Below are 72,089 nucleotides of genomic sequence, written 5' to 3'. Positions count from 1 at the left end.
AGTCTCCAGGGCACAGCCAAAGATGAGAATTCCTTGCTGTCAGGTGGAGGATCCTATTTTGTTGTTCACAGTCCATTCCTTCAGTATTTGTACAGGGCACTTTACAACTTCAAAGTGCTTTTCACTCACATTAACTAATTAATTCATTATTCCTATGAGCAAAACCTGAATTTACTGAGAGGAGAATATCATTAGGAAGAATTTCTGGAGCCTCATTATTTGAAAGGGGCCTTTCAAACCACAGCTGACTAACCCCATCTGAGCTGTTAACTGCTTGGCTGCCACAATGGAAGCTACAGGTAGGTTAGAGACAATCAGCCAGTTAACTCACAAGGGTTTCCTGAGTACCCACTACATGCTTAATACATTGTGCTAGGCTTTGTAAAAACATAAAGAAATATAAAATATGGTCAAAGAATATGGAATATCATCCAGGTAACAAAACTAACACTTTACAGATAGTAAGAGATGTATTCAGGATTCAACTGTGGTATTGAGTGTAAGTGGGTTAGTTGTTCAGGGATCAAAGAGATTGGGTGTAGACAGGAGTAGTCAGGGAGGGTTTTTGAGAGGACGTGGACCATGGAAGATGAACAAGGTTTAGGTAACTGGAAGAGAGAGATGAAGGCTCTCTCCCTTTGCTATGAGGAAAACTTGTATGCATTGCAAAGCATCCTTGGATAATTATGCTTTGTCCTGTCTGTGGGAATGATAGCACCACATAGTTCATACAGTATTATAGACAGAAAGAATGCTTGTGATAATTTATTGTAACTGCTTTATTTTCTGGATGAGGATGATGGTAGGCAGCATTGGGAAATGGAAAGGGCATTGGATGGAGTCAAAAAACTTGAGCTTGAATTCTGTCTCTGCTATTTTCAATCTTTGTGAATATAAGCTAGTCACTTAGTCTCCCCCTAGAATTTTGTTTCATCATCTGTAAAACAAAGGTATTGAAGTAGATTACCTTCAAGATTTCTTCCTTTTCTAACTCTATACTCCTACCATTCTAAAATTAACCTTGGTGTTTTCAAGAAGCGCTTACAGGGAAGTGGAGGGAGGGAGTCTCAGAAGTACTATCACATCAAATATGTAATTGAAGTTTTCTGTGAAACTTCTCATCACAGATTATAACTTTATTGGAACCCTGACTCTTGGCCACACAGTTACCAAACATTGTCACCAGGATGTTGATATTCCAGGGAAGGGAAATCGATAACTACTCCTCATCAACTGCCTCCTTGCAATTTAGGACACTGAGAAAAAGAAGTCGAGACATATTACCCTATAACAAGGAAATTTATTCTTGAGAAAATGGGGCAATGAAGCAGTGGCCTTCCCATATCCTACCTTACCTGGAGTTTACTCTCATTTTGAATACCTTAGACCATCAAAAGGCACAAAATAGTCCAGCCTAATAAAATTTACTGGTTCCAGTAACAACCTTTTCTGCTACTTCTTAAATATTCCCAATAATTCCACTCCTGCTTGCTGCCAAAATAGAGGCACAATGTCACAAAGTTTCTATGAGCTTGGCTCTGTCCTCCTCCTTAGTGCTGAACTATCCAGCCACTCATCTTTTCTTTCACTGTTGTCAAAGCCCCTGAAGCTTCTCTGATCGAAACATTTCTAACACAGGATGGTAAAATTATTTTCTCAAGGTCACATTCTAGTTAGTGACAGAACCAGGACTAGAACCCAGGTCCCTGGTTTCCAGTCCATATGTTTTTCCACTACCCTTCAAGCATCACAGGGCAGAGTGAAAGGAAAAGGAACTTTCTTGGCATCATCATCATCATCACCACCATCATCATCATCATCACCACCATCACCACCATCACCATCACCATCATCATTATCAGCAGCAGCAGCAGCAGTAACAGTGGCATCAACATCACAGCCATTTTTCTATCTCTTAAACGCAAAGCGCATTACAAAAGTTATTTCATTTCATTCATACTTATCAGATAAGCTGATCTGGGCCAGAATCACAGGGGCTTTCAGAGTTGCAGGAATATTTGTTGGATTGAACTTGATGATCTCGTGCATGTGAACCAATTAAAGAGAAAGACATATAAGACTAATGATAATACCTCAATTTGGAAAATGCTTTTCAAAGCCCTTTTACATATAGTATCTCATTGGGTAAAAACTGGTTGGATTGTTTTTCTATTTTCCAGATGAGGAAACTAAGAAACAAAAATTCAGCTTACTTTTCTAAAGTTACCCAGCTAATTTAGAGCAAGACCAAGTCTGGATTCTAGCCATCCTAATTCTCTGCCTAGAGTTTCCTCTACTAAGCTATCAGTAAATTTTTTTGAGAGTGGGGTAAAAGAGAGGAAGGAACATAATAAATTCAATTTAATTCATTTCAATTAAAAAACATTTATTAAGCACTTACTATGTACTAGATACTGTGTTAAGGGCTGGGGATGCAAAAAGAGGCAAAAGATAGATCCTGCCTTCAAGGTGCTTACAATCTAATGAGTGAGACAATATGCAAATGTGTACAAAGGAAGCTATATAAGGAAGAAATAATTAACAGGAGGAAGAAATAATTAAAAGAAGCAAATGATATGAAGTATTATTTTAGGACATAGCATCAAGTTCAGGAGAGAGACTGGGAAATAGAAATCTGAGTCATCACCATAGAAATGATCATTAAAGCTATATGTGCTGATGAAGTAACCAAGAAAGAGAGTATAGACAGAAAGGAAGGGAGGGCTCAGAATAGAGAGTTGTGATGTATCTACATTTAGGGGGCTTGCTGTAGTTGATGATCCAGAAAGAGTCTAGGAAGGAATGGTCAGACAGGGAGGAGAGAGGCAGAGAGAGAGAGAGAGAGAGAGAGAGAGAGAGAGAGAGAGAGAGACAGAGAGAGACAGAGACAGAGAGAGACCGATACACAGAGAGAGACAGAGACAGAGTCAGAAAGAGACAGAGAAAAAAGGGAAATCATCTGGCTAAAATGAGGATGATATTAGAACAGACATGAATGGCATCAATCTGTCTTAACATTTGTTCTATAAAGAAACCCAGAAGACAATGACAAAAAAAGAAGTTGTAAGTAAAGCAAAGTATAACTCACAGGGTAGGGCTTTGTGATGGCTATTTCTACTAATTCTCAATACAGCCCTCTTCTGAGGCCTCATCATAGTGAGAATGTGATCTAGGGATTTTAAAGGCTAAGCCCATGAAAGGGATGTTGGGGTTGGTTCTGCCAAGTTGGAAAGGCTTCAAGTACAAGCCAGGAGAGGGAATCTGCATCTGTCCTTTGAGGAGGAGCTTCATTAAATTTAGAGATGCTCATTATCAGAATTTTTGTGTGTTTAACTTGTGCTCTGAGAATGTCTATCAGTCCTCTTCCTTCTTTTTGGTGAGGAGAGAATTGTTAATTTTTCTGTAGCTACCTTTGGGTGATGGGTCCTATATTTTGCTAATATTGCCCGAGTCTTTGTTAGGCTACCTTCTAAACCTGTTATAGTTCATTGACAGTTTCAAGAATGTCTATTAGGACTGTGAATAATTAATAATCTAAGTTTTAGTATCATACAAGGTAAGAATCCTCTTGATCATATTTCTCAGGTTAGGACAAAGCAGAAATGTGGTCTGAAATCATCAGCACATAAACGAACTGGTGCAAGAGCGGCAGAAAAGAGCAGTAATGGCAGCAGAGGATACACGATAATGACGATGCTGATACCAGTGGTGTTGAATGATGTATTTACTGGCAGAATTTCCCTTAGCTGATTTGCACTTGAGCTCTTGGAATTGAAGTCATTGGTCACTGGAGTCATTCTTTAATCTCAGATTCACCCAGCCAATCAGGAAGCCCAATCCATGTTTGGGCCTAAGGTGCATCCTCCTCCTCCTCCTCCTCCTCCTTAACTTGTTCTTGTTCTTCTTCCATTTAAATGTAAAGCCTTTGAAGGCAGGAACTGTCTACCTGCCTTCCTTCCCTTCCTTCCTTTCTTCCCTTCCTTCCTTTCTTCCCTTCCTTCCTTCCTTCTTTCCTTCCTTCCTTCCTTCCTTCCTTCCTTCCTTCCTTCCTTCCTTCCTTCCTTCCTTCCTTCCTTCCTTCCTCCCTCCCTCCCTCCCTCTCTCTTTCTCTTTCTTCCTTTCTTTCTTTCTTTCTTTCTTTCTTTCTTTCTTTCTTTCTTTCTTTCTTTCTTTCTTTCTTTCTTTCTTTCTTTCTTTCTTTCTTTCTTTCTTTCTTTCTTTCTTTCTTTCTTTCTTTCTTTCTTTCTTTCTTTCTTTCTTTCTTTCTTTCTTTCTTTCTTTCTTTCTTTCTTCTTTCTTTTTGTATCTCCAGTACTTACCACAGTCTCTCACACATAGTAAGGATTTAATAAAGGCTTGTTGACTTCACAGTTATATAAACCTTAAGATTTGCAAAGATTTGAACTCATTTGAACTTTATCAGTATCTGCAGGGTAGATGTTATGATTAGGTCTCTATGTTCTCTTTAAAGATAAGGTAACTGAGGCTCAGAGAAATTACACTTTTTGTCCAGGTTTATGCAGCAAGTAGGCATCTAAAGTGCAAATCTTTCTGACTCTGTATCCAGTGTCCTATAATAATAAATTGCTAGGACTTGTATGTAGTGAGGTGGGGCAGTGAACAGAGTCCTGGGCTTAGAATCAGAAAGATCTGAGTTCAAATCTGGCCTCAGACACTTCCTGGCTGTGTGACCTTGGGCAAGTCACTTAACCCTGTTTGCCTCAGTCTCTTCATCTGTAAAATGAGCTGGAGGAGGAAATGGTAAAACTCTCCAGTGTCTCTGCCAAGAAAACCTCAAATGAGCTCATAAAAGTCAGACATGACTGAACAACAACAAAGCACCTATGTAGGACTTTAGGGATTGCAAATCAGTATAAATATGTTATCTCATTTGCTCTTCACAACATCCCTGGAAGATAGATGCCCATTTTGCAGATGTGGAAACTGAGACAGACAGCAGTTAAATGACTTGCCCAGGATCAAACAGTTAGGAAGTGTTTGAGGCGAAATTTGAACTTAGGTCTGCCTGCCTCCAATTCTAGCACTCTATCCACTGCACCACCTGGCTGCTTATCTATACTGTCTTTGTTGGTGTTTAGAACCATATTATTAAGGATTACTCTACTAACTCCTTTCTCCTTTTTCACCATGGGACAAATTTGGAAAAGGAAATGGCTGCAATGATGATATTTCCATTCTTTTTAATATCAAAATAATTCATATAATTCAGCCCCAAGGCAACCCTTTTCTTTCAGACCCTTTCTCCAGGTTTTTTGAAGGATGAGAATTATCCAAGACAAACTAGATTTAAGAGATATTCTTCTGTAAAGTGGCTGGAGGTTGCATGGGATGGGTGGAAGACAAGGAGGGCAAAGTTGTTGTACCACTATAGCATAAAAGATTGCACTAAGTTTGAAATTGATGCTAATAATAAAATCTCACATTATGTTGTGTCTTAAGGTTTAACAAAGTGATTTTCTTGGAAGCCTGTGAAGTAGGTAATACATTATTATGCCCATTTAACAGATTAGGACAATGAGTCTGAAGTGACCTCCCCAAGCTTACACAACTACTAAGTGTCAGAGCCAGGACCCTAACCCAGGTATTCTGACTTTGATAAGGCAAAACACCTCCTTGGCAGACTATGCCCAGACTGTTTTACTTTGCTTTTTCTGCCATTTCTGTTTCAGTTAGTGTACCTTGTTAAGTATTTCAAACTACATCTTCTGTTTTGACCTAGCTTGAGACATCTCCTTATGATGGTGATCACTTCGTATGGATTTTGGTTTCTTGCTATCAGGTCAGGACAGGGACATCTACATACTATACTTCTCCTTTTCCTCCTGACTTTTCCCTGACTGAGCCTGTAACTTGGATAAGGTAGGACAAGACATATACCATATTAGCAAAAGCTCAGTAATTAAGGCAAGCTACAATGAGCCCTCTAAGCCTGGTAACTGTGTTTGTAGCAGCTGGAAAATCACACAGCTGTCTATGTCCCAGTATCACTATCACACCTAACTGTGTTAAAAAAAAAAACTTGTTTCCTTCATTAAGGCCTAGAGAACTAGGACTGAGACTTTGTTTTTCATCTGGTACTATTGGCAAAACAAAACTGCATGTCAGGAATTACAACAGCAAGACTTTAGCATAGAAAAGAAGTTTGTTGCTTCATGCATTTTAAACAGAGCAAAACCTCATTTATCTAGTTATGATGAGGGAGAGGCATTCCGTATAAGAACATTTTGCTTCCCCAATAAGTAAATAAGCCAAGCTATTTTTAGATTCAGCAGAGTGTTGGGGACAGAATCCAGATTGTCAGAGGCTGAGAAACTTCATATAAATCACATTAGAGAGGGGAAACTAGGCTCTAACATGAAGAATGAGTGAGCTGGAGTTCTGTATTCTCATTTTAATCATTATTAATGAAACTCTCTCTGGAATATACCCCATATTTCCTTCTAGTAGACTAAAATATTGGACATAAGGTAAATTTTCCTTGAGGATTCGGGGTCATCTTTTTAAACATTAATCATTATTTTCTATAATAATGAACTGATGCCCTCAGGGCTTATTCAGGTCTTAATCAATCAGCAAATGTTAAGCACCTACTAGATGCCCAACATGATGGGAACTGGGCAGACAAAGAGAAAAGTGAAATTTTGTTTTCTGAAAGCTTACATTTTATGGGAAGAGAGATGGGATATGAGTATATGCATAGGTGAGTGAATAGAGGCTATATATATGATAAATACAAAAGTGACTTTTGGCAGAGACATATCATAATAAATGGGAAAATCAAGAATGAGGCCATTGTAGGAGGTCATTTCAACAACAGTCAGTTAACCATTTATTAAATACCTACTATGTGCCAGGTGCTATGCCAAGCTTTGGAGATACAAAGGCAAAAAACAGTATCTGCCTCAAAGAAGCTCATAACCTTATGACAACATACAGACAAGTATATATAAAAAATCTAAATACAGGATACATATGAAATAATCAACAGAGGCACTAAAATGGAGAGGAGTTGGAGAAGTCTTCCTGTAGAAGGTGGCACTTGGGCTGAGTCTTGAGGAAGCTAGGTTTTTGAAGAGGTAGAGATGAAGAGAGAGAGCATGCCAGGCATGGGGGACAACATCTGCAAAAATACAGAAGTGGAAGAACGAATATTATGTGTGTGATGGAATGTCAATTATGTCTATACATACATATGTACCTATATGTGTAAATACATGTGTATATATACATACATATATATATATACACATAAGCTTATATGTACCTTGCTTTAAAAATATATATAATATATATAACAAATTCAGCTTGCTCTCAAAGCTGTCCTGATTTCTCTGATTCTTTCTGAACTTCCTTCTATGCATTTTAAAACAGATGTCCCAATGGCCATCTTTTCTTTCCCTTTTTAAAAAATCTTTCTTTAAAATTTTGTTAACATATCCTTATCCTTCCTTGGCCCCAATGAAAAAAATAAAAAAAAAAAACAAATAAAAATAAAAACCAAAGTAAGAAATATACAAAATCAGTTAAAAAGAATTTCCATATTGGCCACATCAAAAATATCTGTGTATCAGTGTGCGAGAGTTTTTTCTGGTAGACTTGGAATTTCGTAATAATGTAAGAACTTATTAAAAAAAAATCCTAATGGTGGTTTTCTAAGGCAAAATGCCTTCCACACTCAGAGAAAGAAATATGGAAGTCATTTGCAGAATGTAGCAGATCATGTTTGTGTGTATGCGTGTTTTTGTGTACCATGTTTTGATTTGTTATATGATTTCTTCCATTTATTTTAGGTCGGCTACATAGCATGACTATAGTGAAAATGTACTCAATAGGAAAGTATATGTAGAACCTATACAGAATTGTATGCTGTCGTGGGGAGGAAGGGGGGTAGTGTGGGGTAGGTGTGGGGGGGATAAAATCTTAATTTTATGGCAGCGATTGTAAACCATAAAAATAGTAATAATAAAAAAATAAAAAATATCTGTGTATTATTCTTCCTCCTGAGTCCAACACTGCTCTTTCAAGAGGTGGGTAGCATGCCTCTTGAAGACTTGAAACTCTCCAAGTTTTTCAAAGTTGCTTTTCTTTATGATCCTGTCATTATATTATGTCATTATTATGCAAGGTGTTCTTCTCACTTTATTTTACATCACTTCCCGGGTTTCTCTTAAATTGTCACTCATGGCACAATGATATTTCACCACACACACATACTATAATTTGTTTAGTCATTTGTCAATTGAAGATCACCTTTCTCCCTTAGTTTCCAGTTCTAGTGACATCACAAAAAAAGGTACTATATATACTTATGCATACTTTTTATCTCTTTGGGGGAATATACAGGCTTAATAGTATTATCTCTGGGTCAAAGGGTATGTATAGTTTAATGACTTTCTAGGGATATTGCTAAATTGCTTTCCAGAATGGCTGGAATATATATCAATACTGAGTTAGTGTGTCTTATTAGCTCCATCAGCACTGCATTTCTGTGTCTGTTTTCCTTCAGACTATCTAAAAATTATCATTTTCCTTTTTGAGGTCATCTTTGCCAGTCTAATGAGTATGAGGCTGAACTTCAATGTTGCTTTGATGTAACTCTCTATACAGGGAACAGCAGTGCAGGTCAATTTGTCTGGACCATGGAGTCCTTAAGGAATTAGGGTAGTAGTGATAAATGTGTAATCAACCTGGTAAGATTGACTGGAATCAGATTGTGAAGGGCACTAAATTCCAGAGGAGTTTGAATTTAATTATTCAATCAAAATCAAACCACTAAAGCTTCTAGAGCCAGGAAAAAATAGAATAATTTATAAAATAAAGTAAATAATAGATCATTTTCATGATAGTCATCCCTGTTAGGTAGGTAAAACAGCATCATTAGCTCCATTTGAAAGATGGAGAATCTGTGATTCAGAAGAATCAAATGATTTCCAAAGATTTGTAGTTGTTGTCTTTTCAGTTGTGTCAGACTCTTCATGACCCCATTTGGGGTTTTCTTGGCAAAGACAGTGGAATGGTTTATCATTTCCTTCTCCAGTTCATTTTACAAATGAGGAAACTGAGGTAGCCAGCAGTCAAGGGACTTGCCCAGGGTCACATAGCTAGTAAATGTCTGAGGCCAGATTTGAACTCAGGTCCTCCTAAGTCCAGGGCCAGCACTCCAAATTAGGGCAGTCTGCAAAATCCATACTGGAGCTGAGACAGACGCAAACAGTACTGGGAAATGCAAGGGATATAACCATTTATACTGAATCCTTTTCAATCTCAGGGAACCTCATGAAACATGGTCCTCAAGCTATGTCAGAAGGAGGGAGGCCATGATAATTTCACAAGATGCTGCTTCGAAGATTCATTTGGTTTTAGGATCTATTGCTGGGACTAACGGTGATCACAGAAGAGTTAGATGAATCTGTTGATACTAAAAGCAAAAGCCATTTTTTCCATATTCAAGGGAAAATCCTGTGGCTTTATTGGAGAGGCACAAAGGACCACAGGGAAGGAGGAAAAACAAGGGTAGCATACTGGGCTGTATTCATCCCCCTCAGATACCTCAACTCTGTCTCCGTTTCCCTGGAATGATATTGCATTTGCACCTTTTCGATGACGTTTTCTTCTTTTAGATTCCTAAAAGAACCTTTTAGATTCCTCATCTTGGTGTGAAGGTAAGCCTGGAAGACTACACCAATCTAGAAAATCTTTGAGAAAAAAACCTGGTCATAGACTGTGACTATCATTCAAGGATCTCTACATTCATTGAGGCTCATCACTAGGCATCTGGTTAGCCAAGCATGATTTTGTTTTTCACTCTGGCAACTCATGAATACCATCCTCAGAGGTATAGAGGGGCTATCATTTGTGCTGATGAAGGCTCTGTGCCCAGTGATGGTATGATGGATCTTCCAAAATGTTGAAAGAAGTTGATGCTATTGACCAGGACTAGAATGTCTCTGTGTTTTTCTTTAGTTTTAGAAGTACTTTTGAAAGTAACTAAAGTCCCATGATGCTAGGCTCCAGGGAGAATTCCTGGAGAAAAGTGAATCAATGTTAAATTCCCTTGGAATGATTATCTCCTTGGCTATTCCGACTCAGCTGTACTATTCAGAAATTGTAGAGCTCTTGGTCTTATTGCTGGTCAGAAATTCCCTTGAAAAGTGATTGACAGCAGAAGTCAGCTTTATGAAGACCCAGTTTTCCATTTGTGACCCATGGCTAAGGCCCAGATTTTTTAAGATGGGATGATTTATTCCAAAGTGAATTCCTCTACCTTCCCCAAGGGGAAAAAAACTATTTTGATAACTCACATTTACTTGAAGATTTACAAATTAATTTGCTTATAAGAGACTTCATAATGTTGTATGATGGAAAGAGTAAGGAATTTTGAGTAAGAGGACTTGAATTCGTCATTACCTGCACAACCAAAGACAAGAAGATAGAGCATTTATTAAGGGCTTACTGAATGCCAGGTACTGTGCCAGGTGCTAGGAATACAAATACAAGAAAATGAAGTGTTTCCTACTTTCAAAGAACACATGAACTAATAGAGGAAGACAAAACATAAAGGGGAGTTCCCTCATGGAAAAAGGCTGCTGGTGAGAAGATGGACAGTTGGGAGATCAAGTTGATCTAGGATTGAAGAGAACAGGGTTGAGGGGCTTCATGCAGTGGTGATCAGGGTCAAGGACTCACCAATGAAGGCAGCTCATTCATTCTCTATGGGTTTCAGTTTCTTCATCAGTAAAACGAGAGCTTTGGACAAGATGATGTCTAAGATCTCTTTTTGCTCAAAGTCTACCAGTTGATAGTGCAAGTATGAAGTGCTAAAATTTTATAGAGATTTAAGAATTAAAAAAGATTTTATATTTATGATCTGTTATGATCTTACTATTAAGTCTGTAAGATATATGTGTATTATCTTCATTTTCCAGATGGGGAAACTGAGACCCAGGCAACTTAAGTGATTTGGCCATAGTTATAAAGTATACAAACTCTGGCTTCCTTTGATTCCCAAATTAGTATTTTTTTTCTCTTATCATCCTGCTTCTGTATGGCCACACCGTTGGTAAATATCAGAGCCATGATTAAAATCCAGTTCTTTGGACTTCAAGGCCAACTTTCACTCTTCTATAGTACTCATTGGACAAGAGAGCCATAGGTTTTGGAGGGATCAGGCTTTAACAATACCATATTCCATCAAAATGTAGATGTTCATGCATGAATTCCATGCCAGACAGATCCCTTGCCACCTTTTTCTACTTCATCCTTGTTTTATTTTTTCAAAATCACTCTACAATCATAGCCTGTCTATCCATCCCAGGCAAATAATAGTTGGGGCTTCTGAAAGGCTTTCTGGAATGTTTATCATCTACATCAAAAGCACCTGGCAATCACAGCCTGTCTCTTTGTGTAGGGTAAGCAATCGTTGGCAACTTTGCAAAGCCATATATATTTTTAGTCTCATGCTTGTTCCTGTGAAGTTCCCCCTCACTCTGAGTCAAACTTTACTGTTGCTAAGGGACAGGGCTGTGTTCGGAGGTAACTGCTTATGTGCAGGAGGCTAAGTGCCTGAGCACTTAGGGGAACATGGGTGGGGTTATTGATTCTGAATGACTGACAGGGGCTTAGTTATGGGAGGCATGAAGAACAATCAGCTCACTCACAATCCTGGAGATGGAGGCGTTGAGTAGGAGAGGGTTTAAACTGCAGAAGGACTGGGAATAGCCTTCATCTCACCCAAAGCTGTCTGCAAGAGACTTCTTAGAGAATGCTCTTTCCTCTCAATTCAGTTCAGTTCAGTTTTCTAAAACTATGATTCTATGCCTGATTCTAGCATTCAGTTCGATTTAATCAGCATTTACTAAGGCTAGGAACTAGGGATACACTGACAAAATGAAAAGCAGTTTTTGCCCTGTAGGAGCTTGCATCTTAGGAGGCTAGTATTTTTATAGGAAGGACATTTAGGTGGTACAGTGGATAGAGTGCAAAGCTTGGAATCAGGAAGACTCATCTTCCTGAATTCAAATCTGGCCTCAGACACTAACTAGCTGTGTGTACCTGGCAAGTCACTTAACCCTGTTTGCCTTAATTTCCTCATCTGTAAAATGAGCTAGAGAAGGAAATGCCAAACTAATATAGTATCTCTGACAAGTTAAACCTTCGAAAAAAGGGGTCACAAAGAGTTGGACATGACTGGAAATGACTAACCAACAACAACAAATTTTTTACAGGAAAGTAGCAAGTTAATCAACAAACATTTATTAAGTGCCAGGTAGTGTTCTAGAGTGCTCTAAGTGTGGAAGATAAAAAGGAAGTCATAAAAGAGGCCCTGTTTGAGTAACATCGGTCAATCAATTAATTAATATTTGCTAAACATTTGCTCTGTGCCAGGTGCTAAGTTCAGACAGTGGGGGAAACTACCTGTAAATAAGTAGGTAAGATAAATAAAAAGTAGATGGAAGGAAATGTGAGAAGGGAAGGCACAGATACCTGGGGAATCAGGAAAGGCATTTGGTAGAAGGTTATATTTTAACTGAATCTTAAAGGAAGTCAAGAGAATTGAGGCAGTATTGAGAGGGCAGACCATTCCAGACATGGGGGACAGTCAGTTCAAAGGCACTGAGATGGGTATCTGTGTGGTGGATTATCATGTCACTGCATATAAGCTTGTATAGGTGGACTGTGAATGTATTGGGGTATGAGAAGGTTAGAAAGGTAGGAATGGGCCAGAGAATGGAAGGATTTTAGTGCCAAATAGAGGGCTTTATATTTGATCCTGGTGCTATTAAGAAGTCACTGGAGCTATTTGAATAAATGAATGATCTAGTCCAGGGATGGGTAACCTATGGCCTCGAGGCCACATGTGGCCCTTTGACAGGATCTGGTCCTTAAGTGTGGCCCTTTGAGTGAATCTGGTCCTAAAGTGTGGCCCTTTGGCTGAATCCATTCAAAGGGTCACACTTGAGGACCTAGAGGGCCATATGTGGCCTCAAGGCCACAGGTTCCCCACCCTTGAAGTCAGACCTAAGATCTAGAAAAATCACATTGGCAGTTGAGTAGAGGGTATATTAGAGTGGATAACAACTTGAAACAGGGAGATCAGTTAGAAGGCAATAGTTCAGGCAAGAAGTGATATATCACTGTTGAAATTAAGGTAAAGTGAAGTAACAAAGTTCCAAGCATATTCAATTTATTGGTGAGGCTAGCAGTTACCAACAGAGGGGATCTTTAACTCCTCAGCAGGTCAAAGACCCTGAATGAGGGTTGACAGATTATTTTTATGGACAAAAGGAGGAACATCCAAAAATTAGAAGGCAGCATCATATATGGGAAAGCAATATGACTGTTTACAAAGCCAGGAGTAGCATAGATGTGGGGAACAATATGATTGGCTGGAAATTTGGAATGCAGAGTTAGCAACAATCCCTCCTTCCATCTTGTTGCTACAGAAAGCCCATTGGTGATACTCACCTTGTCAACTGGGTGAAGCCCACCCCTCAAAATGCAAAGGAGTTCAAGCTGGGTTGAGAGCAGAAAAGTTTTATTATGAGAAATACAAACTTCAGTGCTGAGCCCCCCAAAAGGAGTCCATAGTCCAAGAGAGGCAGGGGAGTTTTATGCTTGAAAATTACAAAGGGAAGGGATGGGAAAAACAATGAATAGTCTTTCCCAGGAACAGCAAGGACACAGAAGGAGGATGTTTTGCAGGAACAGTTGACTACAAGGCTGGTTTGGGCCACTTTGGGGGGCAAAGAATAGCTTATCAAGGTCAGCCAGAGAACACTAGTAAAGGCATCTGGGAGTGAACAGGACTTTGGCTTATTGCAGGCTCCTGATTGGCTTCTTTTAGCAAACAGGCTTACTCTGTGTCCAGTGCACCTTCCTGGTAAGGTAACTCATGGAAAACAGACATGTTAATCTCTGGGGTACGTCCACAGCCTGCATGGTTTGTTAGTGTCACAGTGCTAACAGACCAGATATTCTTGAAGGGTAGTCCAGTGTTGCAGAGATAACAGACTTCTTTTAATTAAAATGATTTATAGGAAAACAGAACTTTTAAGCTTAACTCCTAGGGGAAGACTGAACTCCTGAACCTATGAACTTCTGAACTTAACTCAAAGACAAAGAAGTGTGACTTAGGCAGTTATACAAAATGTCAGTGGTGATACAGAATAATATCAATTACAAAAATGGAGACTATGTCAATTTGATTTTCTCAATTCCCCTCTTTGATTAATAGGAGACAATTCTCCCATGGATCCCCTATTTATAAGCTAATTCTCTAAGACTTCTAACAGAGTCATTATCAGCAAGTGTGCTTTAACATAAACTTTCTCTGGTGCAAGTTTAGAACAGACTTTAACGTGGCAACAAAGACAAAGCCTAAAAAGAATAAGAAGATAGAGAGGAATAAGGGCCCATTTATCAGGCCATGTCCCAGTAGCTAAGTGAATCAGGAAGAAAGATTCCACCTGGGAGTTTCTGCTACACCTCATTGGGTTGTATGGAGGCTTATCACAAATTTTCCTGACCAGTTAATACAAGAATAGCAAAATTGATTAATCATATCCCAAGCCTTTCTTTGTGAAGCTGTCATAAAATCTAAGATCATGTGATTTCGTAAAGTCATTTGCATTAAAGAATCTACTTTGATTTGAAGGGAGGAGATGGATTGACTTGTGGCCTGGGGGAGTTGTTTCATTTCAGATGACAGGTTTTTTGAAGTCAATTCTAATACAGTCCCAATACGTGGAAATAGGGACCAGATGCACTTACTCTACTAATGAGACCAACCTTGTTAAATAAACTGAGTCAGGTTACAACTAAAACATTTAGAGAGCTCACCAGTATGGACTTAATTTGAGAGGGGAGATTTACATGTCGAGCAGGTAATCAAAAAAACTCAGCAAACAAATACCATGAAAGAAAAGGCCAAATAATTTAATAATCATCATCAATACTAAATCAATACTAAATATCAATACTAAACAACATCAATTCTCTTTGGATCCTAGTAAATCACTCCCAGTGTCTATTTAACTAGTGCATTTAATCTGGTCCCTAGAAACGTTTTATCTTGGACATTTTGGAATAGGCCTCATTTTCAGGGCAGCTCTGAAGGGCGCTCCTCCAAAATAGATTTGCTTCTCTGGTTCCAAGTCAGAGAATCCTAGGTAATTTTGTTAAAATCTGCCAGTAATAGCACTCAGTACAATTTAGTACAGTCTCCTAAATTTGTTTTGTGTGTGTGTGTGTGTGTGTGTGTGTGTGTGTGTGTGTGTGTGTGTGTGTGATGAAAACCTGTTCTAGCCTTATGGTTCTGATCTCATTAATTACAAAGCTATAAGAAGACCATCAAATTAAAAACCCAAAACTCACCTGAAACTTCAGAGAATTTCAACTATTATATCCTGATGGGGTGATTGGATACTTGTATTTGGGCCCCAATTCTAAGATCACATTTCTCTTTAAAAATCACATTTCTCCCTAGCCTCAAAATGCTATCTCAGGCAGTTTCTCCCCAGCCCAAGGACACAGCCTGCCCCAGCAACAACCGTTATATCCCTTCCTGCTATAATAGCCAGAGGTACCTGTAGAACTCATTAGGCTTAGCCAGCTGCATACTGGCTTAATGGGCTGTGCACTGGGTCATAACGACATTTACTACTCACTGACCAATCATATGTATCCTAGACTTGGACATACCTATACTCCCTTACATTAATCTTGCCTAACAAGACATTGATGAGGGAAGCTTGGTTTTTCCTGGTCATCCCTAACTATTGGTTGATGTTTCAAGCCTAAAACCACACCTCCACGTAGCCCTACCTTGGGCTATTTCCCCATGAATTTTGGGTAAAATACCTGCGCAGTAGATACCAAAAGTGCATGTTCCTTTAGGAACTGACCACTCCTTAACCACTCTCTAATCTCACTCCCAAACACCTAGTTAGCATATTTGGCACAAGTGCTACTATAGAATATCTTATATAAACTTTCCCTGTACCCCTTTAAGGTTGCACGTTCCCTAAGAACTCTTGCCTGCTGAAAAGTGCAATAAATCTTTACTTTGACTTCAACAATGCTTGAGTTCATGAATTCTTCTCCAGGGACCTGCCTGGTACCCTGGTCTTTGTGGGGGTCTCACACTCCCTTTCCACCTCTGATCATATACCACTTGTTTCTATCTTTACTTAAACCTTATTTCTGATGAAGACGTTGCCAACAACAGGCTGAAGAAAGAATTTTAAAAAGAATCTATGACAACCTGGCTAGTAAAATGGGCCCTTCTGTTTCTTAAAGTCATCAAACAGATATTTCAAACAAGAAAATAATTTTACCCTCTTCACAACTATTGATTCAATTTTACATGCAAAATCCTTAATCCAAATTTTAAAACTTATTATACCATTAGAAATATTTGAAAGTCAATTATATGTTTATATATTCTAGTTTTTAGAGAAAAGTCAGATCCTGTTTTTTTCAGAATTTACTACTCCATTTAATTAAAAATTGCAAATTATAAAATTAAAAATTATACATATTTGTCTTATTAGAAAAAATTTGCATCTTTGTCTTAATTCCCTCCATAGGAGGATGTCATTTTCATGTTATTCTAAAATCTCATTCTAAAATATTTCAAAGATCTAATCCTATATACAAATATTTAACTATTAACAAGCCCTAAACCTCATTTACTTAGTTTCTTAGGACATAAAATTGCCTGCTAATTTAGAATGAAAACAGTAAGACATTTGGTACTTGCATCTTATTATAGTAGTGCTGGAGTGTTCCACCAACAAAATTCATTATATTAAAAAATTCCAACTTTACCTGCCATGGTTAGAGAGAATTGGTATGAAAGGAAGAAGCAGAGACATAGTTGTAATAGCACTAAGACTAGTCCTTCAGATTTAAGCTTAATGGCCTAAAATGGCTCAACATAGGCATACTAAGATAAAGCATCCTTAGTTCTGTTTGATTTCAGATAAGAATTATAGTTCTTTTTTGGAACAGCTAATCATACAGAAAAGTTCTATCTTATTCACATGATATCATAGCCAAGCTCAGGATTAACCAGGTGGGAAATAGTCCCATTCAAAAAAGAAATAACATAATGGAAAAACTGAGTCAAGAGGAGTCTAGCTTTAGACATATTAAGATTATACCCTCAACTTTTTTTAGACACAGACATCTACTTGTACCATTTCCCAGATCAAACTCCCTTTGAACATTCTGTGGCAATTCCCTTGAATGGTGGATTTCTGACAATGATCATTCAGACATTTACATCTGTTCAGAACTCAGAATGTGATCAAATTAAAGTACCAAGAAATTTTAAACTCAAATAGCAAGTTTCACTAATCATAGTTTGGGGCCAGAAACAGCCATTATTTTTACTCTCATATCATTGCAATAACAGGTAATAATAAGCATTTTACCAGGTTTAAAAAAATATCTTAGCATCCTTTTCTTCTTCTTTTTTAGTTAAAACTCACGCTAGCGTAAAAATCAATAATTAAAAATCAAGAAAATAATTAAATTCTGGAATTCCAGAAAGCTAGGTGACAGAGTAGATAGAGTGACAGGCTTTGAATCAGGAAAACCTGAATTCAAATCCATCCTCAGACACTTATTAATTGTGTGACCCTAGGCAAATCACTTAACCCTGTTTGCTTCAGTTTCCTCATCTGTAAAATGAGCTGGAGAAGGAAATGGCAAAAAACTTCAATATCTTTGTCAAGAAAAGTCAAAATGGGGTCATAGAGAGTTGGACATAAATGAAATGACTCAAAAACATCAACAAAAACAGTAACAAGTGAATATATGATAGTTCATTCAAAAAATCCCCAGGAAAAATATTGACTATTTACTGTAAATCTCCAGTCTAACAGAGATCCATTTCTCAAGGTATTATATATTAACCCCTTAAAGCAAAAATAAATCTTTAAGACTAGAGTTTGTTGAAACTAAATTGGCCCAAGTTATAACTTAAATATATACTAGTACATGTATAACTTTATAATTTTCATAATCATAAATTATCACGAATATTACTTCTAATAATATGAACAAATTTGTAAGTCTCTCTACCCTTCTGTAAGGAATGTTCGTAATAGAAGAAGGGATACGATTTTCAGTAAACCAATTTATTATTTTAGAATTTCACAATATTTAGCAAGTTCTTTCATAGAACTGACAAAAATTTATGACCTTGCTTAAGTAGATGATCCCAAAGACGCTGGTAAATTAACAAATAATGAGATTTTATAAGATCTTTTCCTTGTACTTTTTCTCACACAGTAAGTAATTATTATTTTTCCTTTTTAAACCATACCCAGTTAAATATTTGGGTTTTAACATTATGACAACCTCTAAAAATTTAATGATTTCATATTATTGAGATTAAAAGGAGTCAAATTTCCCAGTGATACAATTGCATCATCTTCTTAAGAGTAATTCTTATACATTGGATTCTCCAAAATCACAATCCAAGAAGAATTAGAAACAGAATAATAACATTCACAAAACCATATATTTAAAAAATGAAGCAAAAACATTGCAAGTCAAATGACATCAATTCAGTGGAATGCTTTTCCAAATTACTTTATACAGAAAATCATTCACTTTCTCATCTTTATCATTTTGTACTAATCATGTTTGAATCCCAATGTACCCAGTAGAGAGTAATTACATTCCATTAAAGGAATAATAGTTGTAATAACAACAATAGTTAACCCTCACATAGTGTTTATCATATGTCAGGCACTGTATTAAGCATTTAAAAATTGTCATATCATTTTGATTCTTACAACAACCCCCAGAGGTGGATCATCGTTCTCCTTAAAGATCAGGAAACTGAGGTAGACAGAGATAAGGCAATTTACTTAAGGTTTCACAACTAACAAATTTCTGATACAGGGTTGCTATTCAGGTTTTTTTCTGAGCTGTGTTTACTTTCATGTCAAATAGTGATGTAGTTTGTTAGACCCTGTCCTGTCCTGTCCTGTCATCCTGTCCCCTGTCCTTTTCCAAAACCTTAAACCTACTACACTCTGAAACTGGGACTCCAAGGGGTCCTGGACCCCCCTAGCTTTAGAGTGATTATCAATAGTACCTGTTGCTGTTTCCCACCCAGTCTGATGTCTTGGTTTTTCTTGACCTCATTAAAGGGGCCATGCCCTGGCTACTTCTGAAACAGGCCAATTCAATGAATGGGTGTTGCCTCACCCTAAGTAAGTACCTGCAAAAACCTTGGCATAAAGAGCCCAAGGTCTCCCAGTACATCCTGGGCCCTCTCCAGTCATCCTGAGGAATATCAGATCACTGGATTCAGATGGCTCTGGAGAAGGTGAGGCTGGTGACCTGCACAGCCCTCCCTCACTCAAAATAAAGTCAAGTATAGGTCATGTCATCATTTCTCTGATGGCATGGTCTTCTTTGGCAATGAAGGATGAACATGATTTACCATAATTGTCTATATAACTTTAGAACAAAATTTCATCTAAATCAAATATGGATTTTTTAGAATCTCAAATGCCTTTCAATTTTTATAGGAAAAAGACAAATTGATAACATATTAGGAGTTGACAATATTTTTATAGGTAAACTCAAAAATGAGTAGTTGGATTATAGAAGTACTGATATACTAATTTGGATTTCAGATAATTACACAGAAATATTCAAAATTCAAAAAATCTTACTCCCCATAAAATATACAAATAATAATCTGAGACAAAAAATAGTTATTTTCTTTCTAAAAATTGTAAAAACATATAAAATAAGCATTAAAACACAACTTTATGATTATGAAGATTAACTACACAAAACAGTCACTTTTTAAAAAAGACACATTACCTCACAAAATATTTTCTACATGAATAATTGTTTTAAAATTGCATTATTTTCAAACTGACAAGCTGTACATTAGATTTTGATGAGAAGAACCCTCTTGGAAAAATATTTTATTATATATCTTGAGGTAATTATTAAAATTATCTAAAATAATTTTAAGGGTTTATAGACAGTTCTTTCTATTAAAGCACAGTAGAATTAAGTAATGTATATTCAGCTGCAAATAGAATTAGCACATGATTTATTATGATCCATTTAGAGAGAGTTACCTTACCTGAAAAGGAAAATGAATACTATTTTTTAAAGCCCCAAATGTTTGTACTGTTTTGTTCACTACTAAAATATTTTTATAAAATGATTGGAATGTTTCTTTTAAAGTTTTATTTTCAATTTGCGTGACTTGGACATTTTGAAGGACACAACAGGAAAAAATAATTATGCCCTTTTTTTCGCCCCAAGTCTTTTACAAGCAACCATTTTTTAAAAAGTGATCATTTTAAAGATCTGACAGTTGAGTAAAGTTCATACAACTTATACATTTTATAAAGCATTAGCTTTTCTTTTAAATGTGGAGTTAGAATTCTGTCAGACAAAAATATACATAAACAATTGAAAAGGGCAAAATTTCAGAATCTAGAAGTAATGTAATCTAAACCAATGAAATGTCGATTAAAACAAAAACACCCCAATCTTCCATTAATGAATTGTCTCAGTTGCAAACTTTCTTGACAACTATTATCTGGGAAATTCAAGTTGTCAAAAATTCATGTTCTGTTTATCAGCTACCATTGTTGAAGCTAATTCTAATAGAGATTCCAGTCGTGCCAGGGGCTTGCTTGAGGTCTTCTTATTTCTACCAGGTACTGTCACCAGTGTCTTGTAAATAAAATCTTTGTTTTGCAACTCCTAGTTTCAAAAGTTTCATTTTTGACCTTTTAGTTTGTAAAATTCTGTATAAAAAGAAAATACACTTAATGTTTAGATAAGGCCATAAAATTTGTTCTTCTTTTTAGACACTTTTATGGCAGGAGAGATCTTTTAAAGGTTTTAATTCTTTTATTAAAGTTTTATTTTGATTTTCCGAGACTGAAATTTGATTTCCAAAAACAACATATTCTTTTCCTTTCTATGGATTTCTTGAGTGGTTTCTCCATTTTTCATCAATCTTATTTCTCTTTTCAATTTTGGATCATCTATTTTGCTTGTCTGAAATGTCAGGTGACTGGAGATGTCATCCCTACTGTCTGTGGAAGGTTAGTATTTGCTGATGTGGTATGTATCTGATAAGTCTGCATATCTAATGATGCAGCCTGTATAACCACTTGGTTTTTAGGGCCAAGTATCTGCCATCCATCAGGACTCTGCACATCCTGAAAAATTGTTGTTCTTTGTTGAGTATGGCCTGCGTTTGTTATTGTTAATGTCTGCAGGCTCTGTATTCCATCTGTACTTGACTTGGCCAGATGTGTTCCATTTGTGGCAAGGGCAATGCATTGTGCAATATTAGTCTAGTAACTAAGATTTGGGATAGTCATAGATTTCACTCTAGAAACTCCAGGGTTTTCTCCATTGCCCTTCCTATGTCTTGTGTCTTCTGAAGAAAGATCTTTCAAGATTTTTCTGTAAGATGGGCACTATGATAAAATCCCCAGAACTTTTTGTGAAGAGCCTATTCTATCAGATGAATCCTGAAGATCTTCACTATGTGACCAGGATGATACCTGCACTATCTGCACTTGTGTGGGGGTGGATGACTAAAGATGATTAAGTAGTCTGGATGATCCCCTGACTCTGTACTTGCTTTTCAGAAAGGTGTACAACTGTCATTAGTGTAGTTCTTAGTGATATTACAACTTTGTTGATCTTTGTTGATTCTGGGAGGGAGCATCTCTTCCTCTAAGAATCAAGTTCCAAGCTCAGGTCTCTCTGCTACCTGTCTTCTGTCAGTCCTTTCTGGAGCAGCCTGAGTTGGTCTGTTCAACCCCTCCCTCATGGCGTCCCTCTGGGTGGAGGCAGGAAGAATCATGTGTAGGGGCTGGTGAGGTGGATCAACTTCTCCATCCTCATCTGGGCCACCAACAACTTCAAATCTGAATTTTTAGTCACTAATTTTTAAAAATCTTTTAAAAAATGCCCCCCAAAGGCCATTAGTTGGCAGTACTTCAAAATTTAGAACCCATTTTATCAGCGTAATTTCAAAGATTTGTGGTGACACTCCCAACTCCCCATAACTTTCTTTTAAATCACCCTAAGAGTCAAATCAATCATTTCTGTTTTCTCAACCTAAACCTACTCAAATACTTGAAGAGGGTGGTCTCACCTTTCTTCGAAGAATCTCCCATTTTCTGCAGTTTGGTTTTTGGTTTAACTGGAGGAACTTTATATGAGGGCTTCATATTCTTACTCTCCTGCTTTCAGGATCCATGAGGATATTATATTCCTTACATTACAATGAAAATATACTCATTTCTAAGGGTTTTTCAAGGACAGAATTTTAGTATGCTAGCTTCAAATAATTCTGAAGGGGTGCTTGAGTGCCTGTACTTGGACCCCAATTCTAAAATCACATTTCTCTTTACAAATCACATTTGTCTCTAGCTTCAAAACACTATCCCAGGCAGCCCAAGGACACAGCCTGCCTTAACGAAACTTTTATCTCTTTTCCTGATACAGTAGCCACCTGCACCTGTAGAATTTATTAGTCTGAACCAGCTGTGTACTGGTTGAACTGGCTGTGTACTGGGTCATAATGACATTTACTACTCACTGATCAATCATATATATCCTAGATTTAGACATACCTATACTCCCTTACACTTATTTTGTCTAACAAGACACTGATGAGAGCAGCCTGGTATTCCTGAGTCAGCCCTGACCGCCAACTAATCCTGCCCTCAATCATCTAATTAGCATATTTGGCACATGTTTTACTATAGAATATCCCATATAAACTTTACCTGTACCCCTCTAAGGTTGCAGGTTCCCTAAGATTTCTTGCCAGCTGAAAAGCGTAATAAATCTTTACCTTGAACTTATCAATGCTTGAATACATGAATTCTTTTCCAGACAGCCCATGCAGTCAACCACAGTCTTGGAATTCCTGTAGCTCCATCTCTCCAGCCTTCGTCAATTCCATGTACCAAATATATTCCTGTAGTTTGCAGATTATAAAGAATAAGCACATAATGTTTCTCAAATCCTTCTTATGTTTTGGAGATCAAAACCTCCCTCAAAAATCTCTTTCTAAAACTCCAAAACCCTTTTACTTTCAAACCCTACTTGCTTAAATTTTCTTTCCCTCCCTCCTTCTCCTTCTCCTTCTCCTTCTCCTCCTCCTCCTCCTCCTCCTCCTCCTCCTCCTCCTCCTCCTCCTCCTCCTCCTTCTCCTTCTTCTTCTTCTTCTTCTTCTTCTTCTTCTTCTTCTTCTTCTTCTTCTTCTCTCTCTCTTGTCTCTCTCCTCTCTCATTCTCTTCTCTCTCTCTCTTTCTCTGCCTCTCTGTATCTCTGTCTCTGTGTCTCTCTCTTTCTCTGTCTCTCTGTCTCTGTTTCTGTCTCTCCCCCCCCCCCAGTGGACTTTGATTAACATTTTTAAACAGTGCCTGTCCCATTTCTTTTCTATTCTGATCCTACATTATTCTTTCACTCCCAGTCTATAAAGCTAATTTTCACTCGACTGAGTACTTTTTGTTTCAGTTTCACACATTTTGATTGCAGAATGTTGTTGTTATTTAGTTGTGTCCAACTCTTCATGACCCCATTTAGGGTTTTCTTGCCAAAGATAATAGAGAAATTTACCATTTCCTTCTCCCACTCATTTTACAGATGAGGAAATTAAGGCAAACAAGGTTAAATAATCTGTCCAGGGTCACACAGCTAGTAAGTCTCTAAGGCTTGATTTGAATTCAGGTCCTCCTGACTCCAGGTTTGGCACTCTATCCACTAAGCCACCTAGCCACTCCTTATTGCAGAATACCAATTAAATATACTAATGTTGCCTTTGAGGTTTTAGAAAGACTTTACTTCTAGTTTACCTAAACAATTAAATTCTATCATATCACTTACAGAAGAAAATATAATGGTAACACCAAGGCATTCTTCCAAATTAAATTTTACTTGCTTTTTAATTACTCCCTTATTTGAACAAACTCCTCTCTTTCCGTGGTTAACAAAAAGTTAATAATTGGTAGTTCTTAAATGTCAGAAAAATTTATACTGCAGACTGTAACTCTTTCCCCCTTCCCCCAATCAGTGAATTAACCTTCTCCCTTGCACTAAAATCATAAATCTGTTACTTTCTAGAGAAAGGCTGATAAAAGACCTAAGTGTTGTTTCTAGATAACTGTCATGGAATTTTTATTCTTTAAGCACAATTCTACAGGGAGGCACCCCAAAACTCACTAAGAAATTTCAGCACTTGAAAAAACATTCAAACCATAATTTAGTAATTCAGTCACAAATTTATCTTGAATTAGCCTAAAACACCATAAATCTCTGAAGAGTAGGAAACAAAGATTCCCTTTCCTTTCATCTGTCTTAATCTCTGAAAATTCAACCCTGTCAGGGTTTGAATTTGCAGAGATAGAGAGACTTATTTTTCTCTCCAAAGTTCCTTCAGAAGATTTCTCAGAGAAAGTTTTTAATTCTTTGCATTACTTTTTCTTGCCAGATCACAAGAAGTTAGTTTGTTTTTACATGGATAATTTGACATGACAGATACAAAAGCACTAAACACCAATGAGAAGCTCCTAAAAAAAATCAATGTGCACAAATGAAATCTCTTTTCAGGACAAATTTGGGTCTCTTCATATATGTCTTAAGCTAATTTTGCTTCATGTTTAGTTACCCCCTTTTCCAACTGGGAAGAATCCTGTTCCCAGGCTTCCCCAGCCCTTCTCTTGAAAGATTTTGTGAGGCAGGACATTTCCTCAGGTTGTATAATTGTTAAATATTTCCAAAAAGTTGCGCTAAATACAAACAGAACAGTAAGACAGAGAAGCAAAGTTGCAACTTCCTCAACAGTGTGAGGGCTTGACCTTGGCTTGAAAGAGTTGAGATTTGAGCCTGAGGTCACATAGCTAATACACATGGTAGACATGTAATTCAAGTCTATAAACCCAAATCCTTTGACTCCAAATCTGGCTATCTTTTTAGTGCCCCTTATTTGGTGTATATTAATTTGATTTTCTTCTCTGTTTTGATCAAATTTGTTAACGATTTGTTGATTTTGTCCATATCTAGTATTGGGTTAGAGAGTATGCTAAATTTCTGACCAAACTACAACTATTCAGCAACTTTCTTAGAGGCCATTCTTCTAGGATACCTATTTTTTCAACCTCTAAGTTTATTTCCTCTTTCATTCAAATGAATGGAATCTATAGTTGTGGAGGATAGCCTAGAAAGGGTACAAGAACAAACTAAACCCTGGGAGAAAGGTCGTTATCTTTGAAAGGGCAATTTCTGTTTTCCATCTGCCTTACATAGGTATAAAAGACAAGAGTATAAGCCTGAATCATGTAGGAAAACAGTAACATTTGGTTAAATATAGGCTACATTTCTGTTTACATTCAAATATTTGAACCGTTTAGTTATTTTCATGATTCAGATGTCAGAAGTTGTGGTTATGAATCTATTTTTTTGTGATTCAGACCTTTTCTCCCCCTCCATTGTTTTTGCTCTGATCCAGTGATACTGGCTTCCTTGCTGTTCTCCAGAAAGGACATTCTCTCAGCTCCTGGCATTTTCTGGCTTTCCCCCCATGTCTGGAATGGTCTTCCTCCTCATTTCCACCTCCTGACCTCCCTGGTAGCCAGTTTTTTCTTTTTCTTTTTTTAAAATGTATTTTATTTTTTCCCAAATTACATGTTAAAACAATTTTAAAAAGTGTTTTGAATTTCAAACTCTATCCCTGCCTCTTTCCCCCCCAAGATGGTATGCAATCAGATATAGGTTATACATATGCAGTCATATAAAACATATTCATATTAGCCATTTTGTATAAGAAGACAAAAAAAGAATGAAAGTAAAAAAAATGGCATGCTTCTGTTTGGATTCAATCAATATCAGTTCTTCTCTGGAGGTGGCTAGTATGCTTCATCATGAGTCCTTTGGGATTGTCTTCGATCATTGTATTGCTGAGAATAGCTAAGGCATTCAGAGTTCTTAATTATACAATCTTGTTTTGACTATGTACAACTGTTCCCCTGGTTCTGCTCACTTCACTTTGCACCAGTTCATGTAAGTGTTTCCAGGTTTTTCTGAAATGCTCTTGCTTGTCATTTCTTATACTACAATAATCCATCATGCACATACTACAACTGTTTAGCTATTCCCCAATTAAGAGCACTCCTTTGATTTGCAGTTTTTAGCTACCACAAAAAAGAGCCTCTATGAACATTTTTGTATAATTAGGTCCTTTTCCTTTTTGGGAGGATGTTTTTGAGATATAGACCTAGCAGTAGTATTACTGGATCAAAGGGTATTCACAGTTTTATAGCCCTTTGTGCATAGTTCCAAATTGTTCTCCAGAGTGGATGGATCAGTTCACAACTCTACCAACAGTATATTAGTGTTCCAGTTTTTTCCACATCCCCTGCAACACTCATCATTTTTTTTTGGTCATATTAGCCAATCTCCTGCTATCCTGTTCAGTGCAATTAAAATCCTATCTTCTATGGAAGCTTTTGACAACTGATCAGTTCTAATGCCTACCTTCTTTTATTTCCCATTTATCATGTATATACCTTGTTTGTACATATATGTTCACTTGTCATATCTTTCATTCGATTGTGAGTTTCTTGAGAGGAGGGATTGTCTTGTCTCTTCATATTTCCAGTCCTTAGCACAGTACCTGACACATAGTAGTATTTAATCAATGCTTATTGATTGACTGACTTTCTAGAATGCTTCCTGGCTTTGTCTATCTAATTTATTTATGTTGAGATTCTTAACTACCAGTTCAAATGATACCTCCTTTATGAAACCTTTCATTTGTATCTCTAGATAGGAATGATATATTTCTTCTCTGAGCTCTTAGAATAACTTTGATTTTGCCTCTCTTAATATACTTTCACAGTCTGTTTTATCTTTTAAGTAGAATATAAACTCAGTAAAGCTAGAGACTGCCTTATTCATTTTTGCATCTCCCTCTATGCCAGCATGAAGAGATAGTGGAAAGTGGAAAGAATTCTAGATGAGGAGCTATAAAATAATAGTGTAAGGGAAGATACTATCTCTTCTGTACATGGACATTATATTTCTAAAAAAAACCCAGGCAGTAAAAGGATATTTATTTGAGAAAAGTAGTTTCAAACAATTCTAAGGCTCTCAAAGAAAATGGACACTCAGAAAAATGTGCTTAGAAGACCTTCTTAACATCTATTGGCAGGGGGGGAGTTCACTTCAGCCAAGATAGTGGAACAGAATGGACATGGATTTCCCCAACTCCTCCACAAAGATCTAGAAAATGTACCAGACTGAATCCTAATAAAGAAACCAAGAAAAAAAATCACAGTGAGTTGACATTTTTTCAGTCTAGGTCAGTACAGGGAGAGAGACAGAGAAGATGATAAAGAAAAGTAAAACTCCCAAATTATGGAAAGCGTTGACATATGGGAAAGGAAGGACTGAGGAGAAGAAAAGAGCCTGTGGGGAAAAGGTTTACATCAAAGCAGAGTAAACAAAACTAATCATAGGAATAAAGCTTTGAAAATAGAAGAACAAAAAAAAAATTCTAAGAAAGAAAAAAATGCGACAAGAGACACAAATGGAGGAAATAACCAACAAAACTATCATAGCCTCGAATATGAATGGATTGAACAATCAAATAGAACAAATGAGAGTGATTACATTGGATTAGGAAAAAAAACCCCACAATCTTTTACAAGAAACATGTCTAAAAAGCAAAGACAGACATAGAATGAAAATAAGAATCTGGGACATTTACCATGTATCACATGATTCCAAAAGCAGAAATTGTAATCATGATGTCATCAGGAAAAAAGAAAAAGAAAAATTCAGTCACTCGATAGGCCTTTATTAAGCATTTATTGTATGTCAGACACTATTCTACGAGCTGAAGACACAAAGAAAGGTGAAAATATAGTCCCTGCCCCAAAGGAGCTCATATTCAAATGAGAAAAATCTACCAAAAATGCATATACAAAATCTATATGTTGTAAATTAAGGACAATCTCAGAGGGAAGGTAGTAGCAGTGGCAAGGTGGTATGGTGTAGAGAAAGGCCTCCTGTAGAAGACAGGTTTTGAAATTTTGAAGAAAATCAGGGAAGATAAGAGTCAGAGATGAGAATAGAGAACATTCTGGGAATGGTGGACAACAAAGAAAGTGCTCAGGGTTGATGCACATAGTGGGATAATATGGAGATGGTCAAGAAGTGATACACTGAGCCTGAGACTGGGTGAGATAAGGCTTTCTAGACAAAACAGTACGTGCAAATACTCTTTTATTTTATTCCTCTAATCATGCTATCCTGCCCATCACTTGCTCAGCTTGAGATAAAACAAAGTTGTATTGTGAACTGACTTAGGGTTTATGCTGGGGAAAGAAGTTCATTATCTAGTGCAATGAATTACAAAGGGCCCAAGATTCAGACAAAGATGTGGTTTACTACTGATGCTTACTTTGTCTCCATTTCCAGCACTGGGCTGGGGAGTTCCCCATTTTACTACCCTGCAGATGTTCACAGACATGAATGGGGCCCAGGTGTGGGCAGCAGAGATGAGTGACCTTAACAGACTGTGACCAGGAGCACGAGGCTGACAAAGAAGAAAGAAGGTTGTGGTAAACAGTATACTTGTAACAGTAAGCACCCCATCATGCACAGGGGGCGCTGCTTCACAGGTTCTTAGATCTGCATTCATGAAAAGAAAGGCAGCTTTTGAGTAGTTAACAATCACTTTAGTCAAGCACATGCTTCAATCCTTTAACAAAGCACATATGTCATTCATCTATTTCAGGGGAGTCAGCATCCTGAACTTCAGAGAAAAAACAGAGAAATTAAAAGTCAACAGACTTGCTTCCAAAGTGACCATCAACATACATACATTTTTACCAGAAGCCAATATCTAGATTTCTCCAAGTGGAGGGGAGTTAGGGGGGGCTTAGCGGCTTCTCAGAGTCCTCCTCTGGTCAAACAAACACTTCTGGTCAGTAAGCCCCAAAGTAAAACATCACCCTCAGAGTATTTATACCCTTTTTAGAGTCAGAAGGCATAACCCTCTGACCTAGTGCCTCAGCTTGGGACCTCCTACAAACCAACTCCTCTAGTCAAACTTCCCACAATGGAGAGGCCCATCAATGGGTGGGAAAGATCTTCCTCAGTCACATTCAAATAGAGGCATTCTACTTCTTGATTATACTAAAACAAAAACAACAAAAGATCTTACTTTACTTGCCATTGCAATACTCTACCCTGTCCACTGAGAATTAGAGGGGATTTCAATATGCTATGGCTACTTGTGAATTAACTGGCATAGTAAACAATAATAATAATATAACATGTTACATTATGTAATTTATATGTTACATAATTTTAATTATACAATAGCATTTATATAGTACTTCAAAGTTTGCAAAATGCTTTAATCACATTTTATTCTTAATAACCTGAGAAGTAAGCACTTTCATTCCCCAATTTTACAAATGAGAAACTTAGAGATAGGTTAAATGACTTGGCTAGGGTCACACAGCTGTCTGAGGCCAGATTTGAACTCAGTTCTTCCTGACTCCAGCTTTGGTACTCTATCCACTGTTCCAGTTATAGGATACTGAAGAGGGAAGAAAAAATACTCTAAGCTAAAAGGATAGTTTTGTGGAAAAACACAATACAACACAGCATTTTGTAATTGTGATGACCAGTCTTGGACCTGGAGAGGAAATGAGGGAATGGATCTTTTTCTTATCACTGGAGAAGAGGGAGACAACATAGTCACATGGAGCATACACCATCACACATAGTTAATGTATGGAATTGGTTACTTAAATTTTTGTTGTTGTTATAAGGGAAAGATCATAGTGGGAAGGGTAGATGGGGAGAACTATGATGTGAACGCAAAAGTCATCAATAAAACACAATCGAGTAATACAACCAAATGGTCACTTTGCATTTGGGATTGGAACTATGAAGTGATTGTAAAGCTGCCCTGTAGTTTATGTGTGTCTTGTGCTTCCCTATTTTACCAGAATTTAAGAATCTATACAAGTCATTTGTTTAATCATGACCTTATGACCTGGGTGAATGACAGCAGACTGGGTATACCCTACATAGAGAAGGGGTCAGTGGAAGAGAGTTGTGAGAAGACAGTGATAATTGATGACTGACAAAACCCAAGAAGCACTCATGGTGGGAGTACTATGTGTCTGAAATGCAGCCTGAAGGACACCTCTTTTTTACTTGCTTTCTGTTTCAAGAGAAACAGGACCTCATGATCCTGCCTATTGACAGGACCAACATGTGACTCTTATCTGTATACACATGGACTGCTCCCCCAAGGAGACTGAAAGCTTTTTGCTAAAAGGAACTATTTCTTTTTTGTATATATCCTTTTTGTATCCATCATCAACATCATCATCATCATCATCATCATCATCATCATCATCATCTTCATCATGATCATCATCATCATAGCTAGTATTTATATAGCACCACCTACTATGCGCTAAGCATTGTACTAGGTGCTTTACAAATGTTATCTCATTTGATCACAACAACCTCGGGAGGTAAGTGCTATTACTATCTTCATTTTACAGCAGAGGAAACTGAGGCAAATAGGTTAAGTAACTTGCCCAGGGTCACACAGCTAGGAAGTATTTGAGGCATGATTTGAATTCAGTTCTTCCTGACCTGAGTGACATAGGGAGAAAAGTAAAGGGCACAGACCTAATCCTTAAGTGATACTCTCAATAAGTATCCTTGTCCTCAGAAAAGGACATAGGTAGAAAAAGAACCAGGACAAAATGATCAAAGTCTGACCTTAAAAACAAAGAGTATTCAGGAGAAAAGAATGATCGACAGATCATTCTTTGGAGAAGTCCAAAAGGATGAAGGTTGAGGAGGTTGTTAGATTTAGTAATTAAGACATCACTGGTAACTCTGGAGAGATCAGTTTTAGTTGAAAGATAACGTTAGAGACCACTTTGAGGAGGATTGAGAGCAGATTGAGAGGAGAGGAAGTAAAAATACTGATCATAGACAGCTTTCTGAAGTTTAGCCACAAAGGGGAGAAGAGATATAGGATACCAGCTAGAGGGGGTACTCTGATAAGTGAACTTTTTTTTTTTTTTTAAGGATGAGGGAGATATGAGTCTGTTTGTAGACAGTGGAGTAATGAGCCAGTAGAGAGGAAAAGACTGCAGGCAAGAGAGGAATGGCAGTGCGGCCACAATTATAATATGAGGTATTAAAGTTGGAAGCCCTGAATTTGAATAATGACTCCACTTAATAGTTACTGTATGTGATCTTGGGCAAATCATATCATTTCTCGGAGTCTTATTTCCTCTTTTTAAAAATGGGGCTAATTTCTTTACTACAGAAATAAGATTGTTTCAAGGGTCAAATGAACGAGCAGAAGTGAAAGTACCCTGTAGCTGGCGTTTGTGCAAGTGTAATAAGATATTACTGTTGCCCATTCTTACATCACAGAATTATAGATTAAAGCTGGGAGTGATCTTAGAAGATATCACATCCAATCACTTCATTTTAAAGTTGTGGAAACTGAGGCTAAGATAGATTAAATGACTTGCACTGGCTCACACAGCTAATTAAATATCTGAAGTAAGATTTGAACTCAGATCTTACTGAACACCATGTTGCAAAACTGCTCTTTCCTCCAAAAACCTAGTGGATATACCACAAATCCACCCCAAGGTTTCATTCATACAAAGGCATATTCCCAGCTCAGTGTCTTGTACTCTTAGACAATCAATGTTTGTTGAATGAATGAATGAATGAATTTAAGAGTACTGAAGAATTAACTTTTTATTTGACTATTCCTTGAATATTTCGTATATGTCAATATGTTTCCTTTGACAAGACTTCAGAAGATGATGTATTTAGTTTTAGAGAGGAGGAGTCAGAAATCTTTCTTTTTTTACCTTAAGAGCTTTTTTTAAGGGCCACTGAGCTCCCATGCATGGGCTTCACATCTCTATCCCACTGTTCTTTTTGGGGCTGTCAAACGGTTCTGCTTTCTCTGACTTCAGCATTTTCATTTTATGAGGCTTTCCTGGAAGGGAACAGTGACATTTATGATTTAATTTAAAGACTGTACATTGCAATAACCAGGCACCATGGGAGGATAGGCAGGGGCCACTAGTTTGCACCTCTGAAGGAAGAGGTGGCTGAATTGTGACAAGTACCATAATCCTTAAGGAGGTTTACTTTACTAGAAGAATGTCAGATCCTCCCTCCCCCCATCAGACACAGAACCCAGGACCATGCTGTGTAGACAAAGTATGTAGGAAAAAGGATAGGAGTTAGAATGGTATAATAATCTGATCTGATCTGATCTCAAGGGCTATCTCATAGCAGAGGGAGCAATCTGTGTTGCCCCAGAGAACAGAATTAGGACTAATGGGTAGAAATGATAGGAAATATGTTGTATGAAATGAGATCTGTCCCTATTTTGCTCATAGGGTACCTCTGAGGAGGTACTACCATCAGCTATGTTCTCTTCAAACTTGGACCAGCCTAAAGCTCCCTAGACTATTTCTCCATCTTGTTCCAGTGAGCACCTTTCCCTTCTTAGCCCTTTTTTGCATTTTAGCTCCCTTTGTATGTACTATCTTCCTCTACGAGAATGTAAGCTCCTTGAGGGTAGGGTTTTTCTTTTATTGTGCTTGTATTTGTATTTCCAGTACTTAGATTAGGCCATCCCTTGACTCAATTCTTAAAGAGGTCTATTCGTTGAATGGGCATTACCTCACTCAAAATGAGAACCTGAAAAGACCTTACCTTAAAAGAGCCAGGGTCTCCCATTGCATGGTGGGTCATCTCCAGTAATCCTGATGAATATCAGGTCACTGGACCCAGATAGCTCAGGAGGAGAAAGGGAGGCTGGTGACCTTGTACAGCCCTCCCTCACTCAAATCAAAGTCAACTACAAGTCATGTCTTCATTCCCTGATGTCACGGTCCTTTTGGAGTATGAAGGACAAACACAACAACTTAGTACAGAGATTGATACATAGGAAGTGCTTCCTAAAGGTTTATATCTTCTCTCTCTCTCCCTCTCTCATATCTATTAGTCATCTATCTATCACCTATCAATTATCATTTGTCTATCATATCTATGGTATCTATGTATTTATCATTTGTCTATTATCTATTGTCTCTATCAGTCATCCATTTATCTATCATCTATCAACTATCATTTATCTACCATCTTCATCTGACATCTATCTATGTATCTACCATCTATTATCTCTGTCATCTGTAAATGTATCTATCATCTCTATTCTGTCACGTATCTATTATTTATCATCTGTCATTTATCTATCTTCTATACTCATCACCCATATATCTATCCATCCATCCATCCATCTATCCATCCATCCATCTATCTATCTATCTATCTATCTATCTATCTATCTATCTATCTATCTATCTATCTATCTAACTAACATCTATTACATATCATCTCTATATCATAGATCCTAGGATTATATAGTGCTGGAAGAAACCTCAGAGACTATCTGGCCTATCTTCCCCTTTCTTTTCCCTCCTCAATTTTATAGCTTATAATGCTTGAGGCAGAAGGGACCTAAGAACTTATCAATTACAAAGAACTAGAAATTTTCAATGAGAAAACTCCAACCCAGGGAAGCAAAGAGAGTTGACTTGTACTTGTCAGAAGTGGGATTTGAACACAGGTCCTCTTCCAACTCCAAAGGTAACATTCTTTCCACTGAGTCATGCTGCTCCTCAGAATCAAAGGAGATACCATATATAAAGCACTTTATAGGTGGAGGAAATTACTCAAAATTACTTACAAATAAATGACCAACTCAGTAGTTCTTTGGACCACGTTTGCACTTGGAGAATCAAGGTTCAAATCTGAGGGCTCCTACTTATTACATATGGGATTTGGACAAATCATTTTACAACTCTGAAACACAGTTTCCTCATCTGTAAGATGAGGGGTTTGACTGAATATTTTCAAAGGCAGAGGTTCTTCACCTTTGTTGTTTGTGTCATGGACTCCTTTGCCAGTCAAGTGCCATTTAAGTGGCCCATGTCCCACTTTTAAAATACTGTTTGTTGCCCATATTCGTAATTGAAGGAAATTTCAGCTAGAGGTTAATAGAAATAACTTAACTTCTAATCCCTGCTCTAAGGTATCTTAGAGTTCAAAGTCCTATGATCTATGCTCTATGAGTAATTTGAGCTGTCCAACATTATCATAGACCATTTCTGGTATTAAGTTCCTTGTCGACAAAAGTATTCAAATAGAGGTTGGATGGCCATGTTAATATTCTTCTCTTCTTTCAAGACTCTGTTCAGGTATTATTCCATGATTTCCTCAGCTGAAAGTGATCTTTATATCCTCATATTAATTTAGAGCATATTGGCTTTCCCCAAGAATCACAGAATTTCAGAACTGGAATGGCAAGAGGGGACCTTAGAGATGACTAGTCCAAGTTCCTTATCTTATAGGAGAGGAAACTAAGGAAATTGTAAGGGAGTGAATGTTTTTCTAGATGTGGTACAACATAAGACCACTGGGCCACTGAAGGTAAGATTTACCAAAAGAGAAAATAAGTTATGTGAGGGAGAATAAGAGACACCTAGAAAGATCAGATTTCTAACTTCTTGAGGGCAGGAACTCAAAATCTTAGTATTTATCTCTGCTGCAAGGCTTAACACAGGACTCTGCACATAGTAGGTACTTAATAAGTATTTGTTAATTAAAACAAGCACACCATAGTTATGGAACAATTTTGTCTCAGCCCAAACAGATATCATCATTTTTGTCCAGAAAGAATTTGCTTTATTCATTGATTCGTGTTCAACACATATTTATAAATTTCTTTAAAATCCTACTCTAATGCCTTTGCATGAAATACAAATAGTTCCTGGGTTCAAGAACTCTACATTCAAGGACACCAAGCTGGCCATTCCTATCAAACATGTGAGAAGTGCAGTCCCAGGTGGCAAGAGAGGACATGGTGGCCAAATGGAAATCGCTCTTGAAATGTTTCTAGGCAGCATTGTCTGTTGTCAGAGGATGTTGTGACAGCAAGGAAGAATGAGTCTATTTAGGATTTTCTTATGGTCATAGGCTTTGGGGTTGGCCAGGACCTACATCAATAACTTGGGATGAGGTTCCAAAGATATTGTAGCGTAGTAGGAGGAGTACTAGACCTGGAACATGGAAAGACCTCTCTTCATGTGCTGCACCTGTTACTTACTAACTGTGTGTGCTATACTTGACACGTTGTCTCACTTGAACCTCAGTTTCTTCATCTGTACAACCAATATAATAATATTAGTGCTATCTACATTCCAGGAAGATCGGGAGCAAAGTTTTTGCAAGCCTGAATATATTATGAAAATTTAAACAATTACTATCAAAATCATTGAAGGGTGTAGAAGGAGAAGGATGCAGGGAGGGGTGTGGTTTGGAAGTAAATGCACCCAGATGAAAGGTGAGGCTGGTATATCAGTAATGTAACGATTTATATTACTCTTCTGACTAGCTCTGTGTGATGCCTTTTATGGGTCAATAACCTCATCTATTTCCTAAGATTTGGCTTATAGGTATGTATACAGCTTCAAGAAGAGCAAGACCTGGAGGGAAAATAATGAGGCAGCTAAGTGGCATAGTAGCGTTGAACTCAGAATCAGAAAGACCTGAGTTTGAATCCTGCCTCATATGCTTACTAGCTTTGTGACCCTGGACAAGTTACTTATCCTCTTTCAACCTTAGATTACTCACATGTGTATATAAATATATATGTATATATGTATACACACAAACATGTATGTATGTATACACACATAGACACATATGTACATATGGATGTATGGATAGATAGATATAGATAGATTGATGGGATACACACATATCATCATCTACCTCATAGGGTTGTTTTGAGAATCAAATAATGTGTGAAGTGCTTTGCAAACATTAAGGCACTATATATCACCATCACTACCACTACCACCATTATCACCATTATCCTCATAATCATCATGATCACCATTGTCACTGTCATCCTCATCCTCATCCTCATCCTCATCCTCATCCTCATGCTCATCATTATATTGGCTTTGCCTAGGTTGAGAGGCTGGAAAGAGCCTCCTTTAGACCTTTATAACCTCTACCCACTTCAAGCCTCTCCCTATTTTAATTCATCTTCCATAATCTGCTCTAGTTATTTTCCCTCAATGTAGGTCTGATCATTGATCATGTTGACCTACTCAATAAACATCAACGGCTCTCTTTTACTTCTAAGATCAAACATAAACTCATTTACAGCCCTTCACACACCGCTCCCTTCCTCCCATTCCATTTTCCTTATGCCTTATTGCATTTTGTTCTGAGATGCAGACTTGCTGCCTGGCTCCATTGTCAGTTTTCCTGGATTTGCACTAGCTATACCTGTTGTCTGAAATGCACCCCTTCTACACCAGGATGATTTAGCTACATGAAGCCTTTCCTATGTCTCCACCTCCCCCTTCCTCGGACATAATTACCTTGTATTCACTTTGTATGTATTCTACATAAACTTATATATGCACATGCTGTCTCCCTCATTACAGTGTAATGGCATGGGCTATTTCACTGTTGTCTTTGGAGACAATAGCTGGAATCATAATATTAGATAGGATTATAAGGGAGAAAGTATAGAGAGCAACAAAAGTACTCACATTTAAGGGAAGGTAGAGGAAAAAGAGGGCAGCTAGATGACACAGTGGATAGTGTGCTAGGTCTGGGGTTAGAAAGACTCATCTTCCTGAGTTCAAATCCAACATCAGACACTTACTAGTTATGTGACCCTGGGCAAGTCACTTAACCCTGTTTGCCTCAGTTTTCACATCTATGAAATGGAGGAGGAAATGACAAACCATTCCAGTATCTTTGCCAAGATCACAAAGAGTTGGACACAACCAAAATGATTGAACAACAACAAAAAGAGGAAAAAGAAGCCACTGAGGGACCCACAAGAGGGATTGTCAGAGAGGCAGCAAGAGAACCAGGTGCGATATAGTGGTAACAATGGAGGACAAAATTTTCAGAAATTTTCCTGATGCCTAGTAGCTAGGTGACTCAGTGATAGGGATAGAAGGACTAAAAATGAAATGCTTCCTTTCATGCAGAAGTTTACACTCTGCTGGGGGTGGGGAGGGGAGAGATATAAAATGCATACAAAGGGAAGGGTGTGCTGGCACAACCTCTAACTAGCTTGAGAGATTCTATCATATTTTCAGTGAGAGCACTTATTACGTAGAAATAAGCAATCACGACAAATCAGAGCTTGATTGAACGTTTTGCTAATTGTTTAGTCTCAAGAAAATGTTCATAATGCAGATTAAACTTAAAAGTATGTGTACGTACAGTTTTTCCTCCCTAGATTCTGATGTTTAAATATTTACCAGCATGTGCCTGCAAGTAGGTTTATATAAAGTATATGCAAAATAATGCAACCTAATTTCAAGAGGGACAGAGCACTGACACCTAAGGAAAAATGTCTTTTACAGGATGTGGCACCTGAACCGTGCTTTGCAGGAAGATAGGGATTTCAAAAGACAAAGATGAGGAGGCAAGGCATTCCACACACAGAAGGTAACCTGTGGTGAAGCAGAGGAAGGCAATGTAACACTATGTGTAGGAAACAGCTAGCGGGACAATCTGACTGTTCAACAATGTCAAACACCACAGTGAGGTCAATGAGGATGAGGACTGGAAAGCACCATTGCATTTGGCAATCAAAAAGTTGCTGGAGACTTTTGAGGCAGCAATTCTGTTTAGAAAGGAAATATGGTGCCATGGAAAGAGAACTGGATTTGGATCCAAGAGCTCCTGGGCTGAAATCCTTTCCCCAGTGCTTACTAGCTGTGTGCATCATTTAACCTCTCTGTCTCATGTTATTCTTTTATGAGATAGTTACATCTGTGTATGGTTGAAGGCAGAAGGGAATTTGAAGGACTGATTAAGATGTTGAAGAGGGAGGGAGTAATTGAAGGCTAATGTACCATAGAGTCAGGAGAGACAGAAGGGTTAGTTTTGGAAAAGAGAAAGAACTTTTTTTTTATGGGAAAGGGGCAAAGAAATGGAAGAGAGGTGAAGAGGTATTGATAGGCTGAAGTGATACATTGCCTGTGTTTGAGATCCCCATTTTTCTCAGTTAAAAGGGGACTATAGTCACAGAAGCAGAAAGGAGGTGAAATTTGAGACTTTGAGAAGGGAAAAAATTTGAAATACTCAGAACCAAGAGTCAATGAATGAGATTGTTAAGAAGCATTGAGACCTCCCTCAGTTCTGGGCCAGATAAGCATGATTCTCTGATATTTTCTGGTAATACTCTGAGATCTGGGAGCAGAATCAGAGAATGCTAATGGTCAAGGTGACCTGAGGTTGGTCACAGAATAAGGTTTGTAGAATCACAGGTAAAGAGTTGGAAGGGACTTAAAGGCCCCCCTTCCAAACTCTTCATTCTATACATAAGAACAATAAGAGATTAAGTGACTTGCTTAGAGAGATTAAATGACTTGCCCAAATAAGATCACACAGGAAGTAAATGGAAGAGCCAGGATTTGAAATCAGGTCTTCCAACTCCAGATTCTATACTCTTTTCACTTAGCCACCCTGCCTTTCACAATGCTTGACAGATAGTAGGAACTTAATAAACATTTGTTGATTGATTTGATATTAAGGGGGTGAGGGAGTATCAATGAGGAAGTCGTTAAAGTTGCTGACCATGGTAACCAGGCTGGACAGGGAGTCCTCTGTCCAAGAGGAGGTTAATGGAATAGACAAATTGGAAGTGATCCAGTAACTATTGTCATGAATCACTCAGTTGTTTTTGACATTATAGCTCTCATATTCTGGTAATACTAATTATTATATACACACAGTTATTAAACTGGTAATAGCAGGCTAAAAGGTGATGAAACAGAAGAATCTCCAGCATTTTTCTCTGAAGTATATTACATTCAGAGTGATAAAGAGCATAATGGCCTCTCAGTGAGGTGAAGCCCTTCTCCCTAGAGGGCACTTTGTCACTGGCGCTCACAGCTTGTCATGATTGTCTCCAGGTATCAAATCATCAGCAAAGCCTTTGCCCACCAGGACTGGCTCTTTCTCTCTTTGCTCAGCCTTTTGATCAGGGGCAGCTGGTGCTAAGACTAGGCTCAGCAGCAGTTCCCTGGGGTTTCTTCTGATGTTTTCAAAGGTTGAAAAGTAATTTAGAGCTTTTGTGTGGAAGGCCATAGGTTCAGGGAGCATTTCTATAGGTGAAGGGGGAGTTAATTAGACCCAATCACCATTTGACTAGTTCCTCACAATTTAAAAATCCTCAGGGGGAGCTACTTATCTCTTAGCAGGCACAAAGTCAGCAGCTGTACAAATTAGTAGTTTGGGGAATTGCCTATGGAGGGCGAGCAGAGCTGTGGCCTTTTAAATCTTACTATGCATTGCTAAACTATGTGATTCACAGAGACCCAGGATTTTGGGATTGGAATGGACCTCAGAAATCATTTAGTCCAAAACACACCTGATCAGAAATCCCCTTTGCTGCATCACCCCATCCCCTTGGTAGATTGTAAACTCTTTGAGAGCAAGGATTGGTTCCCCCTTAGTCTCTATATCCTTACCTCTAAGCATAATGCCTTGCACAAAGCAAGTGCTAAATTAAATTGTTATATCACTTATCTAGGCAACCACTACTTGAAGATCTCTCTCAATAGGGAACTCTCTAAATCCTAAGGCAACCCATTCCATTTTGGGAAAGTTTTGATTGTTAGGAAAATCTTCATTATAGCAAGTCAAAATCTGTTTCCCTTTCACTTATACCCACTTGTCCCACTTCTACTTCCTGGGGTCCAATAGAATCAATTCCATCCCTTATCTTGATGACAGCCCTCTAATATTTGAAGACAGCTTTTGTGTTCTCCCTATCACCCCATAGTCTTTTCTTTGCTAAATGCCTTTAGTACCTTGAATTTAGTACTTTGAATCCTCACCTGGCATGGGCTCCAGTCCCTTCACCATCCTGTTCTCCCTGTTTTGATATCTGTTTAACACTATCCTTCTTAAAATGTGGTGCCCAGAACTGTATACATTAAACTATTTTTGAGCCCTGAAGAAGGTTCTGTTTAATATTGTGTTCCTATTATGCAATGTACTTCATGAAATAAATTTCAAATCATAGCTACAAATGACCCTCAATGTATTTTGAGTCATCAGGTAGAAAACATATTTACTGATCTAAAAGATCCCTATGCATATAATCGTAACAACTATTTCTATAGTAACTAATCTACTTAGAAATCCGATAACCTGAACAGTATGTGCCCAAATAAGCACTTTCAAACTAAGAAGGGAATTAGCATGCATTATTTATATACTGCATTTATTGCCAACTTTGTTGGAAAAGGTGAAAATCATAACAAGCTGATGAGTTTGTATGTAAAAACTGAATAGACATAGTTAGGAAGCAGAAAAGTAAAGGAGAAAAATCACTGGATAAGAAGTCAGATGGCCTGAGTTCTTGTTTCAGTGACACCATGTACAAACTATGTACATAGACCCTGGGCATAACCTTGGGCAAATGACAAGCTCCCTGAGACTCATTTTTCTCAACTATATGATGTAGATAACAGGCTGGATATATAGATCTGGGAGTTATCGACACAAATAAGTAGAGAAATATATAGGTATAAAAAAATAATTAAGGTATAGAGACAAATGAGAGGTAGAAAGACAGATAGATAAATATTTATTAATCACATGCTATATGCCAGTCACTGTGTTAAGTGCTTAGGATACAAATACAGGCAAAGGAGACAATGTATACCCTCAAGGACCTTATGTTGTCCTTGGGGAAGACAACATACAAAAAAGAGCTGGAAAGAGTTGGTCTGGGCACTTGCATGAGGACGTGTTCCAGATGGGACGGGGTAGATGTCTTGAGAGTGATTTGAGTTAGGAGTGAAGTAAGCATGGTTGGGGTACCTCATAAAATGGCAGTTTGGAGCTAGTGACTCACCAAGAGGTAACAGAGATCTTGAACTGGAGTCCAGTAGGCATCTTAAGCCCAACTTGTCCAAAACTGAACTCGCTGAATTTCCTCCTAAATCCTCTCTGCTCCCATATTTTCCTATAATCTCCCAGTCTCCCAGGATCACAATTTTTGTGTCATCTTTAATTCCTTATTATTTCTCATTCTTATCCAACTGGTTGGCAAATCCTTTCAATTCTTTTTTCACACCATCTCTCTTATATGTCCTTTTCTCTGCTCTGATTCTGTCCCCAACCTAATTCGGGCCTTCATCAACTGAAACCTATACTATTACACTAGCCTGATGGTTGTTTTGCTTGCCACGTCTTTATCTGTTCCAATTCATCCTTTATTCAGACAATTCTTAAAGCATTGACCTGACCATTCAACAATATGGCAGTGGCTTTCTATTACCACTGGGATCAAATACAAAATTTTCTGTTGGACTTTTTTTTAAAGTTCTTTGTTACCTAGCTTCCCCTATCTGTCGGTTTTCTTATATCTTACACATACCCCTCCCCCCATGTACCCTTTGATCCAGTGGCTTTGGACTCCTGGCTTTTCCTGAGAAAGACTTCCCATCTGTCAGCTTTGGACAATTTCTTTGACTGTCTCCCATGCCTGGAATACTTTCCCTGATCATCTCTACCTCTGGGCTTTCCTGGCTTCCTTCAAGTCCCAATTAAAATCCCATCTTCTATAAGAAGCCTCTCCCATTTGTCTTAATTTTAGTTCCTCCCCTCTTGTAATTATTTTCTATTGATGCTATATATAGTTGTTTGCATGTTGTCTCTCCCATTTATGAGCTCCTAGAAGGCAGGGAATGTTTTCTGCCTTTCTTTGCATTCCCAACACAATGCAATGTTTGACACATAGTAGATAATTACTAAATAATTACTGCCTGACTGTAGTGCTGACAGATGGATGTAATCCTTGTTCCAGAAGGTCTCTGTGGACACAAAGGACCCAGGGTACACTTTGGAGACTTTTCACCTATCTGACATTTTTAGTAATATCTCTAGGTTGGCCACCAGCTCCTCTTAAATTCATTCAGATATTCTCGATCAAAACCGAGAAGAGAGTTTTTTTTTAAACAAACTTAATAAGGGATTGCATAAATCCATACAGTCAAGGGACAGTCCTAATTCAATCACCATCAGTAACTTCCCTTGTCCTTGTACAAGCTCTTTGACTTACAATACTGCCCTGACTGGAGCCCCAGCAATAGAGAAGCCTGGGGTTTTCTCTTCTATATCCTTGCTCTGTGCATTATTGCTCTTTCCTGGCAGTTATGGGTGCTTTACTCGTCTGTTGCTCCTGTCCTCTGCTATTAGTAGGTTACAGGTTTCCTTTTCCCTATTACCATTGTCCTTTCTTCTTCCTTAAGAGATTATTCCAGCTCTACACCATGGGATTAAACAAGAACCCTAGATGACAATACCATAGCTCTTTTGTGTGTTAGTATCAAAAAAGCTCTTGGCTATTATACCTTCTTTTGTCTTGTGCCAATATCCTTCAGTCACTCTCTAAACAAAGGGTCTTTCCAGGTGGCCAAGGGAATCTCATTTTCTTGGCCTCCTATGATTTTCTCTCATCACTCTCTCGATGTCTTCTGATTTTCTCTTACCATTCTCCATTGTTTATTAGCCATTTTATTTTTTTCCCTCTGGTACTTGAGCTCCCTCTTGGTCTGTACCTTCCAATGAGTTTTTTGGGATTCAGAAATACATTCTCTTTGTTTTCTTCATCTCCAATATTCATCATAGGAAGCTGAGCTACATTGTGTAAAGTATCCTAGGATATTTCTTGAAAAAGGAAAATGCAAGTGCTAGACCTGGTAGTCACTCTCAAAAAAGGATATTCATTACTTACAGGTAGAGATATAACCCTACCCCAATGGTGAAGATTTGTGTTCCACAGGATTAGATGTATCCTATGTTTCTCCTGAAGGCATAAATAGGGCCAATGGGTTAAAGTTACAGCAAATCCTCTTTTGGTTCAATATAAAGAAGAACTTTTAAATTTTGCTATGAGGTAGCACTGAATGTTATTCTGGGTGATCCAGTGCTCTCTCTTGTCTTTTGCACATGTGTGTAAGTGTTGATTAAGTACAGTGTTCTATAGAGTGATCAGAGGCATCAACCTTATATTCCTTATCTTTGCCTTTCTGTATGGAGTGGTACTGATTCATTGTCAAAGGCTATGTGGATTTGTGGACTTGCCCAAATAAGATTAGCTTAGGGTCTTCTCACACTGGAAAAGTCCAACCACCTTTTGAATTACCTGTACTTTAATTGATGCTAATGATATGATCTTGACATAATGATATCAGCTACATAAAGGAGCCTAGAGGTATGCTTAGATACTACAAAAATAGTTTATTCTTAGTATACAATCACTAAGCAAACAGTGAGAATTACTGGTACTACCCATATAAAACACATACCAAGTGATGCTGAGCTTTCCTCTCTCTCAGACCACAGTACACTCAGGCAGTGGATCAATCTGGACCCAGGTGTTCTAGGATACAGGCAATATAAGTTGGTTTATGTCCCCCACTTCTACTCCCCTTTGTGCAGGCAAAGAATTGAGGCCAAAAAGCTAAATGAACTCTCATCATTGAACTTATAGCACTGAAAATGGAATTGGGATGTTGGTTCAATTCTGAGAGTGGAATTTAGGATTTTATAAAAAGTAGAAGAACTCAGGAAGGTTGGTACTTTCCCTGATTTTAGTCATCTAGCAAATGACAAAGGTTTAAGAAGACTTCTAGCCTCTCCTAGCCTATTGTGTGGAGTAGTGAATAAGTTAAATTTCCAGCAGCAGCAAAGATGCACCATCTGCATCTCTTATTCTCTTTGGCATCTCTTATTCTTTCCAACTTGGAGCATGTATCTTCTCTGCCACATCAGGTCACTTTCTCTATTTATCCTGAGTCTAAAGCTCCTACTGCTCCTATGCCAATTGGGAGGGTAACTGCAGAATAAATAGGGATTGGAGTTAGCCTTTCAATTAGAACTGTCTGACAGTGTAGTGGTCTGCTTTGTAAGGTGATACTTTTTCTGAACGTGCTTTATAAGAGTCTGGATGACTGTTGAGTAGATTGTGGATGAGAATCCCTGTACTAGATAGGGTTAGGGGTAAAAGATCTCCAAGGGTCCTTCTGTCTCCAGCATTCAATAATTCTATCTACTCATAGGGTACTTATGCTAATCACATCTATTGAATAGGGTTATTTTTTATTGTATCTTTCAAAGAATCTTGAATAGCTTTGTTGAACAGATGGGAGATACCTTGTTGGAAGGGAACATTTAAGATAGTACCTGGCTCTATTAAATTAGCAGGATCCTGTATTTTCTCTTTTAGATAGTTGTAAAATAGCAAACCTGTCTATTCTCTACTAATACCTTCATTAAGCATGCTCTTGCTGCATGTGTAGAAGAATCTCCTAAACATTTTTTTGTAAATAGGTAAGTAGACATATAGATTGTTTCTTTGTTCAGTCATTTCAGTTGAGTCTGACTCTTTATGACCCCATCTAAAGTTTCCTTGGCAAAGATAGTTTGGGGTAGTTTGTCATTTCCTTCCCCAGCTCATTTTATAGATGAAGAAACTGAGGCAAATGGGGATAAGTGACTTGTCTAGGTTCATATAGCAAGTAAGTATCTGGCCAGATTTGAACTAGGGAAGATAAATCTTCCTGACTTCAGCTCTAGCTCTCTATCCACTGTATCACCTAGCTGCCCCAGTATAGATCGGTAGTTCATGCTGTCTCAGTTGTCTGTTTAATAAAGTTTGAAGTTTTTGTGATATTTTGATATTTTTACCTTCTTCCAATGCCTTATGTGCTCAATGCTCCTCACAACTGTATCATCTTGAACACAGATCTCTAGTTATATTTGTTTGAAAATGTGTCCAGTAAACATATCTAGGGTCTGCGATGTCAGTATCTAAATATGGTGATTCAACCATTTTTGACATGAAACAATTTGCTATAAAATCTGCAGATTTTTTCCATTTTTTTCTGTTTGCTTTCTACCTTATATTTTTGTCTTCATACTCTTGTGATGAACTTATTTAGTTGGACCTGCTGATAAACTTTCTTTAAATGGTTTTGTCCTCTAGTATTTGTCTCTGCTTTATAAGGAGGTATTTCTCATAATCATTAATCATATATTTTTTGGTCAGGTCATACAAATATATTTCTATAAACTGGTGTTGCTTTTAGCTCTCATTTCTTCTGCTTGGCAAGCAGGTCAAGGTGACTAACCTGCTTTCTGGGTTGTTTTAGTCTCCTTGTTATAGTAATCAACTTGTATCTATTAAGTTTATATATGAGAAGCAGAGTTACCTAGTGGATAAAAAGCCAGCCTCATGGTTTCAAGACCACCTCTGAAATATATGAGTTTCTTGACCCTTTGTCATTTATTAACATTTATTAAGTGCTTACTATATGCTAGGCACAGTTCTAAGCAAAGGGAATGCAAGTACAAGCAAAAAGAAAGGCAACCTCTGCTCTCAAGGAGCTTACACTCCAACGGGGGAAAGCAAAATAAAAATAAGCTGAAAAGTTCTAGGTGGGATGAGGTTAAGTAAGGGAGGATAAAGTACCTGGCATGAGTCAATGGTGGAGAAATCCTGTGGAGATGAGTTAGCAAAGTGCAGCCTGGAGAGGGCTGAAGGCCTCCTCCTTAAGTTGGAGATTCTAAGAAGAACTAGCCAATTAGCAGATGAGGCCTCAGGGGCAGAGGGTACTGCCAATGTGAGAAATAGTGGAGGAGTGGAGTGAGCTTCCAGGATGGCCTAGTACAGAAAGTCTTGTGGAGATAAGTCAGCAGGAAGAATCCATGCCTCTTCATCTCTCAGTTTTCCAGGCCTCTCTATAAGACTATATATTTTGAAGCAGTTGCCAACCTACATTATCAGAGGGAATCTCCTCACTGGGAATTCCGTACATCTATGAAATCGTAAGTCCAGTCTCATCATCATTATCATCATCATTATTAACAACAACAACAGTCTTAATTGGTATTGATACAATTGCTGTGGACCACTATGCATTTTTCATAATCAATTACTTGCTTAAATAGATCAAGTTTGGATTTTTTCAATTGTATCTTAATTGTTTCTTATTTTTCCTTGGTCTTCTAGCTTTTTAGTAATCTTTATCTTGCTTTATCAGTTTGGTAGTCTGACTACAGTATATAGACATAGACAGCTAATTTTGGGACAACTCCCAAATAGTGACAATGAACCTTTTCCTGTCAATATATTATCAACTTCATTTGGTTGTGATGTTATTTACTACTCATTTTGCCCATCATATACCATTTTTTTCCTTATAGAAAGTATACATGAAATAAAGCCACCAGGCTCTTGTATATTCTTCAAGTCTCTACATTTTTTTCACATTGTCAAATCTTATGTTGTCTATGATATTATAGGTTTCTAGATAGTAAAGATCCTATCTTGTCTTTTTGATTATCCACTTGGTCTGCTGGGCATATCATAAGTATTTAATAAATAGTTCTTGACTTGATTTAAAAAGAAAGATGATTAAATCTGAGGATTCAAATTTAGATGCTTCAGCAGCCTACTGTGTGATCTAGGGTAAATTACACTGCCTTTCTGGACATTTGTTTTACTATTTAGCAAAAAAAAAGATGTTGCTGCAACATGTATTTAATAGAAAAAAGAAAGAAACTTAGAAATAAAAGGAGACCTTCTTGTTGAAATAAAAGGTTCTCTAACTGAAAAAAAATTCTTAATAAAAAGTTGTTGCCATTATGTTTATAGAGACACTGCTCTGCTCCACTTCTCCACAGAGGTGTGACAAAGAACAGTTAATAAACTTGAGAGCAAAGCATTTTACCCATTGAAAATGTTCCACCCAAAGTTAATGATCTATGACTTGTCCAGGGCTAAGGATGCTGCTAGTGTTCTGGACAGCAAGATGACTCACCCTCCCATCCCTGACATGGTCCATTAAAATGCATGACCTCATCATGCATGAGAAAAAAAGGTAATTATTTTGGAAAAGCTTTTTGCTGTGGATTGGAATAAGCAGTTCAAACAGTAGAGATAAACCACAAGCTGCTTTTCAAAAGGCTTCATTGAGTCTCAGAAGAGGCCCAAACATCTAAGAAATCAATATCTCTGTTGTCCTTCACAACAGATTCTGAAAGGTTTTTATTGTGGGGAGGGTTGTTTCTTTTCTTTTGGAAATGTTCTAAAATTATGTGAAAGATGGTAGTTGAAGGCAAGGAAAGACAACCCAGTGAATCCATTCATAGATGTTTCTGAAGTTTTACATCAAAGTTAACTAACTTCCTCTGGGCTTTATTTCTTTTTAGTTTATTATATTCACAATTCTAAAGGAGCACCATAAAGCTACTCAAGAGACACCCTAAAGCTTAAATAATGTAAGAATTCTGTGGTCTGCTTATGTGCTTTTATTACAAGGGTAGTAAAGTAATAAAGTCCCCTTCAGGGACCAGGAGTTGGTGTGTTACAGTAGAATGAGCACAGGGTCAGGGTCAAGACCTGAGGTAGAGCTATGGCTTTGCCATTAATTCTCTGTGTGACTTTGGCCAAGTTTGTTCACCTGTGGGCCTCAGTGACCTTATCTATATGTAAAGAGTGGGTTATGGCTCATTATCCCAGAGGAAGGCCTCCCCCTCAGTGTTCTAGAGGTCCTCTCATTACATGTCTTCTCTAATGTTATCACCTCAAGCCCCCATTGGATATGTTGTCCCCATCATCAGCCATCAGTGATTGATTAGCACCCTGGATCCACTTAACTAATTAATTTCAATAAGTTTTTACAAAGTGATATTTACTTTGATGATATAACAAGAAAAAAAGGCATAAACCTTTCTCTCCAACATATCAGAGTACACAGTCATAAACTGTGTATAATTGTACTTGATACTTCTAATCAAAGAAGCTACCATTTACTACATTGTTAGCAGACCAGGAGCCAGTTGTAGAACATGTACACATGCTTCAAGGTCTTTCCAAAGTACTTCCTAATATTACATTGATCACAGATCTTCTAGAAATGGGTTCCTAGAACTTCAACCTCTTTCACATATTCCCTTTGAAGGGGAATGCAGGCATTTGGAGAGCAGAAGGGCTAAGAAGAATATTCTAGCAGAGGGAAAGTAAGGTATCAGTAACAAGCCCACCATGTTCTTGGTACAATGAAGAGACCCTCCTGACTAATGGAAAATGAGTGTAGGTTTGGTTGGAGTCTTGGATGGAGTCTTGAAAGTAGAGGGTTGCTCTAGGCCCCAACAAACCATCATTAGTTCTCAATCGTTCATAATAATAAGAGAGGACAAGCAATTAGTAAACATTTATTAAGTACTTACTATGTGCCAGGCACTGCGCGAAGCACTGGGGTTGTAAAAAAGAGGCAAAACATAGTCCCTGCTCTCAAGGAGTTTATAATCTAATGGAGGAGACAACATGCAAATACATACAAAGCAAGCTACGTATGTACAATAAACAGGAAATAATTAGTGGAAGGAAGGAAATAGAATTAAGAGGGGTTGGGGAAGGTTTCTTGTAGAAGGTAGGATTAAATTGGGACTTAAAGGAATCCAGCAAGGTCAGTAGTTGAAACAGAAGAGGGGAGAGCATTCCAAGCATGGGGCATAGCCAGAGAAAATGCCTGAAGATGAGATATGGAGAGTCTTGTTTGTGGAGTAGCCAGTAGGCTAGTATTACTGGATCAAAGAGCATTTATTAGAGTGTAAAGTGTAAGAAGACTGGAAAATTAAGAAGGGGCTAGGTTATTAAGGGTTTTGAATGCCAAACAGAGCATTTTGTAGTTGCTCCTGGAGGCAATAGGAAGCCACTGGATGACAGAGGGGGGGGGAGGGGAGAGAGAGAGAGAGAGAGAGAGAGAGAGAGAGAGAGAGAGAGAGAGAGAGAGAGAGAGAGAGAGAGAGAGATGATTGAACTTGCATTTTAGGAAAATTACTTTAGCAGCTGACCAGAGGATATATTGAGGTGAGGAGAGACCTGAGGCAGACAGAACCACCCAGCAGCTATTACAGTAATCAAGGCATGAAGTGATGAGGGTCTGTGCTAGACTGGTGGCAGTCAGAGAAGAGAAGGGAGTGAGAGAGATGTTACACAGGTAAAATAAACAGGCTTTGGTGACAGCTTGGATATAGGGGATGAGAGATTCTGTTTTAGACATATTGAGTTTTAGATGTCTACTGGACATCCAATTGGACATGTCAGAAAGGCAGTTGGAGATATGAGATTGGAGGTCAGCAGTGAGATTGAGGCAGCATTGAGATGGTAATTAAATCCATGGGAGCTGAAGATAGAGGAAGAAGAGAAGGCCCAGGATGGAACCTTGATGGATACCTACAGTTGGAGGGTATAATTTGGAGGAGGATCCAGCAGAAGAGACAGAGAATGAGTAGTCGGATAGGAGGAGAACCAGAAGAGAGTGGTATCCTGAAAATCTAGATAAGCAGAATGTATCAAAGAGGAGAGTCATCAATAGTCAAAGGCTGCAAAAGGGTCAAGAAGAATGAAGACTGAGGAAAGATCATTTGATTTGCAATTAAGAGATCATTAGTAACTTTAAAGAGAGGGTAAGTAAAGATAAGTAGGATAATACTTATATTAATGTTTTAATAGCAAGTAGAGGATAAATAGGTTCTTTGCTTTGGGGGAGCAGAGCACAAGGACCAGAATCAAAGATTTCAATTTAGAGGTGTATCATAGGTCCTTTTAGCCCCAATACTTCCCAAATTATGACAAAAATCTCCCTAAAGTTCTTGCGGACAAAAAGTGATGAACTATTTGCCATTTCCTGAGATACTCTACTTTTCCGATGCATTCTTTTTGGAATTTTCTAATGACTATATATACATACATATGTAATAAAAATACATGCATATGCATGCATGTGTATGTGCTTGTGTGTGTGTGTATTCTTTTACTCAGTTGAAATCCATGTCTTCATAACTGTCATGTCTTATTCTCTTATTCCCTTATTCTGGGACCAAGCAGAAGAAATATATTTCTTCTTTATGACAATTCCACTATTTGAAAACAGCTATTATATCCCATCCCAAGTCTTTTCTTCTCTAGACTAAACATCAACAATTCTTTCAAGCAGTTTCCATACAACATTGCATTGTGCACTGTCTTCAACTTTGGTACTCACTCATACCTCATTGGTACCTTCTGTCCTGGAATCCCTCTGATGGAGAGGTAGAGAGAAAAGCTTTCCGAAAGCCTCCTTTTAATGAGGGTGGCCAAGTTCCTTTGGAATTCTCCATTATGTCCTTATGCCAGGTATTTTCTTCTCCCCTAAATTTTCAACTTCCTTTTGTGTGTTTTCTCCCCCTCTTAGATTGTAGGCTTCTTGAGGGTAGAGACTATCTTTCTTTTTTGTATTTGTAACCTCAGTACTTAGCACAATGCCTGGAACATAGTAGATACTTAATAAGTATTTAGTGACCATTTTTCTCTTTCTTGCTTTTATTGGGTGCTTTCCTCTTCAGTTCATGAATGTTCCTTTAAAAATGGAACCTCTAGAAGTGAACACAGTACTCTAAATGTCATCTAGCCAGGTCACTGTCCAGTGGTAAAAAATCACTTTTCTGGATACTCTCTCTTAATGAAGCCAAGATTGCGTTACTTTTTTTGGCTGCCATTATCTTACTGCTGATTAAAGTCCAGTTTTAGAGAAGCAGCTAATCTGTACCTGCAGCAGAGGGGTGAATGGAGCTGAGCTGGTCAGTTACAGCTTTGAAGTAGAAATGGACAAAGCAGGCCAACTTTGCTGAGTGCTGACATGTGTAAGTTGCTTGATAACCTACTTTAAAGTGCAGGGAGCCTCAGCTTGCTTGAATAGTAATTTAGGACTATAAAGTGCGAGCAAGGCCAGCTGTTCTCTTTCTTTACTTGCTCAAGCCCACAGCTGCTCCTGTCAGGGATCTTGGGGGCTTGGTGAGGGTTACAGCTGGAGCGGAGATGTTTCCATCTGTATGACTGCAGGTGGTTATATAATTAACCACACACACAGACTTGGTGCTGTAAAGAGAAGTCTAGTAGCCACTCCATCAATACAGTACATCTGCTCAGTGCAATGATGAGCTGGAAATGAGCCTGGAAATGGGAACTTAAAAATAAAATAAATCCAAAGTTTTTTAGCACCCGAGGCTTCTTCTTCTTCTAGCAGCATCATCAATGGAGTACCAATTAAATTATTGAAAAAGAAGGTTTGGAATGCATTCTTGGGTCTCTCTCTCTCCATACACACTGTGAGCCCCATCTCTGTGGCTGTGAGAAGCCCCATTGCATTTAGGGTTGCACCAGGCATGAGGAGAGAAGAAAGTTTTCCACTTATAGATCCTACTTACAATCTCAAGTCTTCAAAACTTATAGCCTTGCCTTAAACGTTTAACTTTAGGCATGAAGTGGGGTGGAGATACTACTCACTTCTTAAGTTCAACACAAAAGGGACTAGGCTGATTAGCAAATAGTGGGATCATCATCCAGGTTATTCTATTTTATTTACTTAAATACCATCCATATGGGACATCTTGGAACTCATTACCTTCTTCCCTTCCTGTAAGCCCTCATCTCTTCTGAATTTCCACTATTGCTGGCAAAAGACACTAGCATCCTCGCAGTCACCTAGGTTTGACAATTTGGTAACACCCACGCAACCAATTTGTTGCCAAATCTTTTTTCTGTCTTCACAACATCTCTCCCATGCATCTTCTTTTTTTCCATTCACAAATCCGCATGAGAGACTAGGTTTACTTTATGCCCAGACCGTTGTAACAATCTTCTAAATGGTTTCTAAATGACTCATCTCTCAACACTCCATTTCTTCCTCAGAGACTCGGATGCTCTTCCACTTACTCTTAACTTATCTGAGTGTGTGAAGAAGGTTGTGCAGTGGATAGAATACTGGTAGCGAAGTGAGGAAAACCTGAGATCAAATCTAGCCCCTGACACTTATTAATGATGTGATACTGGGCAAGTCACTTAACCTCTGTCTGTCTCATCCATAAAATTGAGATGATTATAAAATCTACCTCCCAGGGTTGTGGTGAGGATAAAGTCAGGTAATGTTTGCAAAGAGCTTTGTAAATCTTAAAGTGCTATATAAATGCTAGCTATTTTGTTATTAACTTTTCTTCCTCTGTCACTGTCACATTATAAATTCTAATTCCCAATCTACTATTCTTTTAGATCACAAGAATGTGCTGCTTAGGATTTATTCACAAGACAGTATACAGAAATAGCTAGAATAGGATTAAAAATAATACTTTAAAATTATTTTATTTTTATATATACTTTTTAAAAATCACATTCTTTTCTGAAAGAAGGACCTGGTCTTTAAGATCCTCTAATTCTACAATCTTAAATCTGTCATTGGGGCTCACTCACTTCCTTTTCCATTCAGTCACCTAGTATCCTCATATTTTTCCTAGGCCTTCAACTATCCCACTCAACTCTGATCTGTCCTTTCTGGATGATGTCCCCTAAGATAGAAACCTTTTTCTCCTCCTACTTTCTATCCTACAGATGTCTCTTAGACAACTGTTACTTTGGAATACATTTGCTAAATGAATGCACAGAAAATTGGGAATGGATATTATATTTAGCTAAGAGGGGCAATGGATAGAGTGCCAGGCTTGGAGTCAGGAAGGCCTGAGTTCAAATCCAATCTCAGACACTTATTAGTCTTGTTACTCTGTGTAATTTACTTAACCTTGTTTGCCTCAGTTTTGTCATCTGTAAAATAAGTGGGAGAAGGAAATGGCAAATCACTTCAGTATCTTTGCCAAACTGTAAGTGGGGTCATGAAGCATGGGACAGAACCGAAGTGGCTGAATGACAACAAAATAACATTCAATCTATCAATCCACACCAAGAGGATTTACATCTTACAAGGAAACAACCTCAGTGTGCAGGTATTAATTTCTAACACTATTCTGTAGATATAAGAACCTCTTCAAGTTTTTCTTTTCATCTTTTGCATTTCACTTTTCATTTGGTTATGCTCCCCCTTGCCAAAGCACAGTTCACTTTTGGTTACCTGACAGTTGATTACCTACATGGGGCACAAAGATGTTTACCACCACTGTGAATGGTAGGAAGCAGGGATTACAACTTCAAGCCCAATGAGAGGCAGTGGATTGCAAGTGTGTGGTGATCAGATTGATGTCAATCTATATACAATAGGCATTGCTTGATATAAAATGAGCTGGGCTCAGAGTTAAAAAGGAGAAGTAGATCAAGTCTATTTGGATTTAATGAATTGTATAGTGCTTTTCTTGACCCCACACAATTATTATCATAAGGAAGTAATTCACTTAAGGTCAATATTCTCCCAATATCTGTAGATCATCAAACATCATGATTCTAAAAGTATTACTTAATTTTTTCATATAAATTTATTTATTTTCAGCTTTCAACAGTCACTTCCACAAAATTTTGAATTTCAAATTTTTTCCCCATCTCCCCCCTTCCCCACTCCAGGACAGTGTGTATGCTGATTGCCCTTTTCTCTGATCTGCCCTCCTTTCTATCAACCCCCTCCCCTGCCATTCCCTTCCTTTCTATTTTTCTGTAGGGTAAGATAGATGTCTATAACTCATTGCTTATATATGTTATTTCCTAGCGGCATGTAAAAACAACTTCTAGCATGCATTTTTAAAGTTTTGAGTTGCACATTCTCTCCCCACTCTCCTCCCCAACCACCCTCATTCAGAAGGCAAGCAATTCAATACAGATTATACATGTGTGGTCATGTAAAACACCTCCATAACAGCAATGTTGTGAAAGACTATATTTCCCTCTATCCTGTTCTGCCCTCCATTCATTCAGTTCTCTCTTTTGACCTGTTCCTCTACCAAAGTATTTGCTTCCAATTACCCCTTCCCCCAATCTGCCCTGCCTTTTGTTATTTCCCCCCTCTCTTATCCCCTTTCCCCCTGCTTTCCTATAAGGTAAGATAACTTCCATACCCAATTGAGTATGCATGTTATTTCCTCTTGAAGTCAAGTCTGATGAAGGGAATGCTTACTTTTTCCCTCTCACCTTTTCCTTCTTCCCCTCTATTGTAAAAGCTTTTTCTTTCCTCTTTTATGTGAGATGATTTACGACATTCTACCTCTCCCTCTCTCCTAGTACATTCCTTTTAACCCTTAATTTTCTTTTTTAGATATCATCCCTTCATTTTCATCTCACTCTGTGACCTCTTTCTTTCTCTCTCTGTCTCCCTCTCTATATATACATACCTATGTGTATTTATGGCTTCTCTTTCCTGTTTACCTTTTCATGTTTTTCTTGATTCTTATATTTGAAAGTCAAATTTTCTATTCAGCTCTGGTCTTTTCAACAAGAATGCTTGGAAGTCTCCTATTTAATTGAAATTCTATTTTCCCCAGAAGTATTATACTCAATTTTTCTGGGTAGGTGATTCTTGGCTTTAATCCTAGCTCCTTTGACTTCTGGAATATCATATTCCAAGTCCTCCAATCCCTAGTGTAGAAGATGCTAAATCCTGTGTTATCCTGATTGTGCTTCCACAATACTTGAATTGTTTCTTTCTGGCTGCTTGTAATATTTTGCCCTTGACCTGGGAACTCTGGAATTTGGCTACAATATTCCTAGGAGTTTTCCTTTTGGAATCTCTTTCAGGAGGTGATCAGTGGATAATTTACATTTCTATTTTACCCTCTGGTTCTAGAGTATCAGGACAGTCATCCTAATCTATATCTTGCCACTGGACCCAGATGGCTCTGGAGGAGAGAATGAGGCCAGTGACTTTGCACAGCCCTCCTTCACTTAAAATCCAAATTCACTTGCAAGTCATGACATCACATTCCCAAAGTCTCAATCCTCTTTGAGAATGAAGGACAAATAACAACCACAACAAGGATTTAGACAAGATAAAATGAACTTTAAAGGAGAAAGATATGGTTTGTCAAATGTTGGTGGCAGAGGGAAGGCTAGCAGAGATAGTGGTGGAAGATGCCAAGTATCATTCATATGGCAACAGAAGAGGAAGGGGAAGGAAGGTAATAAGCATTTACATGTGGCCTACTATGTGTCAGATACCATGCTAAGTAGTTTTTTAAAATTACAAGTATTATTTCATTTGATTTTCACAAAATCTCTGCAAGGCAGGTGTACTGTTATCTCCATTTTGTAATTCATGAAACATAGGAAAATAGAGATTAATTGGCTTGACCAAGGTCAATAAGCAGTTGGGGCTGAGGCAGAATTTGAACTCAGGTTCTCTGACTTGAAATCTAGTGATTTTCCCACTGCATTTCAACAGAGAAAGGTTTTGGGGGCCCAGTGGAAGAGAGAGCAGAGGGAGATAGCAACTTGGAGAAGCTTGGGTTGAGTTTACCCTGGAGGGCAGTGAACTTTGATACTTCAACTTTCAGCTGATTCTGGGCATCCCATGAGTCATAGATCCCCAGGGTAGGCAGCTCACTGATAGTGTTGTACAACCTCAATCCCCTTCCTCTGTTGGAAAGTGCCTGAAGAGAGGGATCTAAGGATCATAAGATCCTGAAAGCTGCCCAGGGATGCAGTGGAAGACTGAGCCAGCAGTGGTGCCTGGAAGGGGGTGGGATAAAGGAAATGCCCACCATAGGATGTTGGCATTGGTGGCTTATCCCCAATCATACCATGATAACTCTGGCTCTAGAAGCAATTAATATAACACCATCTTTGAAAAGTACTATTTGGATAAAACTTGTGCTCTCTAGGTAATCTTTCTCTATGAATTTCACCTAATATATCCTGCATAAAGCTGGTAAATGTATCAGGTAAATGTCTTCCTGTTTTACTCCTCATTTGATGGTGCTACTTAGATCACTGAACAAAGACATTTCTGCTGTCATATTTGTCATAAAATCTGTGAATTTTAGTATTTACATGGAAAACTTTTTTTAAAGCCACTAAGGCTGCATTTTTATTTCTACTGAGTCAAAATCATTAATATGCAATAGAAACATATGCTTGATACCCCTCCACTATTTTTCTAATTCTCAAGGCATGCTGGGTTATAGAAAATTATCTCCTGAAGTCTATTTCTTCACATGTTTTTATTAATGACATTCTTGATATGTTCATAGACTATCCTTTCAATCATTGGATGCCCTGGCTACTTCTTAAACAGGCCTATTCAATGAATGGGTGTTGCCTCACCCTAAGTGAGTACCTGCAAAGACCTTGGCCAAAAGGGCCCAAGGTCTCCCAGTGCATCCTTTGTCATCTCCAGTCATCCTGATGAATATGTGGTCACTGGATTCAGATGATTCTGGAGGAGAAGTGAGATTGGTGACCTGCACAGCCCTCTCTCACACAAAACAAAGTCAAGTGCAAGTCATGTCATCATTTCTCTGATAGCATAGTCTTCTTTGGCAATGAAGGACGAATACGATCCTGAACTAGAGAGCATTTATTAATCAATCCACGAATCAACAAACATTTGCTAAGCATCTACTATGTTTTAGATGCTAGGGATATACAAAAATGCTAGAGGCAGAAGGATAAAATTTAGACAATTCCTATCCTTAAGGAGTTCACTCTGTCATGGTATGTGTAGGGTGGAGGAGAAGAGATACAAATATATATATATATACAAAATTCATAAAAGTGTGGAAAGGGATGCTGGAGCTTAGTTTAGAAGAAAATACAATATCTGAAGAGCAAAGCTGAGGAAGGCATGCGGGACAGCAAAGAGAGAAGGATAAGAGGTGGAGTGTTGTGTGTGAGGAATAGCAAAATGGCCAAACTGGCTGGACCCCCAAGTATGTGGTGGGAACAGGAAAGGTAGTAATACATAACAGTGTCAAGAAGGTAGGTTGAGACAAGTCTATAAACAACATTAAAAACCATAAAGAGGGGTTTGTAATTGATCCTAAAAGCTATAGTGAGGTGTTGAAGTTTACTGATTAGAGGAGTGACCTATATGTTAGGAAAACCACTTTGGCAGTTACATTGAAGACTGATTGGAGTGGAATGAGACTTGAGGCAGGGTGATCAAGTAGGAGGCTATTGCAATGTTCAGTGAAAAGGGATGAGGATCTAAACAAAGGTGGAGATTACTAATAGAGAAAAAGATATTGGGGTAGGATTTACCATTAACTGCCAACTATGTGCAAGGCATTAGACTAGGCAGTGGGTTTGGGACAGGGATACAGATGGGACCTCTGATTTTATTGGTGTAGGGAACTCCTGTGTGAGGAAACTTCCACTGCTAGGGTAAACCTGAGCCTTCTCTGCCATATATATTTGTATTTGTATATGTGTATGTAAATATGTGTATATATAGACATATATACATATATACACACATACATACATATACACATACTACATACATATACACACATACACATGTACACACATATGTATGGGGGGGGGCTAGGTGGCACAGTGGATGGAGCTCCAGGCCTGAAGTCAGGAAGATTCATCTTCCTGAGTTCAAATCTGGTCTCAGAAGCTTAACAGCTATGTGACCCTGGCAAGTCACTTAACCCTGTTTGTCTCAGTTTCCTCATCTATAAGACAAGATGGAAAAGGAAATGGCAAACTGCTCCAGCATCTTTGTAAAGAAAACCCCAAATGGAGTGATGAAGAGCTGGATGTAATTGAAAATGACTGAACATATGCATTAATCTGTACAAAAAGATTCTTGAGGACAATCATATTGACTTAGTTTTAAAATGTAACATTAAAGAATATTTAAAGTTAATAAGATCATTGTTAAGTAATGTGCCCAGGGCCACAGAGGCAGCATGTGTCACAGGTGAGACTTTAACCTAGGCTTTGAAGCCATCTCTCTATCAGTTAAAGACCACACCATGGTACAAAGACAAAAATGAAACTTTAAACCTGTCCTCAGAAGGTTTCTATTCTACGCAGAAAAAAATAACAGATGTGTAAATACATAAATCCAAAAATACATATAAAACCAACATAAGGTAACCTTGGAGATGAAAATAGCAGGAAAGATGATATTTGAAGTAGGTTTCAAAGGAAAGCAGGAATTCCAAAGGGTGGAACTGAGGAGGCAGTGCATTCTAAGTATATGTAGAAGATTATTCTTATAAAGATTTTTTAGGACTGAGATAGTCAATGCATAGAGCAGTAGCTGTCAATGTTTTATCAGTCATCCTTTTTTTCTTCTTTCTTCTCCCCCCTTTAAATAAAAATATCCCTTGAGCTTTCTTTCAAGATGAAAAATGCAAAAATAGCATATAAAAAAGAACATGACAAATACATAAAGAAGATGCAAATTAGTCTTTTCAGGGGCTGAGGAAGGAGGAATTATTTTCATCTGGGAAGGATCAGGGATGACCTTATAGAAGAGTTACAATTAAATCAAGCCTTGAATGGATAGGAATTTTACTTGTGATTTCATTGGAACAGGAAACTTCCTTTCCCTGTGCAAGTCAGCACCTTCTGTACAACTTAACATTCAAGAGTTACCTAGAGTTTTGAGAGATTCAGTGAGTTGCTTAGGGTTAGAAGCTAAGATGTTCCTGAACTGGGACTTGACCCTTCTTGTTTTTGAGGCTAGCTCTTTCTCCATTATGTACCACTTCTGCCTCTTAAGACATAAGTCTTGTAAGACATGGAAGACTTCAACAGGAGGAGAGGCTAGGGAATAGGATCTTTTCATGATCATAAGTGTAGAGGGCAAAGCATATAATATGTTTTGGGATGGCAAGTAGTCCAGTTTGACTAGAGGGTACATGGTGGGAGTGAGATTGTAGAAACCTGGAAATATTGGACGGAGCCAGTTTAAATACCAGTTTGAACTCTTTGGTTTTTAATGTGCAGGCAATTCTTATTGAGTGATTTACCTAAGGTCATAGAGCTAGTATGTGTCAGAAGCTAGTCTTAGACCCAGTACTTCCTGGATTCAAGGACATCTCTCTATACATTATGAAACATTACCTCAAAATCTTATCAGGACTGTGCATTAACATCCATGATGCACATTTTATGGTTTGCAAAGTTTTTTTCTTCAAAACAACTTCTTGACAGTGTAAATACTGACATTTCCATTTTAGAGGGAGTAAACAAAGGCTCTGAGGGTAAGTTTCCTATACATTCTCCCACAGCTAGTAAATCTCATAGGCTAGATTCACAGTCAGGTCTCCTCATTTCAAATCTAATGTTATTATGTTGAGGTTCAGGGTGCTGGGGACCCTGAAATACCAACATGCTAGGCCCTACTCAAATGAATTCACCACAAGCCTTCTTAAAGCCAAAGAAAAACAAAGTTTATTAAAGATTTGCCATATTGGGTTGACTCTTAAGGAGACTAAATATTTGTAACACTTGTATTAACAAGCAGGCCAGATAGAATCTCAGTTAGACAGTCTGAGCTGGATTGAATCTGAGCACCTTCATGGAGGCAAGATGGAATTTAAATAGAGAAAAAACTGCAGGAGGGATCTGGGGGTGGTCTGGTAGTCTTAGGTGATGGGAGGGGGGTTTCAGTGAGGGTCTTGAGGAGAAGTTCAAGGAGGACCTTAATGGGACTGGGATGACTGGTCTGAAGGCAATCAGGAGATTATCAGACTATGGAGGGTTTGGGTGGGAAGCAGGTGGGGCCATTCAGAGCTACAGACAATGGAAGGCCAAACTAGGTTAAGCGTAACAGATTTGAGTATGAAAAGCCAGATTAAGTGGGAAGATTCAAGGGAAGTTCAAGGATGTTCCCAGAGTCTGTACCCCACCACTTGCACTATGTCAGACTGTGATTAGGAAGTTATTCTGGCAGAGAGGGTTCAGGGGAGGTTGAAAGAAGCTATCCTCTTTTTTTTTTTTTTTTGTAAAGAGCCCCTTGGCATTTTGCTAAAGCCACAGGGAACAGATGCTAGAAGCAAAGCTTTAAATACAGGATCTGGGGCTAGAGCTCCAGCTGCTAAATGCACTCCTTTCTCCACCTCACTGGGAAGCTTGGCAAATGGTAGATTGTAACATGGCACGGAAGGTCTGTATTGGCAACTGACAGCTTTATGTGAGATGAGGTGGGAGAAGGTAAGTGGTGTGAAGGTGTCTGTCTGCCTGCTGAGATATTGATCTTAAAGATCTGACAGCAGATTTTGATCAATTAGTTTTGAAGGCCTTGTCTAAGTTTCCAATGCTGGTTGGATTTCTCCTGCATCCCAGGTGTATCATCTCAGCCCTCATGAGCAATTCTGTCATCTTGTAACATAAGCAAAGGTGACAGCAGCAATAATGTGCTACATCTTAGTCAAGATAAAGTGTAAACTAATACAAGTTGCCTGCATGATAATAGAGCTTGATAATAAGTGACACCTGAATTATTGATCACCTCTCCAAAACTCCCTTGAATCAAATATTAATAAAGCAATATTGTGTGTGTGGCCAGAATTCTTTATGGATTATTCCATCGTTCAACAATTCTACTCCATAATTTTCTTGGCATCAGCTGAATTGTGTATGTTTATGAAATAGGGTTGGAGTAGATGGAGCATTTTAACGTTGGCCTTTGTGTGACACCTATGTCCACAAAATCATAGATTTAAAGCTAGGAAGCACTTTTGAGGAGAATGAGTCCAACCTCTTCTTTTTACAGATGAAGAAAATTTACAGATGATAAAGTAAGAGACCAGGGTCCAGCACTTCCTTCAAGCTAGTAAGTGTCTGAGGTTAGATTCGAACTCAGGTCTTCCTGATTCATCTCTCCACTACATTATCCAACTTCCTCTAGACACGTACCAGGCTTGCTCTGAACTAATATCAGAAAAAATAATAATTGATTTTTCTAGCTCAAATCTTGTTTCAGACATTTACTATGTGACTCTGGGAAAATACTTTAATTTTTCTCAACAATTCCCTTATTTGTAAAATAGGGATGCTATGTCTATAAGGTAGTATCTCACAAGAGTCTTGTTAGGATTTATAATGGTAAGAAAAATAGAATCTTTTGTTGTTTTTGTTTTTGATAATCAAAAAGTATAATGCCTTTATTTGAATGTTGAATGTGACTAAGGAAGATCTTTCCCACCCATTGATGGGCCTGTCCATTGTGGGAAGCTTGATGAGGGGAGTTGTTTTGTAGGAGGGTCCCAAGTACTTTTTGCTTTTTCTATTGAGGTACTTGGTCAGGGAGTTATGCCCTCTGGCTCTAAAAAGTGCATAAATACTCTGAGAATAATGTTTTACTTGGGGGCTAACTGAGTAGAAGTGTTTGGCCAGAAGAGGACTCTGGGAAGCCACTAAGGCTCCCCCGACTTGGAGAAACCTACATATTTCCTTTCTGGTAAAAATGTATGTATGTTAATGGTCAGACATTTTGGAAGCATGTCTGTTGACTTTTTGAACTTCGGGGGGCCGAGTCCCCTGAAATAGGTAAATGATGTACGTGCTTGGTTAAAGGATTGATCCATATGCTTGATTGAAGTGATTGTCAACCCCTCAAAAGTTGCCTTTTGTTTTAAGAATGATAGCAGGTCCCCCTGTGTATGTTGGGGTGCTTACTGTTACAGGATTAAATGAAGGGATATATGTAGAGCACAGTGAAATATTGAATACAATATACATATTCATATATATATATACATGCATACACACACATCAGTTAGTATTATTCTTATTATGGGGAGAAGGAATAAGCATTTATCGAGAGCTTAATATATGCCAGGCACTCTGCTAAGCAGTGGGGTTACAAAGAAAGGCAAAAGATAGTCTGTGCTTTCAAGGAGCTCACTGTCTAATGAAAGGGGCAGTCTGAGAACAAGCACGTACAGAGAAGCAATAGAAAGGATAAATTGGGGATAGTCAACAGAAGAAAAACACTAGCACTAAGGGGATCATGAAAGGTTTCTTGTACAAGACAATATCTTATTTTTTTAATTAATTGGTTACTTTTTAATTTATGGAATAAAACAAGCATTTCCATGACATGTTATAATAAAAAAAGATAATTGCACATGAAACTGCAAATCTATTATGTGCAACTTCCCATTCCTTTTAAATATATAATTAAATTATCATGTAAATTTCTTATTTTTCCCTCCCCCTCGACCTAGATTGTTATCATTAGACAGAAATATTGTATATAAACGTAAAATCATTCTTTATATACTTTTATTTATCAGTTCTTTCCCTGGATGCAGATAACATGTTCCTTAACCCTTTGTAGTTAATTTAGGTATTTATAATAGTCAAAATTACTTATTCAATCGGCTTTTCTTAAAACAATATTGCTTTTACCGTATACAATGTTCTCTTGGTTCTGCTTATTTTACTCTTCATTATTTCATGCAGGTCTTTTCATGCATTTCTAAGATCATTGGTCTTATTATTTCTTATAGCACAGTAGCAGTGTTCCATCACAATCATACACCACAACTTATTCAGCTATTTCCCAATGGAGAGGTACTCCCACAATTTCCAGTTGATTTTATCTGGGACTTGAAGGAAATCAGGGAAGCCAGGAAGTAGAAATAAGGAGGGAGAAGTAGGTTCAAAAATCTCAAAGTATAGATCTGAGACTGGAGATAAAAAAATCACATCCTGCCTTGCCACCAATCACATTTCTAGAGTACAGCTTTTGGGAAGTGAAGATGACCATTGAAACAGTGACACTTAAGGGATGATACTGTTCTTTCTTCAAAAACTTGGAAGCTATCTTTGGAGCTTCTGTTATTGTAAGTCACTTGAGGTACTGCCACCTTGACGAGTTGATGTGACATTGATGGCAGCTACTCAGAAAGCTGGTGAAATTCCAGCTTGAGAATTAGACTCAAAGAACCATAGTGTGCTTCCCTGCTTTATAATATCTAGACTTCCAGAAGCTTCTATTGGATACAAAGAATTCTCTTCACCAAACCTCATTAGAATACATATTAATATCACGAGTGGAACTTCATTCTCCCCTGCTGCTGATGCTACTTACTTCCCATAAAATCATTCATTTACAGAGCACTTACTATTCAATTGCTGGAAAAATGGACAATAGAGACTGACCATCTCTCTTTCAGTTATATCTCTGGTCTCCAAAATAAAATGAATTCGCTAGGCAGAAGGAGGTGGATTTTAAAACTATCCACACTTCTGGAGGAAAATGACACAAAGAATTTGCCCTACTGATGATAGGTCAATAGCAGCATGCTTGTATATCAACTCTGCCTATATAGAAAGGTAGCTGATTTTTAAAATAAACGATAGTGTTCTCACCCAAAGGAGTTTTGTCTATAGCTAAACACATCTTGAGTTTTTTCCAGTAAGTATCATTAGATTCAGTGGATAAATTGCATAAAAATATTATGCTCTTTTCTATAAAAACTGTCTTCGTATTTGGACAAAAACAGGATTCTTTAGTTTTGCCATATAGCTTAGTCATCAGAATTGGCTTCAAATGACTTTTGGCTGTTTCCTAAAAACAATTCTACCTCCAAAGAAAAATATTTCATAAGATCGCAGGATTTAGAACTAGAAGAGACCTTAGAAATTATCTAGTCCAAACCCATGATGTTACAGATGAAACTACTGAAGCCCCCTGATGTTAAGTACTTTGCCCAAGATCTTACAGTATCAGATTGGCAGAAGTAGAGATTGAAATTTGATGTTAAATTCAGTGTTCTTTCAAGCATATCACATACTGCTGAGACTATTCAAAACAATGAATGAAGAATGAATGTAAAAAGGAAATTCTAGAAGTTCTAAAATGTTTTGTGCAAGTGATTTTATTGAAATATGTGTATTTCTAAAGTGACCATAACATTGATGTACGTTTGGTAATATTTGTTTGTCATTAACTTTCCTTTAGGCCACCTTTGCCAACTTCCTTCATGCTTGAAGATGATATCATGGATGACAATTTTTTCTAGAACGTCTCATAAACGTCAATGCATACATAAAGAAAGTCTCCTAGAATTTAATTTCCTACAATGTTTAGGGCCAAGATCACTCAGAGAAATTGTCCACAGTATGTCTTCATAATGCATCTCTACAATGCTTGGTTTATGTATGAATTTGCAGTTTGGTGACATCACTAGGCAAGGACTCTGATGGTTGAAGTATATTAAGAAGAGAGATTTAAAAAGTGGAATGGTATAGAAAATTCATCAAGCAGGCATGAGAGTGGCATGGACAGAAAGAAGAAGCAAGATATGGAGCTCTGGTCAAGGGGTTAGGAAATAACTTGGATAAGGAGAAAGAAGTAAGCAAGACAAGGCAAATGTAAGTAAGAAAAGCTAAGTGCAACAATTAACCTATTAATTGCTAATTAAACAAATTAATAGGATATCAAATCTATGACAGTACTATGACTCTGCATGTGTATACCTTATTAAAAACCCCCCAACACAACAGGAAAGGCAAAAGAGAATGGGCACAGTAGCATTATATATTAAGAAGGTATACTTATTTGAAGAGATCAAGGAATCAGGGTGGGGAAGTGAGATACACAACGGAGAATATTTAAGTGAAAGTCAATGTGGGGAGAAACAGAAGTGATTTTGTCTTTGGAGCTTACTGTAAATCACCAGGACAGAAAGAAAAAAATAGATAAAAAATTTGAGAAATATTATAATTCTGTTGCAGTCACATGGTAGAGTAGTGATGCTGTATTTCAATTATCCTCTGAGAAAAGTTGAGCAGTTAATCACACCCCAGTTTTCCTAAGTAACAAATTCATCTTTTAAAATATGGAGGATGGGAAAGATGGAATGCTGATTCATTGTTGGTGGAGCTTTGAGCTGATCCAACCATTCTGGAGAGCAATTATGCCAAAAGAGCTATAAAAATGCGCATACCCTTTGACCCAGCAATACAATTCTTCTAGGACTGTATCCCACAGAGGTCATAAAAATGGGAAAAGGACCCACATGTACAAAAATATTTATAGCAGCTCTTTTTGTGGTGGCTAAGAACTCAAAATTGAGGGGATGCCCATCTACTGGGGAATGGCTGAACAAGTTGTGGTGTATGAATATAATGGAATACTGTTGTTCCATAAAAAATGATGGGCAGGCAGATTTCAGGAAATCCTGGAAAGACAAAGTGAGCGAAGTGAACAGAACAGGAGAAGGTTGTTCACATAAACAGCCACAGCGTGTGATAATTGATTTTGATAGACTTAGCCCTTCTCAGAAATGCAAGGACCTAAAGGACTCATTCATGATGGTAAATGCCCTCCACATCTAGAGAAAGAACTATGCCATCGGAATGCCGAGTGAAAGACTATTTTCTTTTTTTGTTTTGTTTCTTCTTTCTCATTTTCTCTCCCATTTGTCATAACTTTTTCTATGCAACATGACTAATATGAAAATGTGTTTAATAGGAATGTATAGTAAAGCCATATCATATTGTATGCCATCTTGGAGAGGGAGGGGGGACAATGGGGGAGAAAAATTTAAAACTTATGGAAGTGAATGCTGAAAACTAAAAATCAATAAATTAAAAAAAATTTAAAAAAGCTTCATTCATCACTGGCCCAGCAACAGGCACAACAGGCAGTCGGGGCAGGGAGGCAGCGGCAGCCCTGGCGGCGCAGCAGCAACAGGCGTCGTCGCCAGACCCGCCAAAGCCAGGCTTTCCTCCAGGCAGCAGCCCTGGACCCACGGTGGGCACCGCCCGCCTCGGTCTCCGCGCTGTCCGCGGGGTCCCCGGTGTTGGGCAGCCTCCCAGGCATCCTCTGGACCGTCGGACCCTGCCCCTCCAACCCCCCAGCCCTCAGCAGACTTCGACCCCGGCCTCAGTGTCCTCAGGCTGGAGTGGGGCCCCCACCCCCCAGTACAAAGCTTGGGAGGCCGGGCCTCACTCTTGCCGGAGGACACCCGAAGCCGCCTCACCTGGGCGGCGGGGAGCCCCAGGGGGCCAGCAGCCGCACCCGCAGCCGCCGCCGCCCTATTACCAGGGGCCCTAGCCCAGCGGGCCCGCGAAGGGCTTTAAAGCAAATTTGTGTGTTGAGGCGGCCTGGCGAGAAAACTTATACACGGCGATGTAGGTTATTTGTTGGAAATCTGCCCGCTGATATTACAGATGAAGACTTTAAAAGATTATTTGCTAAATATGGAGAACCTGGTGAAGTCGTTATTAACCAGGGCAAAGGATTGGTTTGCATCAAACTGGAATTTCGAGCGCTGGCGGAAATTGCAAAAGCAGACCTTGATGATACACCCACGGGAGGGAGACAACTTCGTGTTCGTTTTGCCACACGTGCAGCTGCCCCCTCTGTAGGAAATCTTTCACCCTATGTCGCCAATGAATTATTGGAAGAAGCATGCAGCCAATTTGGACCTATTGGAAGGGCTGTCGTAATTGTGGATAATCCAGCAAGATCTACAGGAAAAGGCATTGTTGAATTTGCTTCTGAGCCAGCTTCAAGAAAAGCATTTGAAGGATGCAATGAAGAAGTTTTTGTTGACAGCTCCTCCTCCGGTCATTGTGGAACCACCTGAGCAACTAGATGATGAAGACGGTGTTCCTGAAAAACTTGCACAGAAGAATACAATGTATCAAAAGGAGAGGGAACCCTCCACGTTTTGCTCAGCATGGGACCTTTGAGTTTGAACATTCCCAGAGATGGAAGTCTTTAGATGAAATGAAAAGTAGCAAAGGAGAGGTTGAGGAAAACAAAAGATGCAAAAGACAAACTGGAAAGTGAAATGGAAGATGCATATCGTGAGCATCTGGCAAATCTTTTATGCCGGGATCTAATGAGGTGTCAAGAGATCTGAGATGGATGGAGGAGCTTCATAATCAAGAAATGCAGAAACACAAAGAAATACAGTTAAGGCAAGGGGAAGAACAGCATAGAAGAGAAGAAGAAATGATGATTCACCAACGTGAGATGGAAGAGCAGATGAGACGCCAAACAGAAGAAAGTTATGGTCGGATGGGATACATGGATCCATGTGAGAGAGAGAGAAAGAATGGGTGCAGGAACAATGAACATGGGAGATCCCTATGGCTCAGGAAACCAGAAATTTCCACCTTTAGGTGGTGGTGGCATAGGCTATGCAGCCAGCCCTGGAGTTCCACCAACAGCCCTGAGTGGTTTCCATGATGGGAAGTGACATGCCTACAGAGTGCTTTGGGCAGGGAGGAGCTGGGCCTGTGGGTGGGCAGGGCCCTAGAGGAATGGGGCCTGGAACTCCAGGATATGGTAGAGGGAGAGAAGAATATGAAGGCCCAAACAAAAAACCCCAATTTTAGATGTGATATCTAGTCTTTCATTCCAGTTTGTTTTTTGGCTTTTCTTGTTTAGACACCAATCTTTTTAATTCTTGTGTTTTAGTAAGAAAGCTACATTTTTATGGATGTTAGAAATTTCTTGACCTAGTATTTGTAAATGGTCTGTTTGAGCGAGTAAAATCATGTAATGCAGTGTTTCAAAAAGGGAGAAAATCTAGCTTTTTTTTTTTTTTTTGGATGTATAACCTTCCTAAAATAATGGCAGTGTACCTTGTGCCACTGAATTCCCAAAGTGTATCAATTTTTTTTTTTACTATACTTCAAATAAATAGAAAAACCTAGCTATAAAAAAAGCTTCATTCGTAAAAGATGTGGAGGAACCAACTAAAGAGGGGAAATTATATTCTGGATTGCATTCTCATTAAAATGGTTTTTGGAGTCAAATTTATAGGAATCTTGGTGGGGGGAAGTGACCACCGCACTTCAGAATTTATGATAGAAGAAGGACCTGAACATAGTCTGAGATATATATATATATATATATATATATATATATATATATATATATATATATATATATATATATATATATATATATATATATATATATATATATATATATATATATATATATATATATATATATATATAAGATTTTGAAGGATTTAGGATAATAGACACTAAAATTCTTAAGGGAAAATCAACCCAGGAGAGAAAAGAGATGATCAAGAATGAGATTCTGAAAACACAAAGATAGAAAATTCCAATGAGGAGGAAAAATTAGATTTATCTGAAGAAATTGAAGTGGGCACACAAGAAATTAATTCATCAGCCAAGATTATCCTCAACACCTCTTCATTAACAAAAACTCCAAGATGAAGTTGTTATTCCCCATCAACCAACATTCCTATCCTTTTTACTTCAGCAAGCAGTTCCTTAAGTGCTGATGACAATCAGACCTGGAACAGAATTTCTCCTTGTTGGATGAAATTATGATGAAAACAAGTAAAGAAATTATTAGCTACTCTGCTTTTGGCAGAGATAATTCTAGCAGATGTCCAGATAATTGAATTCTCTCATAACAACTATATCATGCCTCTGTGCTGGTCTTATAATTCTTTCCCTAAACTCATATATTTCCTTTTTTTTTTGGTCCAGGTGCTTTATGGTGTTTGCATTTGTATGTGTCATCCATCATTGTCTCAGTAACGATCACCATCGCTACCACTAACCCTATCACCATTATCATCCTATAGCTGAAAGTAGTTAGCACTTAGAAGTTTGCAGGACTTTCTCTCCATGTTGGTCTCTGTCTCTGTTTTTCTCTGTGTTAGTCTTTCTCTTTTTCAGTCTTTCTCTGTCTGTCATTCACTCTCTCTGTTTCTCATTCTTTCTCTCTATTTGCCTGTGTCTATCTCTCTGTCCCTGTCTCTCTGTGTGTCTCTTTTCCTTTTTTCCTTTCCTTCTCTCTCTTTCTTGTGTTTGTCTGAATGTGTAGACACACCTGTCTCCATCTCCCTCCAGGAGTCAGTGAAGTTCATGAGGGCAAAGGCCTTTACTCTTCAGAGCACAGTAGAGGGCCAAAGGTTTTAGAGTTTAAAAGGACCTGAGTGATTATCTAGTCAATAACTCGTTTTACAGATGAGGAAATTGACACCCCCCAAGAGAAGTGGTTTATCCAAGGTCACACAGATGGTGTCCCTAGGCAAATGACAGCGTATCTTGAGCACCAGTCTCTTCATTTGAAACATGGAAATAGCACTACATGAAATGCCTTCCTTACAAGCTTGTTTTGAAGTTCAAATAGAATGTATATGCATATATAAAATATATAATATATATGTCATGTACACATATAAATACATATATCTTATATCTATCCTATATATATGTATCCTATTTATATCCTATATATATCTTGTTTATATATACATATAAATATATCCTATAGATATTCTATCTGAACTTCAAAATTAGCTTGTTAGGATGCAGCAACAAAGCAGATGCTAATGCCTAATCACTAATATCATTTCCACTGATCAAATAATATCAGTTTCTGGTACTGAACCATTAAACTGTGCCAAGGACTGGGCCTTCAAGGAAACTGTTTTCTTGACAGGGAGGCATTTGGACACAGTAAGTGTCCCCATGCAGGTGGCATCATATTCTGCCTGTCTGTAATGATGGGCAATGGTACAGCCATGAGTTTTCTACTATCGTCTTGCATTTAAAAGTGCAAACAGACACCCAATGACTCTGGGTTGCTAAACTCTGAGCCGTCTTTGATGTCTGATTTATCTTGTGCATTCCTTTTATGAAGATGCCTCCCCTCCTCTCCACTTACTGGGGAGTCATTCTAATGAGTTCAAGACTCCAGGTGGCCTGTCCCTCCACTCCCCTTAAATTCTCTTCTGTCCACCCTTCAAATTGGCATTCCCACCAAAAGTGCCAGCCTTTGGTACTTTGGCTCTCAGTTGGGAAGCTAGCCTGTGGTTTGAAGTGGTCCTCTGAATTTGGAAAGGCTGAGGATTGCTTAAAAATGCAGTTGGATCATTAAATAAGTACAAACAGAAGGGGAACAAAATAGTCCATCTCTATGTTGATTTTGGTTGGACTCCTTTGTTTCCCTGAAGCCTATGAGGGGCTATCTTGGTCATTAAAACTTGCTTTTTGCACCTCCTATGAAAAGATGTCCAGTGTGCTGATAAATCCTGCTGACATGGAGCAGGTGGAGCATTTGAGCCTTCCCAAGATGATCCCTTTGTTTGCAGCCCACAGAATGAATTGACTGTTTAGGTGGAAAGCCTTTAAGGGACTGGTTTTCAGGAAAGCTACACATGGACACAAATGAGCTCCCCATGCATGGGGCCTCACAGAGGAGCAATACAGATGTCGTTTACTGGAGATTAGCATTGAAATCAGCACAGCAGGCTAAGTATGGTGTCTTTATACCATTTACTGCAAGCCATTTGCCTGATGGATTCCATTCAATTGGCACCCTGTGTTAGCCCATTAAAATTACTCTAATGATACTCTCCGTCAAGCAAGTTAAAATACACATCTCATAGAAAAGGTATTTCATAGGAACTCAATAGCTTTCCATCTTTGTTTGGCTCCTAAGTACCCAGCCTCTGCACCAGAAAACTTTTAACACTAATCAGGTACATTTGGAGACAAGAAAAGGTAAAAATCAGCAGGGTTCTGAGCTTAATGATGTAAGAAAAAAAAAAACCAAAAACAAAAAAGAAAAGATAGGAAAGCTGTGAAGATTTCAAAGAAATAATTGAGTTTGTTAAATTAAAAATTGTTAAAAGTAGTTAATTTGTCTCCTTTGTGGTTTTTTTTCTTTTTTAAAGTAGAGCAGACTCCTGGATGTATGATCTCATTATTGTGGGCACCCCATTCAAGAGTATAGATTGCAACCTAGCCATATTTTCTCTTTCTATTCAATTCATGTTCACATCTTCTAAAAGGCACTCTGAGGTATATGTGTGTGTATGTGTTTGTGTGTGCATGTGTGTATGCACACGTGTGTGTATATATGTATGGATATTTATGCAATATGTTAGGGACTTTCCTATAGATTTCTTGATGCTGTGGAGGTACTGAAGGAGCACACTCCATGGTGAGGAAACTCCTTTAACCAATCAAACCTTAGAGAATTGCTTAAGGTACTAAGAAGTTAAATGACATATCCAGAGTCCCATTGTCCATTAGAGACAGTTCTGATACTGGAAGAATATTGATGCTTAAAATATAGATCTTTGATTTTCAGAGAGAAATTTGGAGTCAAGTATTGTCAAATTTCATCTGGGCAATTCAGATTTCTCTCTCTTCCTTTTCAGTTTGGAACCTCAATCATTAACCAATGGAAGTATCTCTCTAAGGCATATGTGCCAACTCAATAAGCTGTTTATCCAAATGAATACCATAGTCTCAAAAACAGGTATTATTAATCCACATGATTTTTCTTGTGTGGATAGCTAAGTTAAGCTCCATTGAGTGGTTATGGATTACAAGCACTACAAAATTATATAAGATTACTTGGAATATGCAATGGTATATACGAACTTATTTGATGACATTATTTATATCAAACAAATCAGAAATCAGGAATATGTATGGTTCTAGCATGGTGATGGACTGTACTTCTATATCTGAAGACTAGCCTAGTTGAAGTCTCAGAGGCTCACCATCAGGATGGTTGCAGGCTGATGAGTTTTTCAGCCACTGAAACTTGCTAGGACAGATGACTAAGTTGTTGAGGTGTGGCCATCTGAGTGGAAGGCCTCTTTTTACTGTTGAAATAAAAAACAATCTCTGAGGTAATAAAATAATAAAGAAGTACCACTGAGTGTCTTTCGATGTTTATTATACATGATTTCGCTTCATACACTGTACAATTCAGCTTGACAGTTACTCACACAGTACATTCTATCCTCCATGCCTAGAATGCCTAAAATGCACTCCTTCCTTCTTGACTCTGCCTTTTAGAACACTTAGTTTCCTTCAACAGCCAGCTCAAACGAGACCTCCCAGTACCCAGCTTTTGATGCCTTCATACTAAAATTACCTTGTATTTATATAGTATGTTGTTGTTTTCAAGTCATTTCAGTTGTGTCTGACTCTTTGTGACCCTATTAGGGGTTTTCTTAGCAAATATACGGGAGTGCTTTGTCATTTTCTTTTTTTTTTTTAATTTTTTTTAATTTTTATTTTTTAATTAATTTATTTATTTAACTTTTAACATTCATTTTCACAGAATTTTTGGGCTCCAAATTTT

General features: G+C 38.1%; 2 pseudogenes; one reads left to right on the top strand and one right to left on the bottom strand.

The window, feature by feature from the left end:
* Positions 1–20,878: 20,878 nt before the first annotated feature.
* Positions 20,879–21,734, bottom strand: LOC140498235 (cyclic AMP-dependent transcription factor ATF-1 pseudogene; annotated as a pseudogene).
* Positions 21,735–45,731: 23,997 nt separating this feature from the next.
* On the top strand, positions 45,732–67,377 carry LOC140502317 (splicing factor, proline- and glutamine-rich pseudogene; annotated as a pseudogene).
* Positions 67,378–72,089: the final 4,712 nt, after the last annotated feature.

Source organism: Notamacropus eugenii, chromosome 4 (assembly GCF_028372415.1).
Source record: "Notamacropus eugenii isolate mMacEug1 chromosome 4, mMacEug1.pri_v2, whole genome shotgun sequence".
Lineage (NCBI taxonomy): Eukaryota > Metazoa > Chordata > Mammalia > Diprotodontia > Macropodidae > Notamacropus > Notamacropus eugenii.
Note: the sequence above shows the minus strand (reverse complement) of the source record. Positions and strands in the feature narration are given on the sequence as shown.